A 72,089-nucleotide genomic window follows, 5' to 3' on the forward strand; every position below is an offset into this window, starting at 1 on the left:
AGTCTTTTACATTTTCTTTTTCTTTTTTTGCCAAAATTCTCCTTATAACACAATTTTGTTTCTAAATTATTATGTTTATAATATCGGGAATCACATGGGATAATTGATATTTTGCGACTATTGCCTGGGAGAGGGTACTCAAATGAATTTTGGCCGGAGTGTTTCGCGACTAGTTGAAAGCTAGACCCCAAAACGTCTACGTTGAGAGCGCTTTTTGGCTTTAAAATTGTCTTTAAAATGGGGTTTAACGAGACTGGCTCGACCGTGAAAATGGGTAGTCAAAACAGCTGTGCATACCCGCATACTTGGACCATTGCTTTTCAATCTATGCCAGAATCGGCATTATAAGAGTGTTGTTAGAACCACTATGTCAGTAGTACACATGTTGGCACTTTTGTTTAACCTACGTTATTCAGCAAACACTGATTTATGTTGTTATTTGCTATGTTTCCTACCCCTCCTCTATAGAGGCTATGCCATGGTATAGTATGAGTTTTGCAAAATAAAAATATTGTGCTGTGTTCGTTCGAGGAAATAATTGCAAACACGAGTTGTTCAGTGACAGTAGTTACTTTATTCATTGAATCACAATTAGAAAAAGTTTCTAACACTATCATCGGTTCTGTAATATTTTAAGCTCAAAAATAAATATAAAAGCATAACATTAAAAATTAGTAAATGGCATTTATGAATTGTTCAAACATATTCAACCCCCTCCTCCTCGAGACACACTCAAACGCACGAGTAACGTATGCAGCGTTATTCCATGTACTATTTCACAATGGACACTGGCGTTCGCGCCAAAAGAAACACGATCGAAACCAAAATGTGGGCACTTCAACTGCCCGAATATTATATAGGAGATAACTGTAGAGACACGAACGGAGAGAATAATATTACGAAATATGTTAATTAATTTACTATTGGTAAGGTAAATCACATGAATACTATTGCCGTACACGTGTGCAGCAAATTAAAAGGACTGTGGTCTTCACGCAGCGAGTATTCGAATTTCGCGTACGATGGGAAGATAACACTGCGCGGCGATCACCGCCCTTTGTTAATAGTTTGTCTGGTATAGTTACACATCAAACGCGATGCGGGCGACGACCACCCTCTTTTATATTTGCACTCTAAGATCATTCACACATATTTATTGTGGTCTTGATACTTGTATGCGACGTATTTATAAATATTTAAATTTCAAATTCCTTCAGTGAGTCCGAACGTTAAAGTACGGTGGTCATCGCTCCACGCATGCGCGATATATGGGGCTCATTTAAACAAAGATGGCGACTTTGACTGTTGCGCACACCAACGAATACAAGCTGAACAGTTACAAATCTTTAATTAGGTATTTTTTAGGTGATTGGAAGGTATCGAACAAGTCGCCGGCGGTAATTAGTGCAAGTGACACCCAGGTCAAATCTCGCACTCGTGATTTCATTAAAAAGGCGTATTGTGGGAAAATCAATGTTTATCAACAAAAATGTCGCACATGCGCGGCACGACGACCAACTCTATTTAACGAAGGTATTAGCTTATTTATGAGTGTAAGAATTTCTTTCGCTAACGCATTTGAATTAACCGAATCACCGTGGCCCACGGTATTTTAAAATAAAAGCGAGTCCAGACGATTGATTATTACTACAATGTAGTATTCCCCACATCTCCCGCAAATCCAAACGCTATGAGACAAAAAGATGGTCTGTGCGATACTGGAACTTGATTGATTTTACCCATTATGCGTTTGTCGCGGTTTGTGGAAGTGATAAAGTGCGAGAATTACTAAAGATTACTCCTTGAAAACTACGGCCTCCCACACAGGGATAAACAGATAAGAAATATGAAGATAATGTCGGTATATAACGATGTTACTGCAAATATGTATTCTTCGGGAGTCAGGTCATGTCTTGTTCCGCCACAGATAAGCTGTGTATCGATAGCCAACCACTGAAAGAAAAAAAAATCAGTCATGGACGTTATTTGTATATGTGTACACTCCATGAATAGTTATTCTCTAGTCATTCACTGGCACGTAGTTTGTAGTTTCATTCTTTATAAAATAATTGGGTATTGAATATCATTCTCTAAAAACAAACATAAACAACATGATTGGCAGATATATTAAAACTACATACAATCGTGAATACCACGTTAGTTGGAACGATTCGGAAAAATTAAGTCACAAATCGCATGAAATTGTTCATTCGTTGAATGTGTACAATCATGGAGCTATTGTTCCACGGCACAATGAAAAAGCACATCAGATTGACGTGTTTCAGTTTTTTGGAGAAATTTGGACTAATATTTTTCAAAAAATGCTCTTTTTAGAACAATTCCACAGAACACAATGTTAAAGAAAAATTGCATTTTTTGTGTATTTTCATTCATGGAAGTCTTCTACTTTCCATCAGTTACCACACGCACGTAAAATTTACACGGATTGCCTTTCTTTCAAGTTGGCGATGCATGTTGCGTGAATATATCCAGGTAAATAACGTGTATACGTCAATAAAGCGAATCTTACCAGTACAAGAAGGGTTGCCACCAATAGGCCAATCAGCACATCACTAATCCACCAAAACGTAAATATGGCGATGAAAGCAAATATTAATATTGTCAAAGTCAGCACGTAAACTACGCCAACGCAAGCTGTGAACTGGAACTTTGTCTGTGCACTGAATATCACAACACCTATACACACACCCTGGTGAGAAAAAGAACATATCTGATAATTAAAAAAAACGAACACGTTGCTCGAAAACAGAAGATGTTTACAGTTGATGTTAGCACAGGGCTGTATGGAAAAATATGAGTTTCCCCTCAGAAGCCCTATAGGGCAGAGATGTGTTTCCTCCATATTGGATTTAGCAAAGGATTATGGGATCGAAAATCGAACTATAGAGGGCGTTTGAGGGAAAAACTCTATCATATTAATTTCCATATCACAGTGGGAAAAAAAACATGCATCTTTCTCGTCTACTAAAAAGTTTTGGTTGATTGTTAATTATTTTAAATGTGTATTGATTGTATCCAGAATTTAAACAATGGAGGACTTTTCAGTTTTAATTTGTAAAGCGTGACTGACACCTTTTTTGAGACTGGTGTAACCACGGGTGAATAAAAGACCAGTCTGTTTAATTATTGGGTTAAAGTCCATGATGAGATGAACTGTTAATGTATGAATGTACTATTGGGTTAATTCTTGTTACTGAGATTTAATACTTCGGTTAGTGACATAATGCAAGGACCTGAAAAGGGGCGTGGCATGCTGTTGAAAGCTGGGAGAATCTTTGATATATGAAGTTAAAAAGAATGAAGTTTTAATTAGATTATTGCTGCGTGGCATATGTAAATCTATTACATTTTAGACTAGGTTTTTTTTTATTGAAGGACGAAAGCAATGCCGGGCTGTAAACAATGCCGCTTACAGTTTACGTCACACAAGCAATTCATCACTAGGGAACGCGGTTTGGGGTTTTTGGTAACGTGGGTTCGGAGTGAGGTATTGTAACTTACCAGCGTTATGGCAATGCAGACGACAACAGACAGAGTACTGTAATAGCTGTAATAATAAGAACATGGCAATATTATTATTAATTATGTCACAAACTTATTCAACTATTGAGATTAGATCTTATGCGCAACGCGACTTTTTTTCATCCGTTTTCTACCGCCAACGCGTCCAAAATTATGCTGACAACAAAAACGTTACTTCTAACGTTGTTTGCTTTGTATACTTTTCATTATCATTAATTACGTTGAAATAAAACTATTATGTATCTATATTTGAACGTGTCGTGACTTTAGTATTCATAAATATAGATTCTATAGTACAATTATACATAACGCATATATATAATACCATACCTTGCGATTGCGCCTGCCATGTACGATAACGATAAAGTCTAGAAAAATTGAATTAAAAACATTTTTGATTAAACAATACAATTAAATATTGTTTTATTTGTAATCGTTGGATGATGTAAAACCATGACTGATCCAATATTAAATTTGTTAATCCAATTATAATTTGTTATTACGCATCGTAAAATTCAAGTTGATTTGATTTTTTGATTTTTCAGTATTGAGAATACGTGATTGGCGGATTGTTTCCGCGTCATCAAAATTCCCCCACATTGATACTCATTACTGTGTTCGTAATACATATTTCTGTAAATAGCGCCCCCTGGCGGCGAATATTTTCTGTGACGTCACCAAGAAGATGAATTGATTGTGTTGTTAAAATAGACAGCTATATAATTGAACAGTTATCATGGAAGCGCTTCGTCGATAGGGGCGGTATATGGGGTATCCACTTAAAGACTCACCAGTAAAATCAGCATAATTATGTTAATTGGATGCTTACGACGAAGAGACTCCACACATGCAATAACAAGGTAAACCACCAGGAACACGACACTAAATTAGAAATAGAAGATTGGTAAAGAATTTATAAAAATCAATATAGGTATAGTGCAGTCCACACACAATTACGTACGGCGACTGGTATTGTATTTGACACGGAGTGGTACGGACAGTGGATGACTTACTTCCGTGCTAGCGAAAGGGCCGATCAACGTTGATTCACTTCTGAGCGGATTATGATGTTTTGGGCAAGTATGGGCTCTTTTTACCTTCCATGCTATGCCAGTTGCGAGCATACTGATTTTGTAACGTACAAACATAGACGCGCGCCGAACTCAAAACTCTTGCCGAAACAATAATATTGTACGTTGCACAGAGCCAACAGTTTATTCTGAGCGGGTGACATTTATTTATTTTTATTGATTTTTTTATTCGTCTAACAACTCACAGTATGACGTATAGTTTCGGTAACAGAATGCCCCGGGATTTCGCCTTATACGGCACTCAAAGCCCTCTGGCGACGAAACAATTACGTGACGTCAAATTGATATAATGTCTGATAGCAAAGCCGTTGAAAACGATAAGTGTGTTTGTCAGAGACGCGTTTTGTTTCGCTTATGGAAATTGTGAATTTATATACAGTATCTTGAGAGAAAAAAATCGCCTTTTTTTAATAGTTTTGAGATACTGTTATCGAATTTGCTACCTTCAACTTGACTATCTAAATTATAGTCAGAAATTTTTTTTTTATTTGAGGACAACAAAATACTATTAAATCGGTTAATACACACAGAATAATATCCAGAGTAAAGGATATGGAGAAACACAGACTTCCTTACGTGTCTTCTAGTTAAAGCGGGGGAGTCGTCACCTGCACATGCATCAGATGGCCATAGGGTGCCATTGTTTACAAACAAGCGTCTACCATGAGCCTTTGCGTTTCAAAGTTTCTCGTAATTTCCAAAATGTGTTAAAATATGAAATAGTTTGGCAGTGATGACGAAAAATAACCACTTGTGTATCTTATGAGAGTTGAGTTCTATGAATACTCATGAAGGAGTTGAAATTGCTTCGAAACCACCCTTTTCTTTCTCTTGTAGCTCGGTGACGTGGCAGTCGGAGAACTGGCCGCGTTCCACGAAACTCGTCTATTTTCTCGAGTCTATTAGGGGTGCTAAATGTGGCATTCCCCTCCCGTGTTATCTAAAATTATGCTTATTTCTCACCAAAAGAACCTCAAATACTTACAAAGATAAAATGAAAAATCCATAATGGCGGTGGACCCACAATCTGACGTCATCACTGCAATAAAGCACATGCTAAGTTTAGTAATAAATTTTCCTTCTAGTATTATAGCGTCACCGCTTTGACGCTGGTATCTCTCCACGGGACCAACTCATGAAAAAGAAACGTACTAAGGGCAGTGCTCCTCGCGCCGCGTCCTGTTCGATAGCAACGTACACAACGCCTGTAAAATACCTTGCTTACTGTGTCAATTTTCACTGAAAAGACTTGTTTTTTGTTTTGTATTGAATTTATTTTTGCTGATTTTTGATTCACTGGATAATTCCTTCAGCGATGAATTAATTCCAAGCCAAAATAATGCATTTTACAGTACATGACAGTCGAACAAGCGCTGCTCGACAACCAAGTATTATGGGAGAGGTAAATACTATGATGGAGGTTTTACTAGCTAGTTATCGATAAATGTTTTTAAGACACTTTATTTTATATTTGTTCCTACAACTCAGTTTCTCAGAAGAAATGTTTAGATATTCTGATATATAACAATATGACATGAATAAATTGGTTGTAGTTTTAGCTGGACTGAACTATAAAAAAAGAAACTGTTGAAATTAAATCATAAAGCAATTACTACAACTAAATTATTTTAGCCTAGGACAGAACGGCAAAACTTCAACTACGGAAAATTGAAATATTGGAAAATTCACAGGCAATCTTTCCCCATACGGGAAGATTTTAAGATTTTACGTTACAGTCCTAGTAGTTTACTGCGAGGGCGAGGCAGTTAGCCCGCTACTATATGCAAATCTGGTTAGCAACCACCAGACTGAAATTATGAAATATAATTCAATACACACAATTAACGGTGACTACTTACACGAATGTGAATACACAGACGACCGCAAACGTAAAAATCAGTTGAACTGTCAATACGCCGTACACCTAGAAACGACAAGTTTGGATTTATCACATTAAGATATTTACTAGTATCGGATAACTTTTAACGGAGGTCAAACAATTTAAATTACAGTATATAAGGGACTATTTGTAGATATTGAGCCAGCGTCGTTGGAAATGGCAAACGCAAGAAATAATAATGCCGCTCGTAGATGGCGCTACGAAAGTCCTATTTTATCGGTGACTTCCAATTATGATAGTTGAATGACCCAAGATATAGAATTTGTTAAACGAGTGTAGAAAGTTTCAAATGTTCCGAGCCGTATGCGTAGTGAATCTATTATCGAGGTCACGAATTTTGATGCCATTTATCGCATGTACGTATTGTTTAAAGGGCGGTAGTCGTCACGCCGCGCATGTGCGACAGTTGTGTTGATAAACATTGATTTTCCCACAAACCAATGCGCTCTTCTCACGGAAATCACACAAGTATGAGGATTGACCCGGGCGCAACATTAACTAATTATCGCCGGTGACTCCTATGATATCTTACAATCACCTAAAATACCTTCTAACGTCCCAGTTTGTACTCGGTGATCTGCGCAACAGCCAAAGTCGCCATCTTTGTTTATATGAGACCTATATATCTCGCACATGCATGGCGCGATGACTACCGCCCTTTAAGAAAATCACAGTTCAGTTCGATAACAGAAACTGACATCACACTCATTCTAATTTGAATGTGCGTGTCAAACGCGTCCCATTCATTTGCATACATTTTATCACCGGTTATTAAAAAATAAAGTTTATTTTTGGAAACAATAAATATACTTTACGGTTCAAGGGCCCTTTGACCGCATATTGATACATTTTGAGGTAATTCTATTAGCAGTCTTCGGATATATCGCGAAAATTAATTGGCAAGAAGTACAGCCGAGGAAACGAATCTCGCGCGTTGCCAAGATGGGGTTGGGAGAATGAGAAACGATAAAAACTATGCACGTGACATGGCATATGTAACATTCACAACTCCGTATTTCAATGTATTGTCTAGTCACGTCACAACCCAAAATTGTGTGCATATTAGGGATGTGATACAGAAAATTTGACACTATCACGTGGATTTGTCATGATGTGTGCCGGAAATATAAATTCCAGCTTTAAAATTAAACACCTTACACAAAAGACAGCAATTGCAAACTGAATGACAGTCTTGTTTGTAACACGTGATAACATACTGGTGAGTTTGACGCTAAATAAAACAAAACAGCCCGATTAAAGTTGAATAATGCCATGGCGACCTTATTAATTGACAATGGCCGATCACTGTGCCTAACCGACCCGCATAGCTCGAGTATTGCTGGTATCTTTGTTTGTATCTAGTATGAATAGTGGCATTACCTTTCTAATGAACGTTCTTCGTACAGTATCATCAGCGAATCGTTCAGCCGTGGTGAAACCATCGCCATGTCCCGTGGTTCCATTGCTTTCTTGGGGAGGCACTGGCTCTGATTTCAACGCAAGTGTTTCCGGATCGTTGTAACCTGGTATATATTACATAGGAAACTCACTGATTAGTTTTTTTATTATTTTTGTTGATCGAATAGTGCGAATTTAGCACTACTGTGAATCCGTCTTTATCATAGTATTACTTCGAATAAATAAATAAATAAATAAATAAATAAATAAATAAATAAATAAATAAATAAATAAATAAATAAATAAATAAATAAATAAATAAATAAATAAATAAATAAATAAATAAATAAATAAATAAATATTTTATAACTTCAGTACTGAGAGGCAATGTAAGGTATATGTTCGTTACCTCCATTTGTCGGGTCATTCCACCCGTAGTTGACGTTATTAACAGGAGGCTGTGCACCGTAGTAATATGCTGCGGACGGCTGACCATCGGTCCCGTACGTATACGGAGGTGGTGGTGGATACTCTTCTGGCTTTGACGTCATGATTGTTCAAAGCACCTGTGATGAATATTAGCCTAAAATGTAATATACATCGCACATGTAAATACATATAGATTAAAGTTGGACCTATACACTCATGGTAAAAAATTAGAAAATGTACTACTATTAGAATAAAGAATGAAAAAAATGTTTTTTTCTAGTAACACGTTAATGCTATACATCAATTCACTTTCACATCCAAATACAAGTTTCTACTATTGAAGTTAAAGGGCAATTCACAGCAAACAGAATAAATATTGACTGAATCTTGTAACACAGCACGATGCTGGCAGATTTATTAGCAGACAGGTCTAAATTTAGACTTGCCCGGCAGTTGTTACTTGGGGCATGGTTCAACGCGGCGATCACGATTATTAAACAATATGTGTATTTTATGAACGAAGATTATACCCCATCACCCTTCCAAAGTTACTTGAGTTTTACGTAGTTCACTTTATCACTTACCCGCGAAGATCCCTAGCACAGTAGAAGTAGTTCCTAATATTGTGTTAAAGAGTTGTATACGCTTAACGCCAGGATACACGATACTGCGTCATTCGTATCTACGCCACCAGATATGTATACCCGGTATATACATCACATCTCATTAACATAGTATGCATATTGCATACATTATTAGTTACCACGTGACTGAATTGATGAGTCATTAGTTTGCGTCATTAGTGTGTCATGCGCGAACTCGTAAGTGATTTGATTGTGGGATTTGGCAAACGTAGAGACGCCCCTTAATGGGTTACAATTATTCCCGACTTCATAGCAAATACATTTAAAGTCGTCACCTGCGCATGCGGCAGAACGGCCATAGCGTGTCGTTGTTTACAAACAAGCGTCTACCCATGAGCCTTTGTGTTTTAGCACGCGTTATTATCGTTGTTTAGGATTCAATTCCAACGCGTGCGTTATAGAAAAAGGTAGCAGCCTTCGGCCTAGTGCGTTTACAAAATGCGGACAAAAACTATGGCATTTGCAGCTGTAAACGTACTCCAAATCGTGCGATTAAATAGACTAAATATTTGAAATGTGTAGACGATCGGTTTTGTTGAGTACTTCGCGTATCAGCCCCGATCGTGTTAAAGTGGTACTTTACTAGATTCCAGGCATTGTGATAGAGCTGTGTCACAAGTAGTTATGTTCATCTTTGATTCTACCTCATTTTGAATATGCAGTTCTACGTCACGGTGGTATCAGTTATAGTCAAATTACTGAGTAGCCAGAATGATATGGTCAGATTTACTCCCGAACACATGTGGGCCCGCAATCAGAAAACACATGCGGGTCAATCTGATAGGGGTAAAGTAAATATTTTGGATGTGAATAACAAAACTTCGTCTAAATTAAGTTTTTTATTTTTAACGACAGTTACCTATTAATTGTCTACATTCCTACAACACTAGAGGGAGCAATTCAACATGTGTCCTAGTGATATTAGAGGCTACTACATATTAGCTCAGACAACGAATATTTATTAGTCGTCTGAGATATCAGACAATAGAGAAATACTTTTCGATTTTTTTTTATCTGCGATGTGTCGTAACAATGTTATAATTGTACAAACGAATTAAATTATTTAATTTTTCCGTGTATACATTTAATGTGTTTTAGAATGTTATTATATCTATGTAGTGTTGTGTACGCTTAGGTGCGGCGTTAGGAAAAAACTTATGTGGCTTTGTAGGTTATTCTGGATATGGGCATCTTTGTTGTGCTATTATGGGCTTTGTTGGTCTTTTTTGTGTGTCTCTGTCTGCTTTTCTTTTTTTGTCGTTGATTTTTATTCGAAATAAACTAAAGTACGTTTAGATAACACATGTCCTACTGTCTGCCATTCGTACCCATGCTTCCAAGATTTGTGCATGGTTTGGCAATTCTGTGCATCTAGTTGCAAAATATAAACCTTGTAGCATTTCTAGTTACTATAGCAACTATAACATTCATAATATTTATCCATTATTTATTCAAAGCTATATAATAAAAATTCTATGACAACATAAATGTAACTAAGCTATAATAATCGTGACTCGGAACAGAAAATGAGATTTTTGAAAATGAGCATGGGGATATTACAGAAACAAAATGTATTTATATAAGAAGTCTCAGTCTTCCTACACAGTTTGATAGAAACAAAAAAAATGTTTGCACAAAAGTCTGCGTAAATGAGCAAGTGTGATGTGATGACGTCATTATGCGTGGCATCACTATACACACCGTCGTTATGTACACCGTGAGTCGCATCCTCCACGTAAGGTTGCATGGGAAATGGGACATTGACCGTAGGCCGCGAGATTATATATCACTGTAATCGAGCTTGTGCAGCCATAATACGAGAATCGCGAGAGTTCATTTCCCAGCATGGCCGATTAGAACGTTCCTATTGCAATGTGATTCGAGATTCGAAATGTGCATTCCCTGTTGCTTCTGGTCTCGTTTGTGCTTCCCTTCTTAAGATAGTACTATTGGCAATATTGAAATAAGCGGCAAATAAATAATTACTTTGACCGAAACATTGTCTTAGATTCAGGTGACAGACTCCTGTAAAATCACTTAAACTAGGGGGTAGCATCGGTTTACGAAGCATGTGTGGTAAATAAGTCTGTGTGTCAGTAGGCTTGGAGGATGACCATTTAACAACTTAGGTGGGAAATGGGAGAAAAAACTGTGCATGATGTATTTCTATTCTTTTTTGGAGAATATAGTTGTAAAATTGTTGATTCCATGGTATTGTGTTTATAGAAACATATTTTCGTCTCATTTCACCTATAGGATGTTTTTTTTTTCTAAAAATTATCCCTGTAAAATATGTTTTTTCCTCAAAATTGTCTGTGCCCGACGCACCTAAACTTTTAAGGACCAATCGTCACAACTCTTTGAAATCGCATTTGAGAAGTCATTTTTTTTGCTATTTTGTTTGTCACTCGAATAGCGTACCCTGCTCCTCCGTCGACGCGTATTAAACTAGGAGTGTGTTCGCGTCGCTGCTTCGGCGTGCCCAGAGTGACGTGGCACTAGTGACCTTTGGCAATCATAAAGTGCTTCCCGAGGAAGTTGTGTACGCGAACGCAATTCGAGGAAATGGTGTCACGTGATTGTATGGGCCGATTGCTATGCAAGAAATATGTTTGAGAATTACTTAACAATTTTTTAACTAACGATTCCGCCGTTAGCTATCTTTTCCCCAAACTTCCCTGGCACTGCAAGGGGGTGTAAAAAACTGCCCCGATGCGCCTCAATTGTGACGTCACATAGAAGTCGAACAAGGCTGCGACACGAACGCACTCCAGGATACATTAAACAGTGGAGGCTAAAACAAGGGTGACTGGAACCTCACTTGAGAGGAAAGGTTTCGTGGCTTACTCATCTTGGTGGCTATTTCCAGCCCTGTAATGTAAAATGCTAGTAACGTACATTTCTGATAAAACAAACACGCGCACAAAAAAAACGCAATATGGATCAGAGAATTCCTCATAACATTTTTATATCTAAAAAATAATATTGCCAACGTTGGTATATTGCATGCGTCAAAACAATATCTTAATGACATAGCTTTAAAAATCTAAATGTGAAATACTAAAATCTTTAGACACGATTATTCAGCATTTGAATTCACAAGCCACACTTTTCTGATTTACGCTAAATCTTACTGTCCTATTAGGTAACGAAAAATAAGCGTGTAGTCGCTGTGCAGTAATCAAACACAGTCAGCTGGCTAACACGAGATAATAAAATAAATGCGATATTTAATATATAGGGGTCGCCATCTTGAATACCGGAACACGAAGCCGGGGTATTTAAAACCGAAATTGTCATCTAGACCGTCACTGATTGGCTGCTGAGCTGGAATGGCAATTTTGGGTTTCAAATACCCCAGGAAAGTGTTTTATGTTCTTCGTGTAATTAGGTGTTCGTATGCAAGAGATTTTTTCACACAAAAACGCCGAATTCGCTCGAATTTTGTTATCCGTTGGCTTAATATAACCCCAACGGATCGCATTTTTGTGAAAGGTTGGTATTTTTGTCCTGATTTGTAGGAATCTGAAAAACGCGTTTCACAACTTGTTATTTAGTTTTATGCCGCATTCAAGATGGCGACCCCCATATAGTAAATATCGCATTTATTTTATTATCACGCGTGCGACAGCTGACTGTGAATCAAACACATATTTCCTGGTGCGGATTTTGACATGTCAGTGCAGTGCTGATTATATCAACGAAACGACGAAATGTGAAGGGAGAATGTGTAAGGCAATAGAAGTACTTGTTTATACAATAAGACAATAACAATACTAGTACGTGATTGATTTTGCAATCGACAATTCTGCGAATACGCTTCTAATCTTGTATGCGTTGAATAAATCTTTTCATCTGATATGCAACAATGACAAAAACAGACGACTTGTACGAATATGACGTCATCTCGTTCGTTGAATTGCCATCTACCCTTTACCACATATAGCTAAAATGATGAGGAATATATAAACGATGTCAATGTAAAGCGTCATTGCTGCATAGATGTATTCTTCCGCGTTCAGTTCGTGCTTCTTTCCGCCAAGGATAAGTTGGGTATCGATAGCCAGCCACTGAAATATAGAAATCAAATAATATCAGAATCTACATTGAACCCAGTCAAAACGCATTTTTTTATATATAGTGTGCCCTCTGGCGACGAAACGTTTCTCTGGCGTAAATGACCGACAGCGGCGCTAGTCATCTGTCAATACAGAAAATGTTACTAGAGATGTGCTAAATTCTAAATAACGAACGACTGCGCAACCAATAACACCTATTTATTTAAACGCCATTGCTTGTATTCCATTTACGCCAAAGACTACAAGTATAGTACTCTCCTGAAAAAAAAGCGAGGTTGGAGTGCATGTAAGACGCACACCTGCCGTACCGTACCTTCAACGATAAAGTAGTCTAAGCATCTAGCCATTAGAGGGCGCAACTTATTCGAAGGGTTTCTGTTTTAGTTAGGACTGTACGTGTTTCTGTGTCTATCAAAATAAAAGTATATATCTCACCAATACAAGTACCAATGCACACACAAGACCAATAACTGCGTTCACGATATCTGAATATGTAAATATGGCGATAAATCCGAACAGTAGTAAAGCCAATGTAAGCACGAAAGCCACTCCGATATACTTGGTGAAATCGAACTTAGTCTGCACGCAGAATAGTGTTACACCGAGACATACACCCTAGTGGGAAAAGAGTATAAAGCATGTCAAATACATTGTTTGTATCAAATGCTGGTTAAACTTGATATCTTTACAGGTTAGAATTTTGGCGTAGACGCAATATTGCTACAAAAAACAGAAACATCTATCACCAGATACAAACTGGTTACAATGGTCGTGGAGGGCGCGATTAACGTTAATGCGTAAGTAGGTTGCTACGCTAGGCTGATCAACAAGTGGTCATTCGAGCACCTCCAGATAATGGATTTTTTCAGTTATAAAGTAATTTTGACAATAACTGTCATCGCGAGCATCGATGTTGTTTAATTGTGATTATGATAACCTCCCCTAAGTGAATATCCCCAACTTTCTGTGAAGGAGGAGGGGGTATACAAGGTTCAGGGTCAACGCGTATCTTACCATCGTTATTCCCACACACACGATGACAGAAATAGTATCGTAGTAGCTGAAAAAAAACACAAGATTAGATATTGTAAAAAGCTAAATAAATCAAATCATTCAGTCAGTCATTTACAATTCTGTTGTTAAGTTCATTTATTTTTTGTCTCGAGTATAGAAGTTACACGGAGAAGGAGGGGCTTGGCACCGGGAACGTGTGGATGAAATGAAGTGATCATTGTATATGTTAGTAAAATGACTTTTACCTTGCGATCGTCCCAGCCATGTAGGATAAAGATAAAGTCTGAAAAAGATAAGATAGCATAAAAATAGTAATGAATACACAAGTTTTATACGTTATTTACAGGATAAAATGTAGTCATAATTTATAATCCTTGAAAAAGCAAACACAATTATTTCCGAGATGAACATCATTCATTGTATGTTTCGGTTGCAAATATATGTGTTCTATATTAAACAAGTAACCTGTAGAATACTGTGTGGGTAATATTTTTTATATTGATTTTTGTTGCATTTGCAGCAAATAGTTACCAAACAATGAGAAATCTATAGGATTGAATATACCCCACAGCTGGCTTCACATGCATTGTTCATAGTTCATATGGTGCTTACACCAGGATTTAATTACAGCACCTAGGCGGTATGTGGTTACAGCTTAATGTTCAAGTAATCGCAAGAAATTGACATGACAATAGAAATTCATTAAAGACTGCCACTCCCATGCAATTAACAGCGAGTGAAATTCCTGAGATTGAAACATATATTTTGAAGTCACTGGTGTAGGCAACGAATAACTGCAAGTTGACATAAAGACGAGGTAGTTTATTTAATCAGTGGTCAACTAGAGGCTGAAATTATAATTAATTTGTTTATTTCAATTTCTCCTGACGTCAAATAGAATACACTAGTGAAACACGGTAGTAACTGTGGGTGAAAGGATGTTTTGGGGTGTAGTTTACATTGTATATAGAGTGGTAGGGTCGGGTGTAATGTGTTCATTTCCAACTACTAGTATTATGAAGTCACGTAGAATTTCACTTAATTTATTTTTTCTGACATGTTTTCAAGCATTACATGTGAATCCAATTTTCACTGCGCTGTGTCTCAATAGAGTATGAGGGAAATGGCATATTCACTGGAATTTATTTCAGGGGAAAAATGTTTTCAGTGATAATGTAGTATTATGACAGATACCCTCCCCGTGGCTTTCATTACGTATGGAAGTTATTTTCACGAGTGATGCGGTGTATCCTGCTGCCGTACTTTCACGAGCGAAGCCACGGGGAGGGTGTGGGGTTCTGTTATTATACACATGTCCCATATTTGATTATTTCATATTAAAAAAAGAACGTGCAACAAACCGGGATAGAAATTTAGATCGGGGAACCCAATTGCCCATTAATATGCTCCAAGACAGTGCTGCGACCTAGCAACGCTTGTCAGTGTAGAACGAGTGTCGCTGTACGTGTGAAAATAAAATAATCAGACATCTAATTTAAGTCATTGTCCGAATAAATAACTTGTGGATGTTTAAGCGCGGTGGTCGTAGCGCAGCGCGTGTTCGAATTTCATGTAAATAAACAATGTATTTTACACGCGTTGTATACGTCGCTATGAGTCCCATATCGAACAGGACGCGACACGACGACTGTCGCCCTTTAGTTGGGACCACGACAGAACCAGAACTTAAACTGGGCGACTACGATACACGGTTGATGTTGAAGTTAAAAGTTCCTCCACAGATCTGTGCATTGGCAAACATGCCGTGCAACTGCAGTACTCCACTGACGGAATGACTTTCGTTGAAATCGGTCGTCGCTGACTGGTGAGCTGCACACTACAACCTCGTTTGTGATGTTGCTTGCTTGTCGTGGATGGACTGAGTCTTGGTTACCGGTTAAATTTTGCTAATTTGGCGTTGGTAATCTTTATTTGGAACTGAGTAACGCCGCAACGTCGCCAACAGAAACCTCATGGTATATCGATGTTGATGGTTGCGGCTCCATATTAATCGGAGATTTTACTGCGGGTCCAGGCAGCGGGTGGATCTTCCGAGAGCCCTTCAAGATTTATAAAACTCAGATTCCAGGTGGTCAACAAACATTAAGTTCTCCCAATCCTAGTATTCTATGTGATGTACATCTAACATGCCAAAAATGCTGGTGAACGATTTGAACCTGACAAAAATACTTGAAATAGATACCAGGAAGGGGAGGGGGGTAAAAGAAAAGTTATATAACATTTTATTATTCAATAATTTATTAAAATACATAAGTTTGTCCAACTCCCTGTGATACAACACCTCAGACATAGCTCATTGTACTCGGCTTGAGTGTGGGCAAAAAGTTACTATTTGAATTTTTGATATCTGTTTTCATTAATGAGAAAGTTGACCCCGAAGTTAGAGTAACTGTTCAGCAGGAATGGCTTTTTAACTCTTCTGTGATTTTTGTTTGGCTTGGCTGATTTTGTCACGGTTCATACTTGACAGGCAGGTCGTACCATCACTAATTGGAAAAACAATCCTGACCCACCGCTACCATGGCAACAGCCAAAGTCTTGTAATAGCAGTGCCCAAATGATCATGCCTTTTATTGTGGCTACGTTGCGCACTGGTAAGAGATCACCGGCGCCGACATTGTTACCACTGTCAACGGAATCCCAACGCAGCTTTGAACTTTGAATAAAATGTAAATGCTGCCTCCAATCTAGAAAATACTATCGCAAAACGGTTGGAAATAATACATTTAACGGCTGAATACGTCCTAACAATAAAATAAAGTGACTTCTAATGACTGCCGTGTTATTTTGCGAACCTCGTATAAGGTGCCCGGTTTTAGTTATAAACAGACGTTAGCTTCACGTTCATGTCCCTTCCATGATAACAGCCGAAAACATATTGCTTGTTTTTTACCGGTTTTCATTGGCAACCGAAGTATTTTTATTTTGTAAACAAATTTTCGTCTGCTATTTTTATTCAGTTCAAATCGTTCAGCAACATTTTTGGCATATTAGGTGTACATCACATGGAATACTACGATTGAGAGAACTTGATGTATGTTGACTGATTTTTATCATAGTACGAAGTACCAGGAAGTTACTCAGTTCCAAATAAAGATTACCAACGTCAAATGAGCAACATTTGACTGGTAATCAAGATTCATGTAATCCATGGCTAACAAGCAACATCACAAGCGAAGTTGTAGCATGCAGTACCAGTAAGTCATCCCGTCAGTGCAGTACTGCAGTAACACGGCATGTTTGCCATCAGCATTGTATTCAAACGAATCACGTGGTGTGCCGTTCTCGTTCAAACCCGGGATTCGATCAATAGGGGAGTCCCATTAAAAAAACACATTGCAAATCATGCAAGTTCAACATTTTCAAACCAATATACTAAAACAGAAATGCTCAGAGATGTAAATGAAGGATAGATATTACTTTTCACTATACACATCTCTGTTGATACTATCCCTCACATATTCTACTCCCAATTACTCCTGCGTAAAATGGACTAGCCTCTTCATGTTGACATTCAGACTAAAATCACGTGACAGGCTGTTAAAATTGGCTGTTGTATACTCTTTCGCCGGTCTGGAAAATGTGTTTAATTAACTCACATTCAAGCAACAATGCAGATTTCCCAGTGGGAGTGAGACTATTCGACTATGTCACTAAAAAAATAGGGGTGTTTTCAGCAAAAAACGAATAACCCTGGAATACACACAATATACTGAATTTCGGAACAAATCGTGCATTACTTACAGCAGCAGAATACAACAGAAATATCAGACGAAACATGAAAACACTATATATTGTATTTCAGCTTGAACCCTCTATATTGCAATTCAAGGAATTAACCCCATATGTGCATCCATTTCCCACCTTGGTATCACCCACCCCTGAAAACAAACTCTTAATACCACGCTGAAGCGTTTGGTAAAAAAGCAGTATGGCATTGGAGGAATTGTCTTCTAAACAAACAGCTAAAAACAGCGTTCTCTCGAGTCGAAAATAACTTCGAGAGATTTTCCTACACACTGTCAGGAGCAAGGGACGTTCGTTCTTTGATTTCAACGAGAAGCCCGACCTGATTGTTATATGTGACGTACTTACGATGTTTTATCCTCACTTACCAAGACTCCGAGCATAATGATGTTTAATGGGTGCTTACGTCGCAGCGAATCGATACATGCTAACGATAGAAATACAATCAGAAATACAGCACTGAAAAAAGAATATAATTGTATTTCATTACAAAAGAATATTACAAAAAAAAATACAAAAAAAATATAGACATCGCCGCATCGACCGGAACCCTTGATGTTGACTAGTATTTTTCAAATTTTGAAAAAAAGTTCCCCTCCTTTTTGTGCAGCGTTTTACCACAGTCATTATACTATTTGAACGCGTGCTTTCAGCCTAAACACATGGGTGAAAAAAAAGTCTCAAATTTTGCGTATCAAACGAATCATTTAATTATTGATTTTCAGATGTGTCGTCAACTTTTCGTTTTTGTTCCCACAGAAAGACATACTAGTTTTGAGAAATAAATGTCTATATAACAAAACAATTTTCATAGGTAGCCATGTCAGAACATTATTTCATTGAACATGAATAGTAATCATCAGAATGCACTGATAATTATTGACTACAATAAGTACCCATCTTAGAACTATATATGATTTTTTCTTCACACGCAACAAAACACAATACGGTGAGAACTTGTTACCACAAGAACCAATAGTAACCAATATTTTCATGGATGTTGACCTGTGTTTTGTACGAAAATTTGTTCGATGGGAATATATTTTTCTTTCTTCTCGTGAACAGTAACACCAAAGATTGAACATCAAGCAAATCAGATCATTTTTTTGTTATACACATAACACTCACCCCCTCCTGCCTTATCGGGATTGTCTCAATATGTAACATTCATACATACGCTAAAAAACAAAGTCCCTTAAATATGTATGTAACATTTACTTACTACGATGCAAAGTAAAATGCCGAATTCTCTTGAACCCATTGTTTGACCTCGTCGCTAGAAAGTAAAACATAGTTTTACAGTTTACGAGTAAATTTGAAGAGACAATCATATAAATGACTTTGTGATAGTTTTTTATTACGTTTAAATATTTGTTTTCGATATTGCCTCCCGACATGATAATGATGCTCAATATTCATGATCAATATCGAACACAAGTTTTAAACATGCTTACCGTTATTTGCCTCGAACCAGTATATCAAAGTATATCTCTAATATTAAAGGGCGTCGCGCCGCGTCCTGTTCGATATGGGACTCATAGCGATGTATACAACGCGTGTAAAATACATTGTTTATTTACATGAAATTCGAACACGCGCTGCGCGACGACCACCGCGCTTTAAACGTGTGAATTGTATTCGAGAGATTTACGTGGTAATACTTACACAAACGAAAATACACAGACAATGGCAAATGTAAACATAAGTTGGATAGTCAACACGATGTATACCTAGAGAAAACATACATTTATATATTAATAGTGATTACGTACGAGTCTCCATCTAACAAATTGTATGTTGTTGATTTACAATCATATTTGTTTAACAATACCAAGAAATACATCACTCGGGAAGGTCTGGTTGCACAGGTAGAACATGAATTGTTTCGTTTGAATCGATTATGAAAGTCAGAAAAAAATGAACCTTAATTGCAAATTGTTAAATTTTGACCATTTTAGCGCTCAAAATTGCCGCACTAGTAGGGCCAACACATATGTTCAGTAACATGCTATTTTGATAACATTTCAAAAATGTATTTATTATTTAAAGCAAAATTGTATATTTTTTTTAGAAGCATGCTAAATTATAATGGAGGAACGACTACACAAGCAAACATACGTAGCTCGAACACAAGCGCTTAGTCGCAAGAGGCCGCAACTTATAATGAAACATATATTGTGATACTTACGTTGGATAATTGCGTTTTCTCAATGAAACAATGACGTATTTATAACAAGTTATCAGCGCGTGACCCCCCCCCCCCAAGTACGTGACATACTTAGGCTTACTACACTTAAATCTTGTTTCACATCTAAATATCAGGATGAACTTTGAAATACCTTTTTGATGAACGTTCTTCGAATGTTCTTGTCTGAGAATCGTTCGGCCGTGGTGAATCCACCACCTCCACCACCTTCTTCCGCGTGTGTTTCATTGTAACTGCTTCCCCCAGGGTGATCTAACGGTTGTTGCTCTGGAGCTGGGTAAGCTGGAATTAAAAAAAATAATTATGAAGTATCGCTAATAATAAAAACCTAATTATAATATCCTTATCGTATATTAATTATGACAAATATTAATAAAATATTATAATAATAAAGTCAAATCAAATTTGTTTAAGCATTTTCAGAGCTTATTCATTTAATATGCAGAGAATATAAAAAAAATATAATATCAATGTCAAATCCAATATCAGATGTTCAAACGTATTCAGTGCTTTATTTTTATTCAGCCAGTAAAATCTTTTATATTTTCTCATCTGGAAGACTATAAAAGATTCAACATACATAATATGTCAACTGTGTAAAATGGTTTATAGTAATACAGAGTCAGATGTGCAGTAACATTTTAAAAATATTATTGTACAGTTTTTAATTGTATTCAACACTACTATAACGGAGAAATATACAACAGCATTTCCGTGTCAGGAAACATCGCTAAACAGCAGATGCAAGCAGAAGAGCACAGAACCTGGGAACACCCATGGCTTCGCGTATCACATCGTTCAACAACATAAGAAGAAACAATAGTAATTTATAACAATTAATATACATTTCTTAGGCATTTGATTTTTTCCGACTAAGTAACGCTCAATTTTAAAATTCCCTTCGAAAAATTTCACAGTCTCGTGTTGTTGTTGACCAACACGATGTTGTAAAACGATGATGATATACAATGTCTAAATAACTGGTCAATACGATTTAATTACAAGTGGTGATTCATGAATTTACACAGACTATATGTACCTTGCATCGGTTGGATCCACGCCTGACCTGGTATAGGTTGTGGATGGGAACCGTCATTATATAAATTGGGTGGCACTTGTGTATTCGATGCGTACTGGTAAGGAGGCGGGTAGGCCTGCTGCTGGGTTGTCATGGCGCCGGTGCTCTACAAATGAACTGGGCAGTATGGTACTGATTAGTGAACAGTCATAAGACCGCAGATTTATAAATTTATGGTGATATAGACTAGAATATATATTATATTATTATACATCTGTCACCGTAACGCCATAAGTTAAAGCGTGCCGTAATTTTGCGGTATGTTACGGAATATTTTCATTCTACCATATAAGGAAACGCGAATTCCAAATATGGAGTGATTACGCGCGTAAGCGCCCACTAATAATAAAAACAAACATGGCTGCCAACGGGGTTTGATCGGACTCCACACAATGAAGTTCGCTGATTCTGTTCTAAACTTTTGGATTTCGGCATTCCCATGATGTATCCTTGGAAGTAAAAGATGTATAATAATAAGGTTATTTCGAGCATACCTCAATGTATGCACTCAGACAGTACGACGCGCATCGACCTCCACTGCGCGTCGGTCGATACTCCAGCTGTACTGTCTTCGTGCATACTTTGAGGTATCCTCGTAATAACCTCATATTATATCAATCTATCGAAGGGTAGTTTTTCATGAGCTGAAAAATACTGGTTAAAATAAGATACAAAAATATATACAAACTGCCAGTTTGATATCTACATACACACATATGGCAACGCTTGGTATATTTGCTGTAGCAAGTTCATCCTAACGTATGCAAAGGTCACAATTAACGTTGTGTTTTAGTAGCAAATCCTCCGTGAAAACACGATGTTATGACGTGTTATTAGAGGAGAAATTAACGCTGACTTGTCCAGAAGAGTTTACCCCTTCACACATAGTTAGCCATTCGTATATATAACGGATAATGTCACACCCATTATTATTTTACTAAAAGTTATTTATTAATTGTCAATCTGTTAGAACGGCATAAATGGCGACGACGGTCATTAATGGTCGTTGAATATAAACAACTCTAAAACTATAGTCTGCTCGGTAGTTCAGGCGCGCAATTCTTAGACATTGAACAACTACATTCAGTGTGCTTACAGTTATGTTATACTGCACGAAATACATGTTGAGACGTTCAATAATATTCAACATGGCCGAGACCTATTTTATAAATAATCACTTGCGAAGCAAGATCCGCGACACGCATTAAATCCAATCTAACAAATAACAATTCGCGTAGGAGGGAATGGAAGGGCGCATTTACCTTTAAAGCTCTGTAATAATACACTAGCGTAACAGTCACGGATACTAAACCCAGGTACACAGTCAACGACGATGTATTTAAGCTGTATTGACGTATAGCTTTATCTGACGATAGATAATCATTAACGTCTATAGTTGATTAACTAGGATTATGACATGTATATCTACTGTATTTATTGGAAGTTTGCAATACATATTTTATTCACTACAAACAACACTCCAGCAAATATATAGTCGACGTGTTGTTATATGGGCTTATAGCCAACTCATGACGAAAGACGTAGTGTGAGAGAGGACACTTCTCATCCAAGACCCAATGGCTTTATCGACCGCCGTTGATTAAAAAAAACTGTATATCTGACGTGGTAGGGGGTAATATCGGCGCACATACCCGACAGCTGCTGTTGTCCCGATGAGTCGTGATTGACAAGGCATACATGCCTTGTCGCTCACTGATTTAGTCGACAGGTGTATCTTCAGTAAGCAAAATTTGTTCAAAATCATGTTCCCGTGATTCGTTGCGCAACGTTGATGAGAAACCGATATTGTGTGGGCTAATCTGCACTGGCTCGGAAGGTTGTAAATGATTAGCTAGTTTGAATTTGCATAACAATACTGACAATGAACGTGCATTCAACGCCACAAGTTTTTTTGTTTTTTTAGCCAATCAGAATTCATCTTCCGAGCCAGTGCAGATCAGCCGTATTGTGTTGCAAACTTAAACACGGGACAAAATATTTTTATGGCATATAAATGAGTGAGCGAATTTCAAAATATTCCTAACTCAGCGAGTGTTATGGCCGTGGAAATCAACGACCAGGAATGTTATTATTCCTGCGTATGCGCAGGTGACGACCCCCCCCCCGCTATAATTGTCGAACCACACTGTTAAAATGCCACCTGTGCACGCGCGGGAATTGAGTCCCAAGCAACCATAACAACACATGCTAAAAACGTAAAGGCTCATGGGTAGACGCTTGTTTGTAAACAATGACACGTTATGGCCATCTGACGCATGCGTATGTGACGACTCACCCGCTTTAAATGAAGGACTGACTGTCTGGATGTATTGAAACATTTCATTCACATACGTATGTATCTTAGCAAATGACGACAACACCAATGTGACTATATATATGCAACATAATTCAGGAGTTAAACATTTATATTGTGTTAACTACCAAACAAACAAAACATTCCATGATGTCCGTTCCTCACACCGGAGGTCAAGGGTCAATTGATTAAAGTACACAAGTGGTATTTATGTCAAACGAAGCAGGAGTCCAAGGTAGGATACCTTAAATCTAAGCGAATATTAATTATAATATATCTAATAATTGTTATATTGATAATATGAATGAGTATGGGAAATTACATGACAACAAATCTAGCGTAATATTTGTATTCAAGGTGATTTCAGTTTGTGTGTTCAACTGGTAACCATGGATCAGTGTTTATGTTGCTAGGCAACTGTTTCAATGGACATCACACATAATATTTAGTTCTATTTAGTACTCTATACATTTGTAAATTTTAAAAATCACCAATTGAATTAAACTGAAACGACGAGTCCTGTCTATGTTACATAGATCGCCCACACACGTTGCTGTTTTAACGTAATTGTCCCGGCGTAAAAAAATATATGACCTATATATAAAACATGCCACGCTTGAAGATGTGGTTTGTTGCGATGAAGACTTGAATACAACTTTGTTGTGTAGTTTCCAGTCCTATAATAACGGATACACCTACAATTTATTAATTCGATATTTTTTGTTCAAATACATTTCCTTATTGATAGGCGTACAGTACAAAGTACGATTATATATTCAACGATCATAGATCAGGCACAGGTGTAAAATTCAGGTCACTAAATATATGGAGATTACCCGAGTATGGTTTTTGAACTGCTCGATCTCTTTCATTGAAACGTTATGTGTTTTTTTTTTCTCCACAGAACAGCAATGTCATGACTATAACCGTGTCACTACTGGTAGTGTCGGTCGTCCATATATGAATAACTTGCAGATATATCTCGCTGTGAGTTCCCGGAGAATTGGTTTACTTAAATACATCAATGTACTAGTATTCTCCGGTAGTAGTGCCCGTACAGACACGATGAAGTGTGACTGCAGACAAAGACCGCGGCACATTTACACACCGGTTATAGGAGGCTTCTGGTTGGCTACAACAATAGCTATACTGGTATGTGCCTGTTTTACCGATGACAGCGCCGCCAGAACCATTGCCATCATGCATTTACCTTTGGTAAGTGGGTTCGATATCCGCACACGATTCTCACGAAAAAAAAAAACCGGAAGCAATTTGATAAAACTGCGTTTATTATAAACTAACACCAATTTGAAAAGTTTTGAAAACTTATTCTGTGAAATTTACAGAAAATAAATGTAGGTCCAAGCAGAAATTTCCGGTTTTGCTTGTGTACTCCGCATGACTGTAGACAATACTTACATACTACGCTATAATGCTGACATTGTTAATTTCCTGAGATGATTCCTGCAGAAAGCAGGCCAATCTGTAGCTCGCTATCTTTTAACACTTCTGTTTAGAAGTGAATCATTTGAAATGCTCGTAAGTGTGTGTATGTGTGTTTTTTTTTTTTGGGGGGGGGGGCATGAACATGTTAAAATGCGGCGGTCGTCGCGCTGCGCATGTGCGACATTTGTGTTGATAAACATTGATTTTCCCACAATCCAATGCGCTCTTCCTAATGGAAGTAACAAGTATGAGGTTTGACCTGGTGGCGACTTGCACTGATTATCGCCAGTGACCCCTTCCGTTCTTTCCAATCACCCAAAAAATACCTAATTAAAGCTTGGTAACGTCTCAGTTTGTACACGTTGATCTGCGCAATAATCAAAGTTGCCATCTTTGATTATATGAGACACATATATCTCGCGCATGCGTGGCGCGACGACTACCGCCCTTTAAGCGATGCATTTTTTTCACCTCATTCTTAACCCTTTAGCTGGAGGATAACATACATTGTAGGTTGAATGTTGTCTCTAGTTATTTTGATCATTTTTGACCGAATAGTGCATGGCCACGTTCGTCCCACACTTTTGTCTCGCATGTTTCTAGCCATGATTATGCATATTTCATTCAAACGTAGCACGGACAACACAGGATGGCTTAGTCTGTCCAACTGGTTCATGTGTGGATTATACAAGTTTGTAGGATGCGGGAATCCCAATTCTTGGAGTTTTCGCTCAGACTGACTGAAAAAAACCTGGACATGGTCCCATTCAAACACTATATTGTTAACGTGGTAAATTCTACCTCTAGATTTCTATATAATCTAACAACTTTCGTTGTTTTTAATAAACACATTCACTAAAAAACTGAACGGGGACTATGTCATTGACAATGACTTGTTTTACTTTAATTGATACGTTATATGTGATGTAATTTGTCTAAAACTTTGTCTAAGTAATTTTTTTTTTCAGTTTTATTTATGAGATATCATTATCTAACATGTTGATTGACCATTCATGTGAGTGAGCTCAGAATAATTGTATGTATCACTGATGAATAATTACCATAGTTTATTTTGTAAATGATTATTTCAGGTGTTTGCATGTTCTCTCACATCCATGCCTTTTACTTATGCAATACATCACTATGACGAATCTTCAGAAGATAACAGACAAGAGGTTATTGCAATGTGCATGGCGTGTTTTGGTATTCTGACCGTATTGTTGGTGAGTACTGTCAGTCGATCTATAGATAAATCAATCAATCAATCAACTATATTATCAATAAATTAATCGATCGATCGATTAATTCAGTTTGTATGTTCAATAATATAATCTTGTGTTAACTATGTAGCGAGTAATATGCCATAACATTTTATTTTCAAGGGTATCTGCGTATTAATGTGGCCGTTTTTGGTGCCAATAATCTACCTGACACGGGTGATCACATATGGCCAAGCACAGGATATTCTTATACTAGTTTTGAGTATTGTCGCTGCTGTATTCTGGGTATTTTTTCTAGTTTTTCTGATAATGTTGGTAAGTGCACAAGCCATGCTCACTCATAGCAACCAATCATGGTGGGGGGGGGGGGTACTCCTTTGAACACATCTTCAGAAAAGGAATTTTAAATTGCGACATAAAAGTGAAAACAGTAATTTTACACAGCAATCTTCACCTCACAAGTGATTTTCCGTTCACCGCGAGATCTCGCGTATTGCATGGAGTGGTGTTCCAAACGTCTGCCACAAAAATCGAATGAATATTTGAGGGGAATATAACGTTGAGATATTTTTACTTCTTCAAAATTGACCATCATCAATGTTTATACCACATCATTATACACATTTCACCGTAACGCTGTAAGTTACAGAGCGCCGTAGTTTTGCGGTATTTTACAGGGTATTTTCATTCTGCCATATAAGGAAATGCGAATTCCAAATATGGAATTATTACGCGCATAAGCGTCCTCTAATAATAAAAACAAACGAAACTGCCACCAGGGTTTGACCGGACTCCACAAAATGAAGTTTGCTGATTCTGTTCTAAACTCTTTGGATTTCGACATTCCCATGATGTATCCTTGGAAGAACAAGATGTATTATAATAATAATAAGGATAGTACGCTGTACTGTCTTCGTGCACGATTTGAAGTATCTTCGTAATAACCTCATAATATTTAGCGTGCAAATACCCCAAAAATACTTTCGCCGTTTTGAAATCCCACGCGATGTTCTGACACCCTTATGACGTCATGGTTTGTTTGTCCTGTTTTCACGTTCGGTGTCATGCATAACGCGGGATCTCGCGGTGTACAGAAAATGGTCTGTTTAGTCCTGGCATAATACAAGATTTAGATTTATGTTGCTGTTCCCTCTTTTGTTTTAAGTGAAAACGTTAGTACAGAATTCTGAATGTAAAAAATTATTTTGACATAACCTGTCACAAGGTTTATTTTGTATGCAGAAAAAAATGTATAAGTAAAATCATATTTATTAAAGTTATTGTTTATACACGTGTTATTGAACACACTACATAGTTTGTAACGTCGTTTATCGTAACTTAATTGTTTTTAAACGCATATACTATTTTATATATCAAGGGCTTCCGGTAAAACGTCCCATATTGTAATAAACCGCTTCTATATTTTCGTTTATAGGTTGAATTTGAACAACATCGTAAAACTGGGGTGGAACCTGCACATAGTGGTACACAGAGAGCTAACCAGTATGAAACAATAACCATTGACATGGAGTCTAACTGCGCAAATAACGTTATTATTGTTACTGGGGACGCTGGAGGCGCAAATCACGCAGTAACCACACGTGATCATGGAGTTTCACCGAGAGCGTGGGACTAAGAAACAAACATGTGACACCAAGACAATGACAATTGTGGCGTATTTATTTTGTTATAATAAAAAAGTCACTGTATAGTACTTGAAAATATTAATTATAGAATATTACAAATACTGCTGCCATGTTCTTTAGCGAAGAAGCGTTTTCGTGGCGTAGAGCCAAGTTATTTCTCCCATCGACATGACCTGAGGGCAAAAATTATACAAAAGATGTATTAGTGGACGTTTTAAAGGTGGTGGTCGTCGCGCCGCACATGTGCTAAATTTGTGTTGATAAATATTGATTTACCCACACCCAATGCGCTCTTCCATTGGAAATCACATTCGAGTAATAATCTGGGCGCGACGTGAACTAATTACCGCCGATTGCGCTTCGATACCTTCCAATCACCAACAAATTACTGAAACAAAATACACAACAACATCTTGGCAGAAAAGGTGGTGCTTTATTAGTGAACAGCAAAAATCATAGCACAAAAGCACCCAGGCTTAACTAAATACAAGTATTATACAAAAGATGTATTAGTGGACGTTTTAAAGGTGGTGGTCGTCGCGCCGCACATGTGCTAAATTTGTGTTGATAAATATTGATTTACCCACACCCAATGCGCTCTTCCATTGGAAATCACATTCGAGTAATAATCTGGGCGCGACGTGAACTAATTACCGCCGATTGCGCTTCGATACCTTCCAATCACCAACAAATTACTGAAACAAAATACACAACAACATCTTGGCAGAAAAGGTGGTGCTTTATTAGTGAACAGCAAAAATCATAGCACAAAAGCACCCAGGCTTAACTAAATACAAGTATAAAGGTGTAAGAGAAACAGAATAAAAACTAGGAATGAACAATAAAGGTTAAAGGAAAATGAAATAAAAAAAATGAGTCTTTGGTAGGGATGGGTGAAAAAGCCAACTCAAAAATGGCGGGCCGCAAACGATGATGGGAAATACATTACCCAAACTACTAACATAAGGGGCGCTCTCTCTACCCAGAAACCGAGTTATCCTAAATTAACCATTTTTTTTCACAATACTGATAAAAATTTTACTAAATTACTGAAACAAAATACACTACAACATCTTGGCCGAAAGGTGGTGCTTTATTAGTGAACAGCAAAAATAGCACAAAAGCACCCAGGCCAAGGCGAAGCAACTGCCAAAAAGATGTAAAGTAATGTGTTATATGAATGTGTGTGTTATTGGTGTGTAATGTGTGTGTATGTGTGTGTGTTGTACAGAACAAAAAAAAATACAATTTAAAAGCTGGGCAACAAGGGATTGAAAATACAAGCTTAAAATTGCTAATCAAAGCTCAAATAGATACAAGGTAACTGTCTAAAAGTTTAAAGTACTGGCCATAGCCTGGGTGATCGAAAAACGAAATGAGGGAGGAAGAGCTATGTGGCCTCTGTAGGCCAAAGACTTCCAGTCACCATGTGCCTTTATGAGGTGATCTGAGACGCCTGCAGCTGCTGCTAAAGTAGCTCCTCCCTACGCAGGCTATGGACAGTATAGTTTAAAGCCCAATGTCAATGACCAAAGACCTAAATTTTCGGGTGAGTGCATGACTAGTAAGATGAGTGAGAGATCCTGAATGAGAGTATACAAAGGCAGGTGAGGCCGCTGAGGCAGAGATGTGAGTTAACATGTTACAATATGCAGTGCCGGGTAAATGACCAAGTTAGGTATTTTAGCTACAGGAATAACATGCCAAAAGTCATGTTTCTGATGTGTTTTTGACCACTGGGTGTGTAACATTAGACCTTGCACTGCAAATGAGATGTCCATGCGTTGGAGTTGCTCTTGCGGTAAAAAATTGTGGCGTGACATAGGTACCATGTTCGACTTTCGAAGAAATGAAAAAAAGATAAATAAAAACAAAATACAAGCCCATACAGCTATATCAAACTCGTTCTTCAGGTCCAAATACTGTCTCATAGCTAATAAATGTTCTGGTAAAATTGGAAGCTTCTGATGCGGCATAGATGACATAGTTTTCTCTTGTCCCCGTAGGGTAAGTTTGACATCGATGATGTGAAAACTGTCATTACAAAAACCCAAAAGCTTGTGCCAGGTATTGATACCAGATATATAATTTTTGATTGATTTAGTGCTTTTGAATGAATGCAAAAGCAAGCATGCATATATACATAATGTTAATTCTTCAGCTGGGAATGGTTCAAGTCCTAGATTGGTACAGCAAGCAAGGTATGAATTTAGCTGGCAGTGCAAGTTGTTGTAAGTTCCTGGGCGGAATACTGATTTTTGAATAGTTTTAACTTCAGCTTTTATTTCCTTTATTGTATTACCTGAAAAAATCAAATGTTATGGTTAATTATAAAATCTTGATCTTGCACATGTTGTTCGACCAGTTTTAATTGTGACATTGAGCTGATGAAATTGACTGCATGGGATTGGTGCTGGTGCCACCGTGAAAGTAGATCGGCTGCTCTGTTGTCCACCCCAGACAGATGAGTTGCCCTTAGCCGTATATTGTATGTTGCCGTTATCAAACAGATATTTCTCGCGATTTGAAGTAACTGCTCCTCTCTGCCAGACCCAGAGTTAATGATGTAAACAGAGACTAGGTTATCACAGTTTATAATGAGTGATTTTCCTGATAACTGCATTGCCCATAGGCGTAGTGCAACCGGAATGGCTGTCAGCTCCAGTGTGGCTATTGGCATGTTAAGCATTGTGGTAGGAAATTCAGTATGAAAGTACTCAATAATTCTTGTGTGTTTTTGTAGCCAGCCACCACAACCAGTAAGGCATGCATCTGTAGCTAGTCGCATATCTGGTGCTGAGAACAGAGTTTCTGGAATTGTGCTGAATGCGATCCCCCATGATACATCCCTACGGAAGTAGGCACTGATTTTAATATGATGATGTTTCTTGCTAGTCTTACGAAGGAGTGCCAACATGCGACACAGGAATAGTCGAGCAGGATGTATACAGTCTGCTATAAATGCCAGCTTGCCAATGAATGATTTAAACTCTCGTTTTGTGCTTTTTTCCTGAGTGTAAACTTTGATAATAGCTCTTCTGCTTCACTGAGTTTTTTCCACTGGGATACTAACTTGCATTTTTATTGTGTCAAATTGTTTTCCCAAAAATGTAAGACAGGTGGTTGGTAGGCAGCATTTTTCAATTGACAGCTCAAACCCGTTATTGCGTGGTACTCAGAAACAAACATGTGACACCAATACAATAACAATTGTGGCGTATTTTTTTTTAATATTACAAATACTCAATGCCATGTTCTTTTGCAATGAAGCAATTTCGTGGCGTAAAAAATAAAGTACGTAAGCGATGTCGTTTGCAGCGCCGAGTTATTTCTCTCAACTACCTCACCTGAGGGCGCAACTAATAAAAAAGTTGTGTTAGTGGACGTATTCGAAAGTTCGAAAAATGACAGAAAATGATCAAAAGTTCTGAACAAAAAAAAAGACTTTGTAATGTTCAAAGGAAATTAAAGTAAAGCTTGTCGTGAATGATCACATGGTTTGGCCTCCATCTTGGATTTTTTCCATATAGAAATTAGTTTTTTTACTGAAGCAACTGTTCTCTGATTGATTTGAAATTTGGAATGTTACATCTCCACTCTATTCCAGGCACAAGCAAAATAACCCGAACAAATCAAATCATCTATCCACCATCTTTGAAAATGGCCAAAATGGTATTTTCGTAAGCTGTAATCAATTGTTTTTATTTTCGTAATAATGTAATTTAAATAAATAAAAACCTTAAATTCGTAGACATGAACAAGGTGTAAAATGTAATCAGCTATTTTATTCGTCCGTAATATGTACACAGATCTTATTTTTTGTAAGCGTATAAAGCATTTTCATTAAATGTCGTAATTTGTACACAATTTCCAATCTTGATTCTTAAACACAAATTATCGAGTATATTATAAAAATGTAAAATGGAATTAGGAATTTGCTTTATCTGTAAAGTGTAAAAAACATTTTTTCACTGTAAATGAAAATTTCCGTTTTATTTCCTGTAAACATGTAAAATGCATTTTTTTTATTTCTTGTAACCTGTACCAGCTATCGCCCCTTGGACCCCCAGTATTCTTATGAGTGTTTAAACTATCAACTTCATCTTTTGTACATTTCATTGATGTCAGAAGCTTATTGTGTGAACAATAGTTTTTTCTTCTTTCTTCCGCAGTGTGAGAAGTGCGTGCAATAGTATCAATGGCATTTTTGTAGAAGAATATGTTATTGCAATGAGGTTGAAAATAGGCAACGGAAATATTTTGGCCATCTCACGGATAAAAAAATCTGTTGCTTTTGTTTTTTATCAAGTGTCGAGCTTGTTGATTCTTGTCTCACAACCAAGCATCAATTTATTCGGGTTGAATGTGATAAAACCCTAAACACGTGTTGACTTCAGAAAATATATGAATGCAAGAAAAAAAAGAGTGAACTCAAAACGATCGAAACACATGAGGACCACTATTCTATTCCATCACGACACGCAGCTACAGATCTGGCGAACGCGGTGCGTTTTTAAAGCTCGAGAAAAAAACAAAGGTTATAAACGCACGATGTCACATTTGCGAGACCACAATATTGCTCTCAGAGAAAACCAAAATAAGATTTGCCAAAAAAAAAACACTTGAAAATCCATTTCTTCAGAACCGCTGAACACACTGTTCTCAATTTTGTTATTTATGTATAAAGTGCATCAAAGTGTGAAGCTTTATATTATTATTATTATTATTATTATTATTATTATTATTATTATTATTATTATTATTATTATTATTATTATTATTATTATTATTATTTTATTTCCATTTCTCTAAAGAAATATCCCCCACTAACCTGGGGGAACAGGTTACAATGCGAAAGTTACAGGCGTGACTTTAATCGCCTCAATAAAATAAAGTATTATATATATATACACATACACACACATATACAACTCATATATTGGAGAACTCACACCAACAAATTATATCTAATCTGAAAAGCTGTGTATACAAATCTTGCAATACTTTGGATGATTTCATGGTTATCCTGAGAAAAAATATATGTAAGTTTACGGATAGGCGAAAGGAATTCGAATTGTGGTTCAATGCGGTTAATTCGATCAAAAAGCGGTTTTCGAATATGGTTATATGCTGGACAAACTACCAGAAAATGAGTTTCATCTTCAACAGCATCTATACATATTTGGCAGGTTCTATTTTCCACTGGAGTTCCATAATATCTATCGGTCTCAATGTGTAACTTATGATTAGAGCACCGGAGTTTAGTTAAAGCTTGTCGGTACAGAGGAACACGAACGATATCCAAATAATTCTCATAAAAAATATTTGTTTTAAATTGGCGAAACGTTCGTAACTTATTTCTACTGTTTGGGGATCTACGAAAATCGTCAAATAAAGCATCTTTCCAACTTTTGAAATAACAATCTCTCTCTTTCTTTCCAATTAACAACGTTGTTTCATCGATAATTTGGGAGATAAACCTATTCTCCCAAACAGTATGCATATTGTGTTTAATTAATAATTTCTTAACAGCTAAAGCAAAACATGGCTTTCCTATCTGTGCCATTTTTTCAGACTCTCTATAGGCTTTGAAAACGAGTCGATTAGATGACATTTTCAGAATACGTTTCCAAAATTTAATACGGATTAGATTTCTGCCAATACTAAGTGGATATCGTCCGAGTTCACCCATAACTGCAATGTTGGTTGTATTTTGCCCCACACCTAATATATATTTACACCACTTTAACTGAACATCTTCAATTGGTTTACAATACCGATTTCCTATAACTGCCGCTTCATATGTGATCGGTCACGTGGTTAAAATTAAATAATTTGGATCATTCATGTGGTTTGGACGCCATTTTGGATTTCATATAAACAAAGGCATAGATTTATACTGATGGAACGTTTATCACAATGCATCACAAGCTTAAAGCAGAAGTTCAATTAATTTAACATTGACATGACTTGTACTCATTGTTCTGGTTGTTTAATAAACGCCCTGGTATAAAATGGAGTGTGATGTCATAATGTGTATTTGTGGATCATTGTCTACATTGTATCACAATGATATCAGTTCAATGTACAATGCCTGCATTTTATTGAACGACACCAACCATGATATGATAAGAAAATGGATATTTCGTTTTAAATTTGATTACTAAATAATCGACAAAACTGCCATTGTTTTACAAACAATATTTTTTTTTAACTAACTCAAACAAAAGGTACTTTACACAAGCAGCCTGATAGCTCAGTCACACTTAACGAGTGGCTGTTTGGAGAAATAATGGCTGCCTTATCGTATCTCCTGATGTTCCAACAGTTAACGAGTTTAGATTATAAAAGTAATTATAGCCTTCAAGCACTCCATTATAAAACGTATTTTAACTGCGTATACATAATAACGTAACTTGTATGTGTTAATGCAGATTGCCCTAGTAAACAATAAGCACTAATTAAAGCCAACAAGTTTTGGTACTTTTATTGTAAAGTGACCTCACCGAATATGTATTCAATTGTTATGTAATAAAATGTGTAAAGATTTATATCAAGGTTAGGACACATTGTTTGAAATCACACGCCTGTCTGTCTGTCATAAATTTCTCGATCTAAATAACGAGGAAGTTAATAAAACAAAATTTTGCAGTAAATATAGGAAATTAACTGCAAAATATTATTTTGAGTGAAATTATTACTTTTTCTTATAACCCCAAATTACAAAATGTGTTAATATCTCGAAAGTGAGTTCAACTATATGTTCAATTTCTCTGTAAGTAATTTACCTTTCGCGCTGGCTTTTGATGATTATTCGAACGACATTTGAGAATATTCCTAAATAATGAAGTTATAGTGCCTGAAATGTAACAGTCTCAACAACACAGAGGTGGGATACGACCGACTATAGTTAAAAATGTACGAAGTATAACAATGGCAGTTTTGTCGATTATTTAGTAAATTAAAAAGCAAATATCCATTGTCAATCATATAAGGGTGGGTGTCGTCCAATAACAAGGTACACACTTGAAAATCAATTTCTTTAGAACCACTGAACACACTGTTCTCAATTTTTGGATATAAATATCTATGTATAAAGTGCATCAAAGTGTGAAACTTTATATGATCGGTAAAGTGGTTAAAATCAAATAATTTGGATCAGTCATGTGGTTTGGACGCCATTTTGGATTTCATATAAACAAGGAATAGATTTATACTGGTGGAACGTTTATAATGTTCACATGATATTTGCCACAATGCATCACAAGCTTAAAGCAGAAGTTCAATTAATTTAATATTGACATGACGTGTACTCATTGTTCTGGTTGTATAATAACCGCCCTGGTATGATATCAGTTCAATGTACAATGCCTGCATTTTATTGAACTACACCTACACTGATACGATAAGACAATGGATATTTCGTTTTGAATTTGATTACTAACTAATCGACAAAACTGCCATTGTTTTACAAACAATATGTATTTTTTTTAACTAACTCAAACAATAGGTACTTTACACAAGCAGCCTGATAGCTCAGTCACACTTCACGGCTGTTTGGAGCAATCGTGGTTGTTTACTCGTACCTCCCGATATTCCAACAGGTAATGTAATTGTTGAGTTTAGATTGTTTTTTTATAGACGTATTCATAACTATAGTCTTCAAGCACCCCATTGTAAAATGTATTTTAACATTTTATATCACTGCGTATACAAAATAACGTAACTTGTATGTGTTAATGCCCGAGTAAACAATAAGCAATAATTATAGCTAAAATGTGGCTTTTTTTTGTTTAAAGTGACCTCGTGGTAGGAACTTTATATAATAAAATATGTGTATTTTCAGATTTTTATATTGGTACGCCTGTCTGGCTGTCATATATTCCTTGATCTAAATATACAAGGAAGTTAACAACCCAAACATTTCGCAGTTGAAATGAGAAATTAACCCAAAATATTATTTTAAATAGAAATAATACTTTTCCTATAACGAAAAATTACAAAATGTGGCCATATCGCGAAAGTGAGTTTAATTAGATGTTCAATATCTCTGTAAGTAATTTACCTCTCACGCTGAATGGCTTCTGGTGACTGTTCTAACGACATTACTGCTGAACTTATACTGCCTGAATTGCAACAATCTAACGTTGATTTAATTATACAATATAAACTAGTACACAGGTGAAGTAAAACAATGTGTATCATAACTGACAGAAATAAAAACACATGTCACTCAAATTTATCAGACTTATTGCACCTCTCTCTGCATATGATCTAACATTTGTTCTCACAAGGCATACATGACCGACTGTTCCAGTGCCCGCGTGCATTAGCTAGATGTTGTCCACCCATCATCTCGATATCAAGTCACCATTCATGTTCATTTTAGAGACAGTAACTGTCTTGGATTTCAACATTTGAATAATTGTAATTTTTTCGTGTATTATTCAATACTCATTAACGCAACTCTTGCAATGACACATTATGTCTGTACTGTAATTTATTTCCTTTGTATTTTTGGAACAAAAACACTACGGTGGAATACGACAGACTATAGTTTAAGGTATGGATGCAGGTTCTTGGGCACATGGAAGTGAATTGTTTATTGCCTTTTATTATCCATACAGTCTTGGCTATAGACTGTTGAAATTTCGCAGCATTGTGAATAGTGGAACATATTCAAAAGACGATTTTAAAATTTAGAAAACAGGTAAAACATTTTCTCTTTTGAATGATTAGCAAGATTTAGCAAGGCTGTACATAAATAATCAAAAAGAAACATGGTAAAAAAAATAATGACGGGATCTCCATATTATGCATCCTTTTACAAAAAGATAATAGGTTTAAATTTGGAACTGTTACAGCCATTTCAATTATGAGCATTAGCAAACGTCTTGCTGAGTGAATGGTTATGCAAATTATCCATTATTTCCACTCATGTATTTTTCACTTCACTAAATAGCTCTCACGATTCTTGTTTATTTCAAGTAAAACTTCCCACTACGTTTAACAGGTGTTTGTTAACAAATCGGCGTCCAGACGTATATTTAGTATGTTTTGTTTTCATGTTACAAAGTTCTCAAGCAGGATGTGTACCGTATATTCAATCCCGGTCATTATTTCACGCTTCGAATGTCATTGTCAGCGAATGCAAAGCTTTAACTTGAAATGAAAGCCCAGACGTTCTTTTTTTGTAGAGACGTCGTCAAAATATTGTGAAAATTTCAAGACAAACTGACAAAATCTGTGGGGGCTAAATAATTTTCAATCACTTCGACCAACCAGGAAACACGAACTGAGATAATGCCCCGTTTTATGAAAATTACGTTTATCGTCCACAAAAATGGCTATTGCATCACGAAGACATGACAAACTCCACCATACAACGACGCTTGCCGATGTTCAATCGTCAGATAAAAAAATAAAATGAAAATATTTACAATTCGAAGGAAACGGACGTAAAATTTCCGCGAAGTCAAAACCTTGCGTGAAAACTCTCATGGTGTCGTGTTATCATTTCCACTTAGGGAGGGGCACAATGGATTACGTAAAGCCGATGAGATGTTTATAAAGTTATATAAACATAGCGATCACCATTGGGTGGGTTGAGTCTAAATTTATCTTTACTCTAACCTTTAAAAATACTTTGTATGACGCAGTTTTTTGCGATCTCCGGTGAAATGGACCATGCGAAGTTAGACGACCCGTAATATTTTGCTACACAACGGCTATTCGCAGTTTTTACTACTCAATCGCTCAAACGTCGGTGAGACAAATTCGAAATGAAGTCGCATTGGAAGGGAAACTATTGTAAATCGAGACAGGTTTCATTTAACTACAGACGCGATGGGTCGATAAAAATTAAACGAACCCTTACCTCTGGAAATACCTTATTCACAGAGTGCCTTAGTACCAGAGGTCGCCGAGCACGGCCGTACAACATATTTTGCGACATCGCTACAGATGCATGCTAGTTGACATGAGAGTTACGATTAAGGTAACCGAAATGGCATTGCAGGGTGCTTGATTTTTCCGCGGTGTTTAAAAACAGCATCTCGTTGCCGATTTTTATGTAATTTCCAGGGTATGTTTTTATTTTTAATTAATCAAGCATTTTACGTTTATGTATTTTGACACTGAAAAGTTAGTTAACAGCTCAGCAACGGTTATCCATTGTATCACAATGCTATCAGCGCGGTGATCGTTACAGTGAAACGAAAAATGTCTACTTCAGTTTTAAAATGCCTTTGGAAAAAATGCGTGAAAATAAAAAAAATAAAAATTATTTAACAGTATACCACTGGAAGCTGCCAGGCTAGATGTTGTCGACTTGTTGCAAGATAAGGGTGAAAAAGTTTACTTATCATTTACAACTGTATGTTTTTTTTATTCCGCTTGCATGCTGGAAGCGTCTACGTCTTGTCTGTTTTAAATTTGTAGTTTGCGGGGCTAGTTGGTAGCGCTTGAGGTAAGTAAACAGAGAGCCAGGACAGTATGTCACATACCGCTGCTCCGTAACAACCGAGGCCAGCAACTCATTTGCATATAACATCAACAGTGACTTGTCAGTCAAATAGCAACGCAAACAAACTTTCGGTACTTTTAATCACATGCACGTGCCTCGACTCCCTATATTTTAAAATCGATTTTTGAGTATGTTTCAGCATTGACAATGTCCTGAAATATTAACACTATCTAGCCAAAACTGTCTGGATAAGAAAAAGCAAAAAAAAAAAATTTTCACTCCGATTGCCAATGAATGTGTATCTATATCTTAAATAGGTTTAAAATGCATCAAAGTGTCAGAAACTGTATATGATTGGTCACGTGGTTTGACCACATTTTGGGAATTCATAGAAACAAAAATTAGCTTTATAATGACTGATAGTGCGTCATGTTGACTTCTTATTTGCCACATTGCATCTCTCCACTGATCTTCCTTCACACAGCTGAAAGCAGAAGTTCAATTAATTTAATGTTGACATGACGTGTACTCATTGTTCTTGTTTTTAATAACCGCCCTGGTATTAAACGGAGTGTGGTGACATAATGTGTACTTATGGATCATTGTCTACATTGTATCACAATGATATCAGTTCAATGTACAATGCCTGCATTTTATTGAACGACACCTACCATGATATGATAAGACAATAGATATTTGGTTTTCGATTTATTTACTAAATAATCGACAAAACTGCTATTGTTTTACAAACAATATGTTATTTATTAACTAACTCAAACAATAAGTACATTACACAAGCAGCCTGATAGCTCAGTCACACTTCACGAGTGGCTGTTTGGAGAAATAATGGCTGCCTTATCGTATCTCCTGATGTTCCAACAGTTAACGAGTTTAGATTATAAAAGTAATTATAGCCTTCAAGCACTCCATTATAAAACGTATTTTAACTGCGTATACATAATAACGTAACTTGTATGTGTTAATGCAGATTGCCCTAGTAAACAATAAGCACTAATTAAAGCCAAAAAGTTGTGATACTGTTATTGTTAAGTGACCTCACCGAATATGTATTCAATTGTTATGTAATAAAATGTGTAAAGTTTTAAATCAAGGTTAGGACACATTGTTTGAAATCACACGCCTGTCTGCCTGTCATAAATTCCTCGATCTAAATAACGAGGAAGTTAATAAAACAAAAATTTGCAGTAAATATAGGAAATTAACTGCAAATTATTATTTTGAATGAAATTATTATTTTTTCTTATAACCCCAAATTACAAAATGTGTTAATATCCCGAAAGTGAGTTCAACTATATGTTCAATTTCTCTGTAATTAATTTACCTTTCGCGCTGGCTTTTGATGATTATTCGAACGACATTTAAGAATATTCCTAATGAAGTTATAGTGCATGAAATGTAACAGTCTCAACAACACAGAGGTGGGATACGACCGACTATAGTTAAAAATGTACGAAGTATAACAATGGCAGTTTTGTCGATTATTTAGTAAATTAAAAAGCAAATATCCATTGTCTATCATATAAGGGTGGGTGTCGTCCAATAACAAGGTACACACTTGAAAATCAATTTCTTTAGAACCACTGAACACACTGTTCTCAATTTTTGGATATAAATATCTATGTATAAAGTGCATCAAAGTGTGAAACTTTATATGATCGGTCAAGTGGTTAAAATCAAATAATTTGGATCAGTCATGTGGTTTGGACGCCATTTTGGATTTCATATAAACAAGGAATAGATTTATACTGGTGGAACGTTTATAATGTTGACATGATATTTGCCACAATGCATCACAAGCTTAAAGCAGAAGTTCAATTAATTTAATATTGACATGACGTGTACTCATTATTCTGGTTGTATAATAACCGCCCTGGTATGATATCAGTTCAATGTACAATGCCTGCATTTTATTGAACTACACCTACACTGATACGATAAGACAATGGATATTTCGTTTTGAATTTATTTACTAAATAATCGACAAAACTGCCATTGTTTTACAAACAATATGTAATATGTTAACTAACTCAAACAATAGGTACTTTACACAAGCAGCCTGATAGCTCAGTCACACTTCACGAGTGGCTGTTTGGAGCAATCGTGGTTGTTTACTCGTACCATCTGATATTCCAACAGGTAACGTAATTGGTGAGTTTAGATTGTTTTTTTTATAGACGTATTCATAATTATAGTCTTCAAGCACCCCATTGTAAAATGTATTTTAACATTTTATATCACTGCGTATACAAAATAACGTAACTTGTATGTGTTAATGCCCGAGTAAACAATAAGCAATAATTAAAGCTAAAATGTGGGTTTTTTTCTTTAAAGTGACCTCGTGGTAGAAACTTTATATAATAAAATATGTTTATTTTCAGATTTTTATATTGGTACGCCTGTCTGGCTGTCATATATTCCTTGATCTAAATTTACAAGGAAGTTAACAACCCAAACATTTCGCAGTTGAAATGAGAAATTAACCCAAAATATTATTTTAAATAGAAATAATACTTTTCCTATAACGAAAAATTACAAAATGTGGTCATATCGCGAAAGTGAGTTTAATTATATGTTCAATATCTCTGTAAGTAATTTACCTCTCACGCTGAATGCCTTCTGATGACTGTTCTAACGACATTCCTACTGAACTTATACTGCCTGAATTGTAACAATCTAACGTTGATTCAATTATACAATATAAACTAGTACACAGGTGAAGTAAAACAATGTGTATCATAACTGACAGAAATAATAACACATGTCGCTCAAATTTATCAGACTTATTGCACCTCTCTCTGCATATGATCTAACATTTGTTCTCACAAGGCATACATGACCGACTGTTCCAGTGCCCGCGTGCATTAGCTAGATGTTGTCCACCCATCATCTCGATATCAAGTCACCATTCATGTTCATTTTAGAGACAGTAACTGTCTTGGATTTCAACATTTGAATAATTGTAATTTTTTCGTGTATTATTCAATACTCATTAACGCAACTCTTGCAATGACACATTATGTCTGTACTGCAATTTATTTCCTTTGTATTTTTGGAACAAAAACACAACGGTGGAATACGACAGACTATAGTTTAAGGTATGGATGCAGGTTCTTGGGCACATGGAAGTGAATTGTTTTTTGCTTTTTATTATCCATACAGTCTTGGCTATAGACTGTTGAAATTTCGCAGCATTGTGAATAGTGGAACATATTCAAAAGACGATTTTAAAATTTAGAAAACAGGTAAAACATTTTCTCTTTTGAATGATTAGCAAGATTTAGCAAGGCTGTACATAAATAATCAAAAAGAAACATGGTAAAAAAAATAATGACGGGATCTCCATATTATGCATCCTTTTACAAAAAGATAATAGGTTTAAATTTGGAACTGTTACAGCCATTTCAATTATGAGCATTAGCAAACGTCTTGCTGAGTGAATGGTTATGCAAATTATCCATTATTTCCACTCATGTATTTTTCACTTCACTAAATAGCTCTCACGATTCTTGTTTATTTCAAGTAAAACTTCCCACTACGTTTAACAGGTGTTTGTTAACAAATCGGCGTCCAGACGTATATTTAGTATGTTTTGTTTTCATGTTACAAAGTTCTCAAGCAGGATGTGTACCGTATATTCAATCCCGGTCATTATTTCACGCTTCGAATGTCATTGTCAGCGAATGCAAAGCTTTAACTTGAAACGAAAGCCCAGACGGTCTTTTTTTGTAGAGACGTCGTCAAAATATTGTGAAAATTTCAAGACAAACTGACAAAAACTGTGGGGGCTAAATAATTTTCAATCACTTCGACCAACCAGGAAACACGAACTGAGATAATGCCCCGTTTTATGAAAATTACGTTTATCGTCCACAAAAATGGCTATTGCATCACGAAGACATGACAAACTCCACCATACAACGACGCTTGCCGATGTTCAATCGTCAGATAAAAAAATAAAATGAAAATATTTACAATTCGAAGGAAACGGACGTAAAATTTCCGCGAAGTCAAAACCTTGCGTGAAAACTCTCATGGTGTCGTGTTATCATTTCCACTTAGGGAGGGGCACAATGGATTACGTAAAGCCGATGAGATGTTTATAAAGTTATATAAACATAGCGATCACCATTGGGTGGGTTGAGTCTAAATTTATCTTTACTCTAACCTTTAAAAATACTTTGTATGACGCAGTTTTTTGCGATCTCCGGTGAAATGGACCATGCGATGTTAGACGACCCGTAATATTTTGCTACACAACGGCTATTCGCGGTTTTTACTACTCAATCGCTCAAACGTCGGTGAGACAAATTCGAAATGAAGTCGCATTGGAAGGGAAACTATTGTAAATCAAGACAGGTTTCATTTAACTACAGACGCGATGGGTCGATAAAAATTAAACGAACCCTTACCTCTGGAAATACCTTATTCATAGAGTGCCTTAGTACCAGAGGTTGCCGAGCACGGCCGTACAACATATTTTGCGACATCGCTACAGATGCATGCTAGTTGACATGAGAGTTACGATTAAGGTAACCGAAATGGCATTGCAGGGTGCTTGATTTTTCCGCGGTGTTTAAAAACAGCATCTCGTTGCCGATTTTTATGTAATTTCCAGGGTATTTTTTTTATTTTTAATTAATCAAGCATTTTACGTTTATGTATTTTGACACTGAAAAGTTAGTTAACAGCTCAGCAACGGTTATCCATTGTATCACAATGCTATCAGCGCGGTGATCGTTACAGTGAAACGAAAAATGTCTACTTCAGTTTTAAAATGCCTTTGGAAAAAATGCGTGAAAATAAAAAAAATAAAAATTATTTAACAGTATACCACTGGAAGCTGCCAGGCTAGATGTTGTCGACTTGTTGCAAGATAAGGGTGAAAAAGTTTACTTATCATTTACAACTGTATGTTTTTTTTATTCCGCTTGCATGCTGGAAGCGTCTACGTCTTGTCTGTTTTAAATTTGTAGTTTGCGGGGCTAGTTGGTAGCGCTTGAGGTAAGTAAACAGAGAGCCAGGACAGTATGTCACATACCGCTGCTCCGTAACAACCGAGGCCAGCAACTCATTTGCATATAACATCAACAGTGACTTGTCAGTCAAATATCAACGCAAACAAACTTTCGGTACTTTTAATCACATGCGCGTGCCTCGATTCCCTATATTTTAAAATCGATTTTTGAGTATGTTCCAGCATTGACAATGTCCTGAAATATTAACACTATCTAGCCAAAACTGTCTGGATAAGAAAAAGCAAAAAAAAAAAATTTTCACTCCGATTGCCAATGAATGTGTATCTATATCTTAAATAGGTTTAAAATGCATCAAAGTGTCAGAAACTGTATATGATTGGTCACGTGGTTTGACCACATTTTGGGAATTCATAGAAACAAAAATTAGCTTTATAATGACTGATAGTGCGTCATGTTGACTTCTTATTTGCCACATTGCATCTCTCCACTGATCTTCCTTCACACAGCTGAAAGCAGGAGTTCAATTAATTTAATGTTGACATGACGTGTACTCATTGTTCTTGTTTTTAATAACCGCCCTGGTATTAACAGTAGTGTGATGACATAATGTGTACTTATGGATCATTGTCTACATTGTATCACAATGATATCAGTTCAATGTACAATGCCTGCATTTTATTGAACGACACCTACCATGATATGATAAGACAATATATATTTGGTTTTCGATTTATTTACTAAATAATCGACAAAACTGCTATTGTTTTACAAACAATATGTTATTTATTAACTAACTCAAACAATAAGTACATTACACAAGCAGCCTGATAGCTCAGTCACACTTCACGAGTGGCTGTTTGGAGAAATAATGGCTGCCTTATCGTATCTCCTGATGTTCCAACAGTTAACGAGTTTAGATTATAAAAGTAATTATAGCCTTCAAGCACTCCATTATAAAACGTATTTTAACTGCGTATACATAATAACGTAACTTGTATGTGTTAATGCAGATTGCCCTAGTAAACAATAAGCACTAATTAAAGCCAACAAGTTGTGATACTGTTATTGTTAAGTGACCTCACCGAATATGTATTCAATTGTTATGTAATAAAATGTGTAAAGTTTTAAATCAAGGTTAGGACACATTGTTTGAAATCACACGCCTGTCTGCCTGTCATAAATTCCTCGATCTAAATAACGAGGAAGTTAATAAAACAAAAATTTGCAGTAAATATAGGAAATTAACTGCAAATTATTATTTTGAATGAAATTATTATTTTTTCTTATAACCCCAAATTACAAAATGTGTTAATATCCTGAAAGTGAGTTCAACTATATGTTCAATTTCTCTGTAATTAATTTACCTTTCGCGCTGGCTTTTGATGATTATTCGAACGACATTTAAGAATATTCCTAATGAAGTTATAGTGCATGAAATGTAACAGTCTCAACAACACAGAGGTGGGATACGACCGACTATAGTAAAAAATGTACGAAGTATAACAATGGCAGTTTTGTCGATTATTTAGTAAATTAAAAAGCAAATATCCATTGTCTATCATATAAGGGTGGGTGTCGTCCAATAACAAGGTACACACTTGAAAATCAATTTCTTTAGAACCACTGAACACACTGTTCTCAATTTTTGGATATAAATATCTATGTATAAAGTGCATCAAAGTGTGAAACTTTATATGATCGGTCAAGTGGTTAAAATCAAATAATTTGGATCAGTCATGTGGTTTGGACGCCATTTTGGATTTCATATAAACAAGGAATAGATTTATACTGGTGGAACGTTTATAATGTTGACATGATATTTGCCACAATGCATCACAAGCTTAAAGCAGAAGTTCAATTAATTTAATATTGACATGACGTGTACTCATTATTCTGGTTGTATAATAACCGCCCTGGTATGATATCAGTTCAATGTACAATGCCTGCATTTTATTGAACTACACCTACACTGATACGATAAGACAATGGATATTTCGTTTTGAATTTATTTACTAAATAATCGACAAAACTGCCATTGTTTTACAAACAATATGTAATATGTTAACTAACTCAAACAATAGGTACTTTACACAAGCAGCCTGATAGCTCAGTCACACTTCACGAGTGGCTGTTTGGAGCAATCGTGGTTGTTTACTCGTACCATCTGATATTCCAACAGGTAACGTAATTGGTGAGTTTAGATTGTTTTTTTTATAGACGTATTCATAATTATAGTCTTCAAGCACCCCATTGTAAAATGTATTTTAACATTTTATATCACTGCGTATACAAAATAACGTAACTTGTATGTGTTAATGCCCGAGTAAACAATAAGCAATAATTATAGCTAAAATGTGGGTTTTTTTCTTTAAAGTGACCTCGTGGTAGGAACTTTATATAATAAAATATGTGTATTTTCAGATTTTTATATTGGTACGCCTGTCTGGCTGTCATATATTCCTTGATCTAAATATACAAGGAAGTTAACAACCCAAACATTTCGCAGTTGAAATGAGAAATTAACCCAAAATATTATTTTAAATAGAAATAATACTTTTCCTATAACGAAAAATTACAAAATGTGGCCATATCGCGAAAGTGAGTTTAATTAGATGTTCAATATCTCTGTAAGTAATTTACCTCTCACGCTGAATGGCTTCTGGTGACTGTTCTAACGACATTACTGCTGAACTTATACTGCCTGAATTGTAACAATCTAACGTTGATTTAATTATACAATATAAACTAGTACACAGGTGAAGTAAAACAATGTGTATCATAACTGACAGAAATAAAAACACATGTCACTCAAATTTATCAGACTTATTGCACCTCTCTCTGCATATGATCTAACATTTGTTCTCACAAGGCATACATGACCGACTGTTCCAGTGCCCGCGTGCATTAGCTAGATGTTGTCCACCCATCATCTCGATATCAAGTCACCATTCATGTTCATTTTAGAGACAGTAACTGTCTTGGATTTCAACATTTGAATAATTGTAATTTTTTCGTGTATTATTCAATACTCATTAACGCAACTCTTGCAATGACACATTATGTCTGTACTGCAATTTATTTCCTTTGTATTTTTGGAACAAAAACACAACGGTGGAATACGACAGACTATAGTTTAAGGTATGGATGCAGGTTCTTGGGCACATGGAAGTGAATTGTTTTTTGCTTTTTATTATCCATACAGTCTTGGCTATAGACTGTTGAAATTTCGCAGCATTGTGAATAGTGGAACATATTCAAAAGACGATTTTAAAATTTAGAAAACAGGTAAAACATTTTCTCTTTTGAATGATTAGCAAGATTTAGCAAGGCTGTACATAAATAATCAAAAAGAAACATGGTAAAACAAATAATGACGGGATCTCCATATTATGCATCCTTTTACAAAAAGATAATAGGTTTAAATTTGGAACTGTTACAGCCATTTCAATTATGAGCATTAGCAAACGTCTTGCTGAGTGAATGGTTATGCAAATTATCCATTATCTCCACTCATGTATTTTTCACTTCACTAAATAGCTCTCACGATTCTTGTTTATTTCAAGTAAAACTTCCCACTACGTTTAACAGGTGTTTGTTAACAAATCGGCGTCCAGACGTATATTTAGTATGTTTTGTTTTCATGTTACAAAGTTCTCAAGCAGGATGTGTACCGTATATTCAATCCCGGTCATTATTTCACGCTTCGAATGTCATTGTCAGCGAATGCAAAGCTTTAACTTGAAACGAAAGCCCAGACGTTCTTTTTTTGTAGAGACGTCGTCAAAATATTGTGAAAATTTCAAGACAAACTGACAAAAACTGTGGGGGCTAAATAATTTTCAATCACTTCGACCAACCAGGAAACACGAACTGAGATAATGCCCCGTTTTATGAAAATTACGTTTATCGTCCACAAAAATGGCTATTGCATCACGAAGACATGACAAACTCCACCATACAACGACGCTTGCCGATGTTCAATCGTCAGATAAAAAAATAAAATGAAAATATTTACAATTCGAAGGAAACGGACGTAAAATTTCCGCGAAGTCAAAACCTTGCGTGAAAACTCTCATGGTGTCGTGTTATCATTTCCACTTAGGGAGGGGCACAATGGATTACGTAAAGCCGATGAGATGTTTATAAAGTTATATAAACATAGCGATCACCATTGGGTGGGTTGAGTCTAAATTTATCTTTACTCTAACCTTTAAAAATACTTTGTATGACGCAGTTTTTTGCGATCTCCGGTGAAATGGACCATGCGATGTTAGACGACCCGTAATATTTTGCTACACAACGGCTATTCGCAGTTTTTACTACTCAATCGCTCAAACGTCGGTGAGACAAATTCGAAATGAAGTCGCATTGGAAGGGAAACTATTGTAAATCGAGACAGGTTTCATTTAACTACAGACGCGATGGGTCGATAAAAATTAAACGAACCCTTACCTCTGGAAATACCTTATTCATAGAGTGCCTTAGTACCAGAGGTTGCCGAGCACGGCCGTACAACATATTTTGCGACATCGCTACAGATGCATGCTAGTTGACATGAGAGTTACGATTAAGGTAACCGAAATGGCATTGCAGGGTGCTTGATTTTTCCGCGGTGTTTAAAAACAGCATCTCGTTGCCGATTTTTATGTAATTTCCAGGGTATTTTTTTATTTTTAATTAATCAAGCATTTTACGTTTATGTATTTTGACACTGAAAAGTTAGTTAACAGCTCAGCAACGGTTATCCATTGTATCACAATGCTATCAGCGCGGTGATCGTTACAGTGAAACGAAAAATGTCTACTTCAGTTTTAAAATGCCTTTGGAAAAAATGCGTGAAAATAAAAAAAATAAAAATTATTTAACAGTATACCACTGGAAGCTGCCAGGCTAGATGTTGTCGACTTGTTGCAAGATAAGGGTGAAAAAGTTTACTTATCATTTACAACTGTATGTTTTTTTTATTCCGCTTGCATGCTGGAAGCGTCTACGTCTTGTATGTTTTAAATTTGTAGTTTGCGGGGCTAGTTGGTAGCGCTTGAGGTAAGTAAACAGAGAGCCAGGACAGTATGTCACATACCGCTGCTCCGTAACAACCGAGGCCAGCAACTCATTTGCATATAACATCAACAGTGACTTGTCAGTCAAATATCAACGCAAACAAACTTTCGGTACTTTTAATCACATGCGCGTGCCTCGATTCCCTATATTTTAAAATCGATTTTTGAGTATGTTCCAGCATTGACAATGTCCTGAAATATTAACACTATCTAGCCAAAACTGTCTGGATAAGAAAAAGCAAAAAAAATTAAAGCCGCAAGCGGCGTCACCGGGGCCCAAGCTGATAAGATTCTGTTTCATGATTAATGAGGTCACATGTTAGACAATCAGCTGCAGGTAGATTGTATTATCAGTAACATGAGGTCGAAATGAAGTTGGTACCATGTATTTACCTGGTTTGGTTATTGAAATATGGTTTTCAGGATATATAATGAGCCATGTTCTTATGCACGATAATGAGATTACATAATCATATATAGCCATTTCTAATGTCAATTACATCTTTCATTCAATGTCTTCATAATGACACGAGTTACATGTCCTGCTCTGCGACTGTGTTTTAGATATGACTGCTTTGCATATTAATGAGTTCACATGACCATATATGGTCATCTGTTATTTTAATCAAATTTCTTGTTCACTGTTGTCATAATAACACAGGATTCATCTTCCTAACTGCAACAGTGTTTTAGATATGACTGCTATGCATATTAATGAGTTCATATGACCATATATGGTTATCTGTTATTTTAATCAAATCTCTTGTTCACTGTTGTCATAATAACACAGGATTCATCTTCCTAACTGCGACAGTGTTTTAGATATGACTGCTATGCATATTAATGAGTTCACTTGACCATATATGGTTATCTGTTATTTTAATCAAATCTCTTGTTCACTGTTGTCATAATGACACAGGATTTATCTTCCTAACTGCGACAGTGTTTAAGATATAATGGTTATGCATATTAATGAGTTCACATGACCATATATGGTTATCTGTTATTTTAATCAAATCTCTTGTTCACTGTTGTCATAATGACACAGGATTCATCTTCCTAACTGCAACAGTGTTTGAGATATAACGATTACGCATATTAATGAGCTCACGTGACTATATATGGTCATCTGTTATTTTAATCAAATCTTTTGTTCAATGTTGTCATAATAACACAGGATTCCACTTCCTAACTGCAACAGTGTTTGAGATATGACAGTTATGCATATTAATGAGCTCACATGACCATATATGGTCATTTGTTATTTTAATCGAATCTCTTGTTCAAGGTTGTCCTAATAACACAGGATTCATCATCCTAACTACAACAGTGCTTGAGTTATAACAGTTATGCATATTAATGAGGTTAGAAGCCCCCCACCCCATGGGTGCCCAGCCACGTGGCCTAACAGTGTGCTATTGGGGCAAAATGATGCATCTGATGACACAAATGCACATACAAAATTTGAAAGAAATCAGACTAATACAAAACATGTAGTTGCATAATTTCTATTTTCACAAAATCCAAGATGGCGGCCAAACCACGTGACTGATCAAAATAATATTATTTTTCTCGTATGCAGCCAAGGCCAGACATGGTAAATATAAAAACATCTAGTAGATTGGTTGAATCGTCTCTGAGAAACAAATACCCAAACTTTTGGTCAATTTTGCTTAAAATCCAAAATGGCGGCCAAACCATGTGACTGATCTGAAATTTTTTTTAGGTTTCTGAAAGGGCTTGATACACAGATGCCATGAAGCAAAATTGAAAATATTCCCTCAAGTGTTGCCAGAGTAAAAAACTACTTCCTGTTTAGAAGAAATCCAAAATGGTGGCCAAACCACGTGACCAATCGTAAACATTTTTTCAAACATAAATGGGATTCATATATAGAAGCTAAATACTACATATGAGAGCATTCTGCTTGGTGGTTCTGAAGAAGAAGATTTTTAAGTGTTTTTTGCCGTTTTCAGGAAAAACAAAATGGCGGGAAAAGTCACATGACCGCTAAAGTTTTTATTGCTGATATTTATTACACATGAGTTGTTCTATATACCATAAAAAAATCTAGACGCCTAGACCCTCAGAAAGTGGTCAAATAGCCACTTCCGGTTTTATTTCAATCCAATATGGCTGCCAAACTAATCGACCAATCAAAATTCTGAAAGCATGTTGCACTAGTTCACATTAGGGACTATGAGTATAGTGCATTTTCAGACTATTCAGTTCAGCAGTTTTCTCAAACGGCTTGACGAAAGAAGTTGTGGAAGAAAGAAGAAGAAAGAAGAAGAATTAAAGCCGCAAGCGGCGTCACCGGGGCCCAAGCTGACAAGATTCTGTTTCGTAATTAATGTGGTCACATGTTAGACAATCAGGTAGCTTGAATTATCAGTAACATGAGGTCAAAATGAAGTTGGTACCATGTATTTACTTGGTTTGGTTATCAAAATATGGTTTTCAGGATATATAATGAGCCATGTTCTTATGCACAATAATGAGATTACATAATCATATATTACATAATCATATATAGCCATTTCTAATGTCAGTTACATCTTTCATTCAATGTCTTCATAATGACACTAGTTACATGTCCTGCTCTGCGACAGTGTTTCAGATATGACTGCTATGCATATTAATGAGTTCACATGACCATATATGGTCATCTGTTATTTTAATCAAATCTCTTGTTCACTGTTGTCATAAGAACACAGGATTCATCTTCCTAACTGCAACAGTGTTTAAGATATAATGGTTATGCATATTAATGAGTTCACATGACCATATATGGTCATCTGTTAATCAAATCTCTTGTTCACTGTTGTCATAATAACACAGGATTCATCTTCCTAACTGCGACAGTGTTTTAGATATGACTGCTATGCATATTAATGAGTTCACATGACCATATATGGTTATCTATTATTTAATCAAATCTCTTGTTCACTGTTGTCATAATGACACAGGACACATCTTTCATTCAATGTCTTCATAATGACACTAGTTACATGTCCTACTCTGCGACAGTGTTTCAGATATGACTGCTATGCATATTAATGAGTTCACATGACCATATATGGTCATCTGTTATTTTAATCAAATCTCTTGTTCACTGTTGTCATAAGAACACAGGATTCATCTTCCTAACTGCAACAGTGTTTAAGATATAATGGTTATGCATATTAATGAGTTCACATGACCATATATGGTCATCTGTTATTTTAATCAAATCTCTTGTTCACTGTTGTCATAATAACACAGGATTCATCTTCCTAACTGCGACAGTGTTTTAGATATGACTGCTATGCATATTAATGAGTTCACATGACCATATATGGTTATCTGTTATTTTAATCAAATCTCTTGTTCACTGTTGTCATAATAACACAGGATTCCACTTCCTAACTGCAACAGTGTTTGAGATATGACAGTTATGCATATTAATGAGCTCACATGACCATATATGGTCATTTGTTATTTTAATCGAATCTCTTGTTCAAGGTTGTCATAATAACACAGGATTCATCATCCTAACTACAACAGTGCTTGAGTTATAACAGTTATGCATATTAATGAGGTTAGAAGCCCCCACCCCATGGGTGCCCAGCCACGTGGCCTAACATTGTGCTATTGGGGCAAAATGATGCATCTGATGACACAAATGCACATACAAAATTTGAAAGAAATCAGACTAATACAAAACATGTAGTTGCATAATTTCTATTTTCACATAATCCAAGATGGCGGCCAAACCACGTGACTGATCAAAATAATATTATTTTTCTCGTATGCAGCTAAGGCCAGGCATGGTAAATATAAAAACATATAGTAGATTGGTTGAATCGTCTCTGAGAAACAATTACCCAAACTTTTGGTCAATTTTGCTTAAAATCCAAAATGGCGGCCAAACCATGTGACTGATCTGAAATTTTGTTTAGGTTTCTGAAATAGTTTGATATACAGATGCCATGAAGCAAAATTGAAAATAATCCCTCAAGTGTTGCCAGAGTAAAAAACTACTTCCTGTTTAGAAGAAATCCAAAATGGTGGCCAAACCACGTGACCAATCGTAAACATTTTTTCAAACCTAAATCGGATTCATATATAGAAGCTAAATACAACACATGAGAGCATTCTACTTGGTGGTTCTGAAGAAGAAGATTTTTAAGTGTTTTTTGCCGTTTTTAGGAAAAACAAAATGGCGGGAAAAGTCACATGACCGCTAAAGTTTTTATTGCTGATATTTATTACACATGAGTTGTACTATATACCATAAAAAAAATCTAGACACCTAGACCCTCAGAAAGTGGTCAAACAGCCACTTCCGGTTTTATTTCAATCCAATATGGCTGCCAAACTAATTGGCCAATCAAAATTCTGAAAGCATGTTGCACCAGTTCATAGTAGAGCCTATCATTATAGAGCATTTTCAAACTATTTGGTTCAGCAGTTTTCTCAAACGGCTCGACGAAAAAAGTTACGGAAGAAAGAAAGAAAGAAAGAAAGAAAAAACTGAACGATAATAATAGGGGCCTCGCCCTTTGGGCTTGGGCCCCTAAAGAAGAAAGAAGAAGAAAAAACCGGACAATAAGAATAGGGGCCTCGCCCTTTGGGCTTGGGCCCCTAATTAAAGCCGCAAGCGGCGTCACCGGGGCCCAAGCTGACAAGATTCTGTTTCATAATTAATGTGGTCACATGTTAAACAATCAGGTAGCTTGAATTATCAGTAACATGAGGTCAAAATGAAGTTGGTACCATGTATTTACCTGGTTTGGTTATCAAAATATGGTTTTCAGGATATATAATGAGCCATGTTCTTATGCACAAAAATGAGATTACATAATCATATATAGTCATTTCTAATGTCAGTTACATCTTTCATTCAATGTCTTCATAATGACACTAGTTACATGTCCTGCTCTGCGACAGTTTTTTAGATATGACTGCTATGCATATTAATAAGTTCACATGACCATATATATGGTCATCTGTTATTTTAATCAAATCTCTTGTTCACTGTTGTCATGATAACACAGGATTCATCTTCCTAACTGCAACAGTGTTTAAGATATAATGGTTATGCATATTAATGAGTTCACATGACCATATATGGTAATATGTTATTTTAATCAAATCTCTTGTTCACTGTTGTCATGATAACACAGGATTCATCTTCCTAACTGCAACAGTGCTTAAGATATAATGGTTATGCATATTAATGAGGTTAGAAGCCCCCACCCCATGGGCGCGTAGCCACACGACCTAGCCATGTGACATTCAGGGAAAAGAATGCGACTTTTGAGTAGAATTGACATACACAATTTTAGCCAAATCTGACCAATACAACACATGTAATTGCACAAGTTTCATTTTCACAAAATCCAAGATGGCGGCCAAATCACGTGACTTATCGAAAATATATTATTTTTCTCACATGTAGCAATGTTCAGGCATGTTATATTCAAAACCAGCAGTTAATTGGTTGAATCACCTCTGAGAAACAAATGCCCAAACTTTTAGTCAATTTTGCCTAAAATCCAAGATGGCGGCCAAACCATGTGACTGACCTGAAATCTGTTTTAGGTTTCTGAAAGAGTTTGATATACAGATGCCATTCAGCAATATTGAACGTAATCCCTCAAGTGTGGCATGAGTAAAAAACTACTTCCTGTTCAGAAGAAACCCAAAATGGCGGCCAAACCATGTGACCAATCATAACAATTTTTTCAAACGTAAATGGGCTTCATATATAGAAGCCAAATACTACATATGAGAGCATTCTGCATAGTGGTTCTGAAGAAGAAGATTTTCAAGTGTTTTTTGCCGTTTTTAGGAAAAACAAAATGGCGGGAAAAGTCACATGACCGCTAAAGTTTTTATTGCTGATATCTATTGCACATGAGTTGTACTATATGCCATAAAAAAATCTAGACGCCTAGACCCTCAGAAAGTGGTTAAACAGCCACTTCCGGTTTTATTTCAATCCAATATGGCTGCCAAACTAATTGACGAATCACAATTCTGAAAGCATGTTGCACCAGTTCACATTAGGGACTATCAGTATAGAACATTATCAGACCATTCCGTTCAGCGGTTTTCTCAAACGGCTTGACGAAAAAAGTTACGGAAGAAAGAAAGAAAGAAGAAAGAAGAAAAAACCGGACAATAAGAATAGGGGCCTCGCCCTTCGGGCTTGGGCCCCTAATTAAAGCCGCAAGCGGCGTCACCGGGGCCCAAGCTGATAAGATTCTGTTTCATAATTAATGAGGTTACATGTCAGACAATCAGGTAGCTCTTATTATCAGTAACATGAGGTTGAAATGAAGTTGGTACCATGTATTTGCCTGCTTTGGTTATCGAAATATGGTTTTCAGGATATATAATGAGCCATGTTCTTATGCACAATAATGAGATTACATAATCATATATAGCCATTTCTAATGTGAGTTACATCTTTCATTCAATGTCTTCATAATGACACTAGTTACATGTCCTGCTCTGCGACAGTGTTTCAGATATGACTGCTATGCATATTAATGAGTTCACATGACCATATATGGTCATCTGTTATTTTAATCAAATCTCTTGTTCACTGTTGTCATAATAACACAGGATTCATCTTCCTAACTGCGACAGTGTTTTAGATATGACTGCTATGCATATTAATGAGTTCACATGACCATATATGGTTATCTGTTATTTTAATCAAATCTCTTGTTCACTGTTGTTATAATGACACAGGATTTATCTTCCTAACTGCGACAGTGTTTAAGATATAATGGTTATGCATATTAATGAGTTCACATGACCATATATGGTTATCTGTTATTTTAATCAAATCTCTTGTTAACTGTTGTCATAATGACACAGGATTCATCTTCCTAACTGCAACAGTGTTTGAGATATAACGATTAGGCATATTAATGAGCTCACGTGACTATATATGGTCATCTGTTATTTTAATCAAATCTTTTGTTCAATGTTGTCATAATAACACAGGATTCCACTTCCTAACTGCGACAGTGTTTTAGATATGACTGCTATGCATATTAATGAGTTCACATGACCATATATGGTTATCTGTTATTTTAATCAAATCTCTTGTTCACTGTTGTCATAATGACACAGGATTTATCTTCCTAACTGCGACAGTGTTTAAGATATAATGGTTATGCATATTAATGAGTTCACATGACCATATATGGTCATTTGTTATTTTAATCGAATCTCTTGTTCAAGGTTGTCATAATAACACAGGATTCATCATCCCAACTACAACAGTGCTTGAGTTATAACAGTTATGCATATTAATGAGGTTAGAAGCCCCCACCCCATGGGTGCCCAGCCACGTGGCCTAACAGTGTGCTATTCGGGCAAAATGATGCATCTGATGACACAAATGCACATACAAAATTTGAAAGAAATCAGACTAATACAAAACATGTAGTTGCATAATTTCTATTTTCACAAAATTCAAGATGGCGGCCAAACCACGTGACTGATCAAAATAATATTATTTTTCTCGTATGCAGCTAAGGCCAGGCATGGTAAATATAAAAACATCTAGTAGATTGGTTGAATCGTCTCTGAGAAACAAATACCCAAACTTTTTGTCAATTTTGCTTAAAATCCAAAATGGCGGCCAAACCATGTGACTGATCTGAATTTTTTTTTCAGATTTTTGAAAGGGTTTGATACACTGATGCCATGAAGCAAAATTGATAATAATCCCTCAAGTGTTGCCAGAGTAAAAAACTACTTCCTGTTTAGAAGAAATCCAAAATGGTGGCCAAACCACGTGACCAATCGTAAAAAAATGTTCAAACATAAATGGGATTCATATATAGAAGCTAAATACTACATATGAGAGCATTCTACTTGGTGGTTCTGAAGAAGAAGATTTTCAAGTGTTTTTTGCCGTTTTTAGGAAAAACAAAATGGCGGGAAAAGTCACATGACCGCTAAAGTTTTTATTGCTGATATTTATTACACATGAGTTGTACTATATACCATAAAAAAATCTAGACGCCTAGACCCTCAGAAAGTGGTCAAACAGCCACTTCCGGTTTTATTTCAATCCAATATGGCTGCCAAACTAATTGTCCAATCGAAATTGTGAAAGCATGTTGCACCAGTTCACATTATGGACTATCAGTATAGAGCATTATCAGACCATTCTGTTCAGCGGTTTTCTCAAACGGCTTGACGAAAAAAGTTACGGAAGAAAGAAAGAAAGAAGAAAGAAGAAATTAAAGCCGCAAGCGGCGTCACCGGGGCCCAAGCTGATAAGATTCTGTTTCATAATTAATGAGGTCACATGTTAGACAATCAGCTGCAGGTAGATTGTATTATCAGTAACATGAGGTCGAAATGAAGTTGGTACCACGTATTTACCTGGTTGGTTATCAAAATATGGTTTTCAGGATATATAATGAGCCATGTTCTTATGCACAATAATGAGATTACATAATCATATATAGCCATTTCTAATGTCAGTTACATCTTTCATTCAATGTCTTCATAATGACACGAGTTACATGTCCTGCTCTGCGACTGTGTTTTAGATATGACTGCTTTGCATATTAATGAGTTCACATGACCATATATGGTCATCTGTTATTTTAATCAAATTTCTTGTTCACTGTTGTCATAACAACACAGGATTCATCTTCCTAACTGCAACAGTGTTTAAGATATAATGGTTATGCATATTAATGAGTTCACATGACCATATATGGTCATCTGTTATTTTAATCAAATCTCTTGTTCACTGTTGTCATAATGACACAGGATTTATCTTCCTAACTGCGACAGTGTTTAAGATATAATGGTTATGCATATTAATGAGTTCACATGACCATATATGGTTATCTGTCATTTTAATCAAATCTCTTGTTCACTGTTGTCATAATGACACAGGATTCATCTTCCTAACTGCGACAGTGTTTGAGATATAACGATTACGCATATTAATGAGCTCACGTGACTATATATGGTCATCTGTTATTTTAATCAAATCTCTTGTTCACTGTTGTCATAATAACACAGGATTCATCTTCCTAACTGCGACAGTGTTTTAGATATGACTGCTATGCATATTAATGAGTTCACATGACCATATATGGTTATCTGTTATTTTAATCAAATCTCTTGTTCACTGTTGTTATAATGACACAGGATTTATCTTCCTAACTGCGACAGTGTTTAAGATATAATGGTTATGCATATTAATGGGTTCACATGACCATATATGGTTATCTGTTATTTTAATCAAATCTCTTGTTAACTGTTGTCATAATAACACAGGATTCCACTTCCTAACTGCAAAAGTGTTTGAGATATGACAGTTATGCATATTAATGAGCTCACATGACCATATATGGTCATTTGTTATTTTAATCGAATCTCTTGTTCAAGGTTGTCATAATAACACAGGATTCATCATCCTAACTACAACAGTGCTTGAGTTATAACAGTTATGCATATTAATGAGGTTAGAAGCCCCCACCCCATGGGTGCCCAGCCACGTGGCCTAACAGTGTGCTATTGGGGCAAAATGATGCATCTGATGACACAAATGCACATACAAAATTTGAAAGAAATCAGACTAATACAAAACATGTAGTTGCATAATTTCTATTTTCACAAAATCCAAGATGGCGGCCAAACCACGTGACTGATCAAAATAATATTATTTTTCTCGTATGCAGCTAAGGCCAGGCATGGTAAATATAAAAACATCTAGTAGATTGGTTGAATCGTCTCTGAGAAACAAATACCCAAACTTTTGGTCAATTTTGCTTAAAATCCAAAATGGCGGCCAAACCATGTGACTGATCTGAAACTTTTTTTAGGTTTCTGAAAGGGCTTGATACACAGATGCCATGAAGCAAAATTGAAAATATTCCCTCAAGTGTTGCCAGAGTAAAAAACTACTTCCTGTTTAGAAGAAATCCAAAATGGTGGCCAAACCACGTGACCAATCGTAAACATTTTTTCAAACATAAATGGGATTCATATATAGAAGCTAAATACTACATATGAGAGCATTCTCCTTGGTGGTTCTGAAGAAGAAGATTTTCAAGTGTTTTTTGCCGTTTTTAGGAAAAACAAAATGGCGGGAAAAGTCACATGACCGCTAAAGTTTTTATTGCTGATATTTATTACACATGAGTTGTACTATATACCATAAAAAAATCTAGACGCCTAGACCCTCAGAAAGTGGTCAAACAGCCACTTCCGGTTTTATTTCAATCCAATATGGCTGCCAAACTAATTGTCCAATCGAAATTCTGAAAGCATGTTGCACCAGTTCACATTATGGACTATCAGTATAGAGTATTATCAGACCATTCTGTTCAGCGGTTTTCTCAAACGGCTTGACGAAAAAAGTTACGGAAGAAAGAAGAAGATGATGAAGAAGAAAAAACCGGACAATAAGAATAGGGGCCTCGCCCTTTGGGCTTGGGCCCCTAATTAAAGCCGCAAGCGGCGTCACCGGGGCCCAAGCTGACAAGATTCTGTTTCATAATTAATGTGGTCACATGTTAGACAATCAGGTAGCTTGAATTATCAGTAACATGAGGTCAAAATGAAGTTGGTACCATGTATTTACCTGGTTTGGTTATCAAAATATGGTTTTCAGGATATATAATGAGCCATGTTCTTAATAATGAGATAACATAATCATATATAGCCATTTCTAATGTCAGTTACATCTTTCATTCAATGTCTTCATAATGACACTTGTTACATGTCCTGCTCTGCGACAGTGTTTTAAATAAGACTGCTTTGCATATTAATGAGTTCACATGACCATATATGGTCATCTGTTATTTTTAATCAAATCTCTTGTTCACTGTTGTCATAATAACACAGGATTCATCTTCCTAACAGCAACAGTGTTTAAGATATAATGGTTATGCATATTAATGAGTTCACATGACCATATATGGTCATCTGTTATTTTAATCAAATCTCTTGTTCACTGTTGTCATAATAACACAGGATTCATCTTCCTAACTGCGACAGTGTTTTAGATATGACTGCTATGCATATTAATGAGTTCACATGACCATATATGGTTATCTGTTATTTTAATCAAATCTCTTGTTCACTGTTGTCATAATAACACAGGATTCATCTTCCTAACTGCAACAGTGTTTGAGATATAATGGTTATGCATATTAATGAGTTCACATGACCATATATGGTCATCTGTTATTTTAATCAAATCTCTTGTTCACTGTTGTCATAATAACACAGGATTCATCTTCCTAACTGCAACAGTGTTTGAGATATGACAGTTATGCATATTAATGAGCTCACATGACCATATATGGTCATTTGTTATTTTAATCGAATCTCTTGTTCAAGGTTGTCATAATAACACAGGATTCATCATCCTAACTACAACAGTGCTTGAGTTATAACAGTTATGCATATTAATGAGGTTAGAAGCCCCCACCCCATGGGTGCCCAGCCACGTGGCCTAACAGTGTGCTATTGGGGCAAAATGATGCATCTGATGACACAAATGCACATACAAAATTTGAAAGAAATCAGGCTAATACAAAACATGTAGTTGCATAATTTCTATTTTCACAAAATCCAAGATGGCGGCCAAACCACGTGACTGATCAAAATAATATTATTTTTCTCGTATGCAGCTAAGGCCAGGCATGGTAAATATTAAAACATCTAGTAGATTGGTTGAATCATCTCTGAGAAACAAATACCCAAACTTTTGGTCAATTTTGCTTAAAATCCAAAATGGCGGCCAAACCATGTGACTGATCTGAAATTTTTTTTAGGTTTCTGAAAGGGCTTGATACACAGATGCCATGAAGCAAAATTGAAAATATTCCCTCAAGTGTTGCCAGAGTAAAAAACTACTTCCTGTTTAGAAGAAATCCAAAATGGTGGCCAAACCACGTGACCAATCGTAAACATTTTTTCAAACATAAATGGGATTCATATATAGAAGCTAAATACTACATATGAGAGCATTCTGCTTGGTGGTTCTGAGGAAGAAGATTTTCAAGTGTTTTTTGCCGTTTTTAGGAAAAACAAAATGGCGGGAAAAGTCACATGACCGCTAAAGTTTTTATTGCTGATATTTATTACACATGAGTTGTACTATATACCATAAAAAAATCTAGACGCCTAGACCCTCAGAAAGTGGTCAAACAGCCACTTCCGGTTTTATTTCAATCCAATATGGCTGCCAAACTAATTGTCCAATCGAAATTCTGAAAGCATGTTGCACCAGTTCACATTATGGACTATCAGTACAGAGCATTATCAGACCATTCTGTTCAGTGGTTTTCTCAAACGGCTTGACGAAAAAAGTTACGGAAGAAAGAAAGAAAGAAAGAAAGAAAAAACTGAACGATAATAATAGGGGCCTCGCCCTTTGGGCTTGGGCCCCTAATAAAGCCGCAAGCGGCGTCACCGGGGCCCAAGCTGATAAGATTCTGTTTCATAATTAATGAGGTCACATGTTAGACAATCAGCTGCAGGTAGATTGTATTATCAGTAACATGAGGTCGAAATGAAGTTGGTACCATGTATTTACCTGGTTTGGTTATCGAAATATGGTTTTCAGGATATATAATGAGCCATGTTCTTATGCACAATAATGAGATTACATAATCATATATAGCCATTTCTAATGTCAGTTACATCTTTCATTCAATGTCTTCATAATGACACTACTTACATGTCCTGCTCTGCGATAGTGTTTCAGATATGACTGCTATGTATATTAATGAGTTCACATGACCATATATGGTCATCTGTTATTTTTAAACAAATCTCTTGTTCACTGTTGTAATAATAACACAGGATTCATCTTCCTAACTGCGACAGTGTTTTAGATATGACTGCTATGCATATTAATGAGTTCACATGACCATATATGGTTATCTGTTATTTTAATCAGATCTCTTGTTCACTTGTTGTCATAATGACACAGGATTCATCTTCCTAACTGCAACAGTGTTTGAGATATAACGATTACGCATATTAATGAGCTCACATGACTATATATGGTCATCTGTTATTTTAATTAAATCTTTTGTTCAATGTTGTCATAATAACACAGGATTCCACTTCCAAACTGCAACAGTGTTTGAGATATGACAGTTATGAATATTAATGAGCTCACATGACCATATATGGTCATTTGTTATTTTAATCGAATCTCTTGTTCAACGTTGTCATAATAACACAGGATTCATCATCTTAACTACAACAGTGCTTGAGTTATAACAGTTATGCATATTAATAAGGTTAGAAGCCCCCACCCCATGGGTGCCCAGCCACGTGGCCTAACAGTGTGCTATTGGGGTAAAATGATCCATCTGATGACACAAATGCACATACAAAATTTGAAAGAAATCAGACTAATACAAAACATGTAGTTGCATAATTTCTATTTTCACAAAATCCAAGATGGCGGCCAAACCACGTGACTGATCAAAATAATATTATTTTTCTCGTATGCAGCTAAGGCCAGACATGGTAAATATAAAAACATCTAGTAGATTGGTTGAATCGTCTCTGAGAAACAAATACCCAAACTTTTGGTCAATTTTGCTTAAAATCCAAAATGGCGGCCAAACCATGTGACTGATCTGAATTTTTTTTTAGGTTTCTGAAAGGGCTTGATACATAGATGCCATGAAGCAAAACTGAAAATATTCCCCCAAGTGTTGCCAGAGTAAAAAACTACTTCCTGTTTAGAAGAAATCCAAAATGGTGGCCAAACCACGTGACCAATCGTAAACATTTTTTCAAACATAAATGGTATTCATATATAGAAGCTAAATACTACATATGAGAGCATTCTGCTTGGTGGTTCTGAAGAAGAAGATTTTAAAGTGTTTTTTGCCGTTTTTAGGAAAAACAAAATGGCGGGAAAAGTCACATGACCGCTAAAGTTTTTATTGCTGATATTTATTACACATGAGTTGTACTATACACCATAAAAAAATCTAGACGCCTAGACCCTCAGAAAGTGGTCAAACAGCCACTTCCGGTTTTATTTCAATCCAATATGGCTGCCAAACTAATTGGCCAATCGAAATTCTGAAAGCATGTTGCACCAGTTCACATTAGGGACTATGAGTATAGAGCTTTTTCAGACTATTCAGTTTAGCAGTTTTCTCAAACGGCTTGACGAAAGAAGTTGTGGAAGAAAGAAGAAGAAGAAGATTAAAGCCGCAAGCGGCGTCACCGGGGCCCAAGCTGACAAGATTCTGTTTCATAATTAATGAGGTCACATGTTAGACAATCAGGTAGCTCTTATTATCAGTAACATGAGGTCGAAATAAAGTAGGTACCATGTATTTACCTGCTTTGGTTATCGAAATATGGTTTTCAGGATATATAATGAGCCATGTTCTTATGCACAATAATGAGATTACATAATCATATATAGCCATTTCTAGTGTCAGTTACATCTTTCATTCAATGTCTTCATAATAACACTAGTTACATGTCCTGTTCTGTGACAGTGTTTCAGATATGACTGCTATGCATATTAATGAGTTCACATGACCATATATGGTCATCTGTTATGTTAATCAAATCTCTTCTTCACTGTTGTCATAATGACACAGGATTCATCTTCCTAACTGCAACAGTGTTTGAGATATAACGAGTACGCATATTAATGAGCTCACGTGACTATATATGGTCATCTGTTATTTTAATCAAATCTTTTGTTCATTGTTGTCATAATAACACAGGATTCCACTTCCTAACTGCAACTGTGTTTGAGATATAATGGTTATGCATATTAATGAGCTCACATGACCATAAATGGTCATTTGTTATTTTAATCAAATCTCTTGCTCAACGTTGTCATAATAACACAGGATTCATCATCCTAACTACTACAGTGCTTGAGATATAATGGTTATGCATATTAATGAGTTCACATGACAATATATGGTCATCTGTTATTTTAATCAAATCTCTTGTTCACTGTTGTCATAATAACACAGGATTCATCTTCCTAACTGCGACAGTGTTTTAGATATGACTGCTATGCATATTAATGAGTTCACATGACCATATATGGTTATCTGTTATTTTAATCAAATCTCTTGTTCACTGTTGTCATAATGACACAGGATTTATCTTCCTAACTGCGACAGTGTTTAAGATATAATTGTTATGCATATTAATGAGTTCACATGACCATATATGGTTATCTGTTATTTTAATCAAATCTCTTGTTCACTGTTGTCATAATAACACAGGATTCCACTTCCTAACTGCAACAGTGTTTGAGATATGACAGTTATGCATATTAATGAGCTCACATGACCATATATGGTCATTTGTTATTTTAATCGAATCTCTTGTTCAAGGTTGTCATAATAACACAGGATTCATCATCCTAACTACAACAGTGCTTGAGTTATAACAGTTATGCATATTAATGAGGTTAGAAGCCCCCACCCCATGGGTGCCCAGCCACGTGGCCTAACAGTGTGCTATTGGGGCAAAATGATGCATCTGATGACACAAATGCACATACAAAATTTGAAAAAAATCAGACTAATACAAAACATGTAGTTGCATAATTTCTATTTTCACAAAATCCAAGATGGCGGCCAAACCACGTGACTGATCAAAATAATATTATTTTTCTCGTATGCAGCTAAGGCCAGGCATGGTAAATATAAAAACATCTAGTAGATTGGTTGAATCGTCTCTGAGAAACAAATACCCAAACTTTTGGTCAATTTTGCTTAAAATCCAAAATGGCGGCTAAACCATGTGACTGATCTGAAATTTTTTTTAGGTTTCTGAAAGGGCTTGATACACAGATGCCATGAAGCAAAATTGAAAATATTCCCTCAAGTGTTGCCAGAGTAAAAAACTACTTCCTGTTTAGAAGAAATCCAAAATGGTGGCCAAACCACGTGACCAATCGTAAACATTTTTTCAAACATAAATGGGATTCATATATAGAAGCTAAATACTACATATGAGAGCATTCTGCTTGGTGGTTCTGAAGAAGAAGATTTTCAAGTGTTTTTTGCCGTTTTTAGGAAAAACAAAATGGCGGGAAAAGTCACATGACCGCTAAAGTTTTTATTGCTGATATTTATTACACATGAGTTGTACTATATACCATAAAAAATCTAGACGCCTAGACCCTCAGAAAGTGGTCAAACAGCCACTTCCGGTTTTATTTCAATCCAATATGGCTGCCAAACTAATTGTCCAATCGAAATTCTGAAAGCATGTTGCACCAGTTCACATTATGGACTATCAGTATAGAGCATTATCAGACCATTCTGTTCAGCGGTTTTCTCAAACGGCTTGACGAAAAAAGTTACGGAAGAAAGAAAGAAAGAAAGAAAGAAAAAACTGAACGATAATAATAGGGGCCTCGCCCTTTGGGCTTGGGCCCCTAATTAAAGCCGCAAGCGGCATCACCGGGGCCCAAGCTGACAAGATTCTGTTTCGTAATTAATGTGGTCACATGTTAGACAATCAGGTAGCTTGAATTATCAGTAACATGGGGTCGAAATGAAGTTGGTACCATGTATTTACCTGGTTTGGTTATCGAAATATGGTTTTCCGGATATATAATGAGCCATGTTCTTATGCACAATAATGAGATTACATAATCATATATAGCCATTTCTAATGTCAGTTACATCTTTCATTCAATGTCTTCATAATGACACTAGTTACATGTCCTGCTCTGCGACAGTGTTTTAGATATGACTGCTTTGCATATTAATGAGTTCACATGACCATATATGGTCATCTGTTATTTTAATCAAATCTCTTGTTCACTGTTGTCATAATAACACAGGATTCATCTTCCTAACTGCAATAGTGTTTAAGATATAATGGTTATGCATATTAATGAGTTCACATGACCATATATGGTCATCTGTTCTTTTAATCAAATCTGTTGTCATAATAACTCAGGATTCATCTTCCTAACTGCAACAGTGTTTAAGATATAATAGTTATGCATATTAATGAGTTCACATGACCATATATGGTCATCTGTTATTTTTAATCAAATCTCTTGTTTACTGTTGTCATGATAACACAGGATTCATCTTCCTAACTACAACAGTGCTTGAGATATATCAGTTATGCATATTAATGAGGTTAGAAGCCCCCACCCCCATGGGTGCTCAGCCACGTGGCCTAGCAGTGTGCTATTGGGGCAAAATGATGCATCTGATGACACAAATGCACATACAAAATTTGAAAGAGATCAGACTAATACAAAACATGCAGTTGCATAATTTCTATTTTGACAAAATCCAAGATGGCGGCCAAACCACGTGACTGATCAAAATAATATTATTTTTCTCATATGGAGCTAAGGCCAGGCATGGTAAATATAAAAACATTTAGTAGATTGGTTGAATCGTCTCTGAGAAACAAATACCCAAACTTTTGGTCAATTTTGCTTAAAATCCAAAATGGCGGCCAAACCATGTGACTGATCTGACATTTTTTTTAGGTTTCTGAAAGGGCTTGATACACAGATGCCATGAAGCAAAATTTAAAATATTCCCTAAAGTGTTGCCAGAGTAAAAAACTCCTTCCTGTTTAGAAGAAATCCAAAATGGTGGCCAAACCACGTGACCAATCGTAAACATTTTTTCAAACATAAATGGGATTCATATATAGAAGCTAAATACTACATATGAGAGCATTCTGTATGGTGGTTCTGAAGAAGAAGATTTTTAAGTGTTTTTTGCCGTTTTTAGGAAAAACAAAATGGCGGGAAAAGTCACATGACCGCTAAACTTTTTATTGCTGATGTTTATTACACATGAGTTGTACTATATACCATAAAAAAATCTAGACGCCTAGACCCTCAGAAAGTGGTCAAACAGCCACTTCCGGTTTTATTTCAATCCAATATGGCTGCCAAACTAATTGACCAATCGAAATTCTGACAGCATGTTGCACCAGTTCACATTAGGGACTATCAGTATAGAGCATTATCAGACCATTCTGTTCAGCAGTTTTCTCAAACGGCTTGACGAAAAAAGTTACGGAAGAAAGAAAGAAGAAAGAAAAAACCGGACAATAAGAATAGGGGCCTCGCCCTTTGGGCTTGGGCCCCTAAAGAAGAAGAAGATTAAAGCCGCAAGCGGCGTCACCGGGGCCCAAGCTGACAACATTCTGTTTCATAATGAATGAGGTCACATGTTAGACAATCAGGTAGCTTGAATTATCAGTACCATGAGATCGAAATGCAGTTGGTTCCATATATTTATTTGAGATATGTGAACTCATTAATATTCATAACCTTCATGACCATATATGGTCATCTGTTATTTTAATCAAATCTCTTGTTCACTGTTGTCATAATAACACAGGATTCATCTTCCTAACTGCAACAGTGTTTAAGATATAATGGTTATGCATATTAATGAGTTCACATGACCATATATGGTCATCTGTTATTTTAATCAAATCTCTTGTTCAACGTTGTCATAATAACACAGGATTCATCACCCTAACTGCGACAGTGTTTGAGTTATAACAGTTATGCATATTAATGAGGTTAGAAGCCCCCACCCCATGGGTGCCCAGCCACGTGGCCTAGCAGTGTGCTATTGGGGCAAAATGATGCATCTGATGACACAAATGCACATACAAAATTTGAAAGAAATCAGACTAATACAAAACATGTAGTTGCATAATGTCTATTTTCACAAAATCCAAGATGGCGGCCAAACCATGTGACTGATCAAAATAATATTATTTTTCTCATATGGAGCTAAGGCCAGGCATGGTAAATATAAAAACATCTGGTAGATTGGTTGAATCGTCTCTGAGAAACAAATGCCCAAACTTTTGTTCAATTTTGCTTAAAATCCAAGATGGCGGCCAAACCACGTGACTGATCTGAAATCTTTTTAAGGTTTCTGAAAGAGATTGATATACAGATGCCATGAAGCAAAATTGAAAATAATCCCTCAAGTGTTGCCATAGTAAAAAACTACTTCCTGTTTAGAAGAAATCCAAAATGGTGGCCAAACCACGTGACCAATCGTAATAATTTTATCAAACCTAAATGGGATTCATATATAGAAGCTAAATACAACACATGAGAGGATTCTGCTAGGTGGTGCTGAAAAAGAAGATTTTTAAGTGTTTTTTGCCGTTTTTAGGAAAAACATAATGGCGGGAAAAGTCACATGACCGCTAAAGTTTTTATTGCTGATATCTATTACGCATGAGTTGTCCTATATACCATAAAAAAATCTAGACGCCTAGACCCTCAGAAAGTGGTCAAACAGCCACTTCCGGTTTTATTTCAATTCAATATGGCTGCCAAACTAATTGACCAATCGAAATACTGAAAGCATGTTGCACCAGTTCACATTAGGGACTATCAGTATAGAGCATTATCAGACCATTCCGTTCAGCAGTTTTCCCAAACGGCTTGACGAAAAAAGTTACGGAAGAAAGAAAGAAAGAAAGAAAGAAGAATTAAAGCCGCAAGCGGCGTCACCGGGGCCCAAGCTGACAAGATTCTGTTTCATAATTAATGTGGTCACATGTTAGACAATCAGGTAGCTTGAATTATCAGTAACATGAGGTCAAAATGAAGTTGGTACCATGTATTTACCTGGTTTGGTTATCGAAATATGGTTTTCAGGATATATAATGAGCCATGTTCTTATGCACAAAAATGAGATTACATAATCATATATAGTCATTTCTAATGTCAGTTACATCTTTCATTCAATGTCTTCATAATGACACTAGTTACATGTCCTGCTCTGCGACAGTGTTTCAGATATGACTGCTATGCATATTAATGAGTTCACATGACCATATATGGTCATCTGTTATTTTAATCAAATCTCTTGTTCACTGTTGTCATAATAACACAGGATTCCACTTCCTAACTGCAACAGTGTTTGAGATATAACAGTTATGCATATTAATGAGCTCGCATGACCATATATGGTCATTTGTTATTTTAATCGAATCTCTTGTTCAACGTTGTCATAATAACACAGGATTCATCATCCTAACTGCAACAGTGTTTAAGATATAATGGTTATGCATATTAATGAGTTCACATGACCATATATGGTCATCTGTTATTTTAATCAAATCTCTTGTTCATCGTTGTCATAATAACACAGGATTCATCACCCTAACTGCGACAGTGTTTAAGATATAATGGTTATGCATATTAATGAGTTCACATGACCATATATGGTCATCTGTTATTTTAATCAAATCTCTTGTTCAACGTTGTCATAATAACACAGGATTCATCACCCTAACTGCGACAGTGTTTGAGTTATAACAGTTATGCATATTAATGAGGTTAGAAGCCCCCACCCCAAGGGTGCCCAGCCACGTGGTCTAGCAGTGTGCTATTGGGGCAAAATGATGCATCTGATGACACAAATGCACATAACAAAATTTGAAAGAAATCAGACTAATACAAAACATGTAGTTGCATAATGTCTATTTTCACAAAATCCAAGATGGCGGCCAAACCACGTGACTGATCAAAATAATATTATTTTTCTCATATGGAGCTAAGGGCAGGCATGGTAAATATAAAAACATCTAGTAGATTGGTTGAATCGTCTCTGAATAACAAATACCCAAACTTTTTGTCAATTTTGCTTAAAATCCAAAATGGCGGCCAAACCATGTGACTGATCTGAATTTTTTTTTAGATTTCTGAAAGGGTTTGATACACTGGTGCCATGAAGCAAAATTGAAAATAATCCCTCAAGTGTTGCCAGAGTAAAAAACTACTTCCTGTTTAGAAGAAATCCAAAATGGTTGTCAAACCACGTGACCAATCGTAAAAAAAATGTTCAAACATAAATGGGATTCATATATAGAAGCTAAATACTACATATGAGAGCATTCTACTTGGTGGTTCTGAAGAAGAAGATTTTTAAGTGTTTTTTGCCGTTTTTAGGAAAAACAAAATGGCGGGAAAAGTCACATGACCGCTAAAGTTTTTATTGCGGATATTTATTACACATGAGTTGTACTATATACCATAAAAAAATCTAGACGCCTAGACCCTCAGAAAGTGGTCAAACAGCCACTTCCGGTTTTATTTCAATCCAATATGGCTGCCAAACTAATTGACCAATCAAAATTCTGAAAGCATGTTGCACCAGTTCACATTAGGGACTATCAGAATAGAGCATTATCAGACCATTCCGTTCAGCGGATTTCTCAAACGGCTTGACGAAAAAAGTTACGGAAGAAAGAAAGAAAGAAGAAAGAAGAATTAAAGCCGCAAGCGGCGTCACCGGGGCCCAAGCTATCAGACGAATTCCTTCATCTTTAATTTTAGTGAGAGCTCTTGTTTACCATCATCTTAATAATGTAGATCAGGTAGTTTGAATGATCAGTTACATGAGGTGCACATGCAGTTAGTTGCATGTATTTACCTGGTCTGGTTATTGAGATATGATTTTCCAAATATATAATGAGCCATGTGTTTATGGATAATAATGAGGTTACATTATCATATATGGCCATTTCTTATGTCAGTTACATCTTTTGTTTGATGCCTTCATTATGGCGCTGGTTACATATCCCGTTCTGTAACAGTGTTACAGATATGACAGTTATGCATATTAATGAGCTCACATGACCATATATGGTCATCTGTTCTTTTAATCAAATTTCTTGTTCAACATTGTCATAATGACAAAGGATTCATCTTCCTAACTGCAACAGTGCTTGATATATAGCAGTTATGCATATTAATGAGCTCACATGACCATATATGGTCATCTGTCATTTTAATGAAATCACTTTGTTAATGTTGTCATAATAACACAGGTTTCATCTCCCTAACTGCAATAGAACTTGACATATATCAGTTATGCATATTAATGAGGTTAGAAGTCCCCACCCCATGGGTGCCCAGCCACGTGGCCTAGCAGTGTGCTATTGGGGCAAAATGATGCATCTGATGACACAAATGCACATACAAAATTTGAAAGAAATCAGACTAATACAAAACATGTAGTTGCATAATTTCTATTTTCACAAAATCCAAGATGGCGGCCAAACCACGTGACTGAACACAATAATATTATTTTTCTCATATGGAGCTAAGGCCAGGCATGGTAAATATAAAAACATCTAGTAGATTGGTTGAATCACCTCTGAGAAACAAATGCCCAAACTTTTGGTCAATTTTGCTTAAAATCCAAGATGGCGGCCAAACCATGTGACTGATCTGAAATCTGTTTTAGGTTTCTGAAAGAGATTGATATACAGATGCCATACAGCAATATCGAAAATAATCCCTCAAGTGTGGCATGAGTAAAAAACTACTTCCTGTATAGAAGAAATCCAAAATGGTGGCCAAACCACGTGACCAATCGTAATATTTTTTTCAAACGTAAATGGGATTCATATATAGAAGCTAAATACTACATATGAGAGCATTCTACTTAGTGGTTCTGAAGAAGAAGATTTTTAAGTGTTTTTTGCCGTTTTTAGGAAAAACAAAATGGCGGGAAAAGTCACATGACCGCTAAAGTTTTTATTGCTGATATTTATTACACATGAGTTGTACTATATACCATAAAAAAATCTAGACACCTAGACCCTCAGAAAGTGGTCAAACAGCTACTTCCGGTTTTATTTCAATCCAATATGGCTGCCAAACTAATTGACCAATCTAAATTCTGAAAGCACGTTGCACCAGTTCACATTAGGGACTATCAGAATAGAGCATTATCAGACCATTCCGTTCAGCGGTTTTCTCAAACGGCTTGACGAAAAAAGTTACGGAAGAAAGAAGAAGAAAAAACCGGACAATAAGAATAGGGGCCACGCCCTACAGGCTTGGGCCCCTAATTAAAGCCGCAAGCGGCGTCACCGGGGCCCAAGCTATCAGACGAATTATGTAATTAAAGTGGTCAATGAATTGCCATTAAAGTACTTTGAATGATTTGTACAATGAGGTTGACATGCTGATGCTTCCTTCTATTTACCTGGTTCAGTTATTGAGATACGGTTTTTAGAATATACAAGGAGCCATGTGCTCATGCATATTAATGAGGTTACATAATCATAAATGATATTCTCTTATATGAGTTAATTATTTTGGTAGATGTCTTCATTATGGCACTGGTTGCATGCCTTGTTCTGCCACAGTGTTTCAGATATGACAATTATGCATATTAATGAGTTCACATGACCATATATGGTCATCTGTTATTTTAATAAAATTTCTTGTTCACTGTTGTCATAATAACACAGGATTCATCTTCCTAACTGCAACAGTGTTTAAGATATAATGGTTATGCATATTAATGAGTTCACATGACCATATATGGTAATCTGTTATTTTAATCAAATCTCTTGTTCACTGTTGTCATGATAACAGGAATCATCTTCCTAACTACAACAGTGTTTGAGATATAATGGTTATGCATATTAATGAGTTCACATGACCATATATGGTAATCTGTTATTTTAATGAAATCAATTGTTTAATGTTGTCATAATAACACAGGTTTCATCTTCCTAACTCCAACAGTGCTTGAGATATATCAGTTATGCATATTAATGAGGTTAGAAGCCCCCACCCCTTAGGCGCCCAGCGACAAAACCCAGCCACGTGCCATTCGGTTGAAAAAATGCATCTCAAAAGTAGAATGCACATATCCAATTTTAGTCAAATCGGACCAATACAACACATGTAATTGCACAAGATCTGTTTTCATAAAATCCAAGATGGCGGCCAAACCATGTGACTGATCAAAAT

At 36.1% G+C, this 72,089-nt stretch overlaps 2 protein-coding genes and 1 long non-coding RNA gene across 3 annotated transcripts; 1 reads left to right on the forward strand and 2 right to left on the reverse strand.

Moving 5' to 3' along the window:
- Positions 1 to 551: 551 nt before the first annotated feature.
- Positions 552 to 9,048, reverse strand: LOC100375399 (protein lifeguard 2). Its single transcript, XM_006824207.3, has 10 exons — positions 8,946 to 9,048; positions 8,342 to 8,515; positions 7,915 to 8,057; positions 6,494 to 6,558; positions 5,620 to 5,673; positions 4,335 to 4,425; positions 3,874 to 3,911; positions 3,523 to 3,568; positions 2,531 to 2,710; positions 552 to 1,953 (listed from the first exon to the last, which is right to left on the reverse strand). The coding sequence occupies exons 2-10, from the start codon at positions 8,481 to 8,483 to the stop codon at positions 1,810 to 1,812; spliced, it is 903 nt and encodes a 300-aa protein (XP_006824270.1). The 5' UTR covers positions 8,484 to 8,515; positions 8,946 to 9,048; the 3' UTR covers positions 552 to 1,809.
- A 3,688-nt stretch (positions 9,049 to 12,736) lies between these two features.
- LOC102807953 (protein lifeguard 1-like) lies at positions 12,737 to 21,244 on the reverse strand. The gene is made up of 9 exons (XM_078005326.1): positions 21,112 to 21,244; positions 20,206 to 20,354; positions 19,532 to 19,596; positions 19,089 to 19,142; positions 18,235 to 18,325; positions 14,344 to 14,381; positions 14,099 to 14,144; positions 13,520 to 13,699; positions 12,737 to 13,075 (listed from the first exon to the last, which is right to left on the reverse strand). Exons 1-9 carry the CDS (start codon positions 21,242 to 21,244, stop codon positions 12,932 to 12,934), a joined length of 900 nt encoding a protein of 299 aa, XP_077861452.1. The 3' UTR covers positions 12,737 to 12,931.
- A 5,156-nt stretch (positions 21,245 to 26,400) lies between these two features.
- Positions 26,401 to 27,877, forward strand: LOC144341645 (uncharacterized). Its single transcript, XR_013418596.1, has 2 exons — positions 26,401 to 26,445; positions 27,566 to 27,877. It is a non-coding gene; the product is annotated as an uncharacterized LOC144341645 (long non-coding RNA).
- Positions 27,878 to 72,089: the final 44,212 nt, after the last annotated feature.

This window comes from Saccoglossus kowalevskii, chromosome 21, assembly GCF_978046115.1.
Source record: "Saccoglossus kowalevskii chromosome 21, keSacKowa6.1, whole genome shotgun sequence".
Taxonomy (NCBI): domain Eukaryota; kingdom Metazoa; phylum Hemichordata; class Enteropneusta; family Harrimaniidae; genus Saccoglossus; species Saccoglossus kowalevskii.

Excerpts from the sequence above, each read along its gene's own strand:
- LOC100375399 (XM_006824207.3), bottom strand. The coding sequence starts at position 8,483 with ATGACGTCAAAGCCAGAAGAGTATCCACCACCACCTCCGTATACGTAC. Across the intron at positions 4,426-5,619 it reads GGATTTTTCATTTTATCTTT|TGTCGTGTTCCTGGTGGTTT; the intron begins GTAAGTATTTGA and ends TTTCTAATTTAG. Across the intron at positions 1,954-2,530 it reads TGGCAACCCTTCTTGTACTG|TGGTTGGCTATCGATACACA; the intron begins GTAAGATTCGCT and ends TTTTTCTTTCAG.
- LOC102807953 (XM_078005326.1), bottom strand. The coding sequence starts at position 21,244 with ATGACAACCCAGCAGCAGGCCTACCCGCCTCCTTACCAGTACGCATCG. Across the intron at positions 14,382-18,234 it reads TCATTATGCTCGGAGTCTTG|ACTTTATCTTTATCCTACAT; the intron begins GTAAGTGAGGAT and ends TATCTTTTTCAG. Across the intron at positions 13,076-13,519 it reads GTGCATTGGTACTTGTATTG|TGGCTGGCTATCGATACCCA; the intron begins GTGAGATATATA and ends TCTATATTTCAG.